General features: G+C 44.6%; 3 protein-coding genes across 4 annotated transcripts in view; 2 read left to right on the top strand and 1 right to left on the bottom strand.

The window, feature by feature from the left end:
• Positions 1–1,030, bottom strand: part of obsl1a (obscurin like cytoskeletal adaptor 1a) — a 14,002-nt gene extending 12,972 nt beyond the window's left edge. The window contains exon 1 of one of the 2 annotated variants that reach the window (XM_047339188.1): positions 616–1,030. The gene's annotated coding sequence lies outside the window, so the exon portion shown is untranslated. The other variant, XM_047339189.1, reaches the window with a different exon arrangement.
• Positions 1,031–28,310: 27,280 nt separating this feature from the next.
• On the top strand, positions 28,311–40,548 carry LOC118103433 (sodium/potassium-transporting ATPase subunit alpha-1). Its single transcript, XM_035150366.2, has 23 exons — positions 28,311–28,492; positions 28,859–28,975; positions 31,911–31,970; positions 33,069–33,170; positions 33,298–33,399; positions 33,484–33,597; positions 33,717–33,851; positions 34,029–34,146; positions 34,275–34,543; positions 34,627–34,935; positions 35,431–35,565; positions 35,656–35,848; positions 35,943–36,118; positions 36,215–36,351; positions 36,921–37,071; positions 37,163–37,331; positions 37,415–37,569; positions 37,663–37,786; positions 37,984–38,129; positions 38,227–38,357; positions 38,485–38,586; positions 39,134–39,225; positions 40,341–40,548. Exons 1-23 carry the CDS (start codon positions 28,481–28,483, stop codon positions 40,367–40,369), a joined length of 3,078 nt encoding a protein of 1,025 aa, XP_035006257.1. The 5' UTR covers positions 28,311–28,480; the 3' UTR covers positions 40,370–40,548.
• Positions 40,549–44,157: 3,609 nt separating this feature from the next.
• On the top strand, positions 44,158–65,507 carry LOC118103458 (sodium/potassium-transporting ATPase subunit alpha-1). Its single transcript, XM_035150433.2, has 23 exons — positions 44,158–44,400; positions 55,659–55,772; positions 56,321–56,380; positions 57,872–57,973; positions 58,121–58,222; positions 58,358–58,471; positions 58,608–58,742; positions 59,247–59,364; positions 59,458–59,726; positions 59,811–60,119; positions 61,008–61,142; positions 61,250–61,445; positions 61,557–61,732; positions 61,851–61,987; positions 62,111–62,261; positions 62,470–62,638; positions 62,740–62,894; positions 62,994–63,117; positions 63,948–64,093; positions 64,192–64,322; positions 64,665–64,766; positions 64,876–64,967; positions 65,143–65,507. The coding sequence occupies exons 1-23, from the start codon at positions 44,389–44,391 to the stop codon at positions 65,169–65,171; spliced, it is 3,078 nt and encodes a 1,025-aa protein (XP_035006324.1). The 5' UTR covers positions 44,158–44,388; the 3' UTR covers positions 65,172–65,507.
• Positions 65,508–71,198: the final 5,691 nt, after the last annotated feature.

Here is a 71,198-nt window from a genome sequence, read left to right as displayed (position 1 = left end):
CACAGCTGGTGCTGTAAGTCATTGAAGAGTGTATTTATAAAGTAGTCTGTCCAAAAAAAGACACCGGAGTCCATGTGTCCCACAGCACACAAACTGGGCAGTGACACACCTGAAATCGCAAACTGTGAATCCTTCCCGTTGGATTCTCCTTGTTTCTGGACTGTGTTGTTGTTGTTGTCACGATGTCTTCAAGTTTAGCCACAACCCACGTCCTTTGTTATGTGGAGTCAGATTCCTCTGACACTTATTACAGTCCATGAGTCTAGCAGCTTTCGGTTTGATATTGCCCCAGCGGAAAAGGTTTTCTGTCTTTTCTGTGGCTCCTCATGATGTCACCATCTTTTTTTTTTGTGTCATTATGCATTGCTGTTGTCCCTTCTCTATGACGCACCAGGCTCACGCATCTGAAGTCCAGCCTCTTGCACAGTCGTGTGCTCATGTCTCGTCCAGAAAATAGCTCTCTGTGTAGCATGTCAGGTATTTCTTACGTCTCATCATCAGTAAAGACATGATACACACTCTTTAAGCAGTTTGCCTGAATGTCGGCGGCAGTGAGACAGGAAATACACATAATGCAGCTTTTAAGAACTAATGTCACTGATTTAAGAAACTTACCGCTGCTGTGGGTCAGCCTCCTCAAATCATCGTGTCTCTATTGTGATGTTCGCTTCAAAATAAAGTCCTGAGAACGTTCAGGCAGGCCTCAGTTAAGTCATGTGACCTTTGGCTCTTCTTGGAATTATTCTTTGACCCGTTGAAATTGTGGATATTGGCTTCAGCTCTTGTCCTCAGGGTTGGTTTGTTGTATTTAGACACAGCTCCTGGTCAATCCAAGTCAAAGCGAGGGAGAAAAATCCGATCTTCCATTCACAATCCGAGGTCCATGGTCGCAGGCATCACGTCTTTGTGGGGTCCGGTCCGTGTGGCGTTCGGGTGCAGGTGGCAGGGAGGGAAATGACCACAGTCCTTCAGTCAAGTGCTCGGCTTATGCGTCAGCTCTCACACTGTCATTGTCCCAACAGCTAAAGAGCGAGAGGGAGTTGGAATGGGGGGGGGGTGGGCGGCGTTAAATGCTTTCACAGCTGCTGCCACTGCAAGCCATCACCTAAAAATACCCAGCAGCTTCGATGACAGTCAGCCAGATAAAGTTAGGCTCTCCATTCACAGGCGGAGGTTCACTAAAGATAGAGGGGGGGAGGCCGCGATGGATCCCACAGCTCAAAAGTTATCCCGAGTTAATCCTCAGGAGAGAAAGGACGCCCCACCTGCCGGAGCTCCTTCAGCCATGAGTCACGTTGACCCATGAATAGGGTCAAACCGGTGTCACATCTGAATTAGAAAATGATTCTTCAGGATTGAACCGAGAAAAAATAAAGTCAACTGCTGTTTGAAAATGTATAGTGGGAATTGAGTATGCACAGGGTTTCCACGGAGCCTCAAGGATTTAATAATTTGAATTTTAGGCCTTAAAAAGTCATAAATAGGTGAAAATATTTCAAACTAGGTCTTTAATACATTTAGGTAGATCTTGATTATGTTAACATTCATTTAACGCTACTTCCATCACTTAAGATCTACCACAGTAGTTCCATAAAAAGTAATTTGAATCAAAAATAATCTTTATCTTCTTCTAGAAATGATCATAATAAGACTTTAAGTACTGTAAACTAGCAACTGCATGAGATAAATGTTTACATTTTCAAGTATTTATATTGATATTTTCAAAATAACGACGTAACAAGGCTACAGTTTATAACTTTTCAAACCGATCTACGAGATAATTTCACAAATCAGGACTGTTTTTATACAGATATAACGTGTCTGTCTCAGTCTAAGCTGAGACTGAGTGATGTATGGGACATTTTCTGATAGTGCAGGTCTAAACATGGAGCTGCGTGACATTACTGATAATAGATTAAGCCTATATTACTCTGTGGATGAAGCAGGACTCCTTGGACTGCGTCTGTGTTTAGGCTTTTAACTGTTCCCTCTCAGATTTGAATCCGGTGTTGACACTTGTTTCCTGCATTCTCAGACAATTGCTCCTCTCGGCTATCTCCTCAAGTGGAGTGTTTCGGGACAGCAAGCGCCGCTGATACACTCTCGCAAACTGTCGTCATGCTCTAGGTATTTGACCTTCAGTGCGGGTCACATATCTTTGCTCCCTACTGTGCTGGCTTAATTCGCTTGGCACAGCATCCCATGCATACCTAGATGGACTCTAAAACGTCCAAGGAGAAAGGGACATTTGAGTCATCTTTTGAGACAAACAAATCATGTCTGCGAAAAATGATGTAGTGTCAGTTAGCAATTTGCCAAATGCACAACAAAGGCGTTTGGAGGACTCGCACCGTGGTGGTGGCGCCATTTAAGGCTGCTGGTACCTCTGGCATCCTCATCCTCGCAGGCATCCCCGCAGCTGTTAGGGACATTGAGTGCCCCAGGAATAATCAAAAGCACAGTGCCGCTCTTTGTCCTGAGACTGGGTTTCAGTATCAAAAGCTTAGGAGGACAACCTGGATATTTAGGAAGGTTATTTTTCTTGTTTAATCACACTCTCTTTACACATACACTGGGCTAAACACCGTAAACGGATCCCAGGCTCATTAATCTAAGTATAGAAAAAATATCCCTGGATCTAGACATGATTATTCTGCTTTACACTATCCCCGCACTGACTTGTGGGTTTGTATTTGTGATGGTAAACGACCCCGTGTGGCCTCAAAGGCGCCCCATGTGTTTGCAGAGTGGTTTACTTTGAGCAGCCGGTCCGGTGAGTCTCTCAGGTCAAGGCTGTGCTTTTTAAACCAGCCAGATTGATGGAACCGCTGAAGAGACGTCTGCTTCGGAACAAGGGAGATGTCTGTGAGCGCTGCCACTCATCCACAGGTTATAATGAGAGTGTCAAGAGCAGAGAAGGAGACGGTGGAGTGTGTCTGTGAAAACTGAAATGACGAGCGAGTGATCGAGCTGCGTTCCCACATTCATCTGACATCATCTTAGCAGCTCTGCGGAGGTGTCGTGATCTCCATCAGCCAATATCTTTGAGCTAAAAAGTTAGTTGCTGTATCTTGTATACATGTGGTGGCCATCTTGGTGAGATTCAGGCTAAAAATGAGAAAAATGTCCCTTTAATATTGCAGATAAATATATCTATATCTACTAAACTACATATATGTAGTATTTAAGAACTGGATGTGGAGTTTTGGTGTCCGAACTGTTGCAGTCATGTACAACAACCAAGAAATGACTCTACATGCTCAGTTTTTTTTAGGATAAAGATAAATTAACATGACGCCTCAGACCAAAGAGGCACCAGTCGTCCTGCAGTGGCGGCAGGTTTGGTTCCAACCAGGCGCTTTACTAGATGTCTTCCTCACCCTCTCTCCCCATTTCACGCTTCTGCCGTCCTATGAATGTAGACAAAAATAATAATAACAATAATAATTATAATAATCACAAAAATACATGGCAAAAAGATGAATGACCTTAAATAAAAGGTATTCAGGTCAATTTTAAGCACCAAATCATAACATAATAGGGTCAAGACCTTCAAATGTATAGAGAAACCCAAAAGTCCCCAAATTACCTGAAAATGTCTTAAATAATTCATTTTTTTCTAAAAAGAATCGAAAATTGAATTAGAAATCCAAATGATAAGTGCTTAGAGTGTATGCACTGGATTTAAAGCACAGGCAGATGCCCAGTGCAGGTGTGTGTGTGTGTAACTGTCCTGCATGATATTGTCCAATAGGTGGTACTAGAGATTTATTTTTATTCTGAGGACTCATTGGACTTGACACAAAATGAAAATCAAGGTAAACTCTGTGGAGTAAAAACAGCGACTAGATCAACAGGGTTAATTCTTTAAGCCACATGACTCTGACCTCCCTGAGGACGTCAGTAAAGCATTGTATTTTTATATTGTGTTTTTTTTGTTTTGAAAGTATCTGAGAGCCTGCGTCCAGATTAAGATTTTCATCCTTTATTTTAGTCCGTTTTGTGTAAAACGTAATTTGCTGAGTCTAATTTCTATAAAGATTCCGATGATCTGGTAAAAAATGTGTTATTTGACAAGCATTGCACTTCTGTGACCTTTTGTCCTTAAAGAAGATGCATCACTGAATTCAGATTTGATTGAACTGAAAGCTTCAATAGCATTTGTCACTGAGATCTAATTAGGAGGGAAACTCTGGCTTTTTAAAAAAGAAATTGGAAATCTATTGAAGCGTTCTGCTCCCAGGATGAGACGTGTACGACCCTAGAGACCAGAAGCAGCGCGTCGCAGCACACGTGCACACAAGAGGACATGAACCTCCATCCTAAACTTGATCTGTGCTCCGAAAGAGAAGAGTGAATGAAACCGAGGATGAAAAAAGGGGGTGATATGGTAGAGAGAGAGATACACGGGGAGAGGAAAAAGAAGGTTCAAACTTTTTGGTCAGGTGACCTCTGACCCCTCCTCCTCTCTCTCTCCCTGCAACCTGCGAGCATGCTGGGAACAACAACAAGGGATTCTGGGAAGGACAGGAGGAGGGCTTTAAAGTTTAATATAAACAACATCTGTGTGTGTGTGTGGGGCAGATAGAGGAGTGCAAGTATTCAGTCACTGCTTGTCAGTGTTTACGATCATCAATAATATTGTATTTTTCCCCAGAGAGCTCTGATTTAACTTCAGATGTAAAACTAGCTTTTTGAGTGATTCATTAGTGTCCCAGCGTCGTGTCACTCGGGGCAAGAAAGCTAAACCGTTTCTTTAAAAGCAAACAGCCATTTATCTTCATTATAAGGAACATGCACGATTATTTTGAGTCAACAAAACACACCATGCTGCTGCCGCTCACAAGAACACTATAATTGTGTTCATCCGCAGCTGAAAATAGTCCCCAACAAATACATTTTAGTACCCAGACTCAGGAGAAATCATGAATAAGCATGAATAAGAGGTTTGTGCAAAGATCTGATCTGGGCAATATTTCTGATTTGACTGACCGATATTGCTGAATCAAAGATTACTCCCACATTTCTGGCCTCATTGGTGCACTGCAGACCCCAAGAGGTTAATCCCCGATATACGATGTCCCATGTAAATGTACATGCAGTCGCTTTTTGGAGACTTCCCTGCCTTAACAGAGAGTAACTAAGGAAATGTTGACAACAGAGATACAGAATAATGCAAGCAGCAGCAAGCTTTATTTACATTTTTGTCCCTAAGATGCTGAGACAGGACATATGACCGTCATGGGGATCAAACGAGATCTTTGTCCATCTACAACCAGCACTTCTCATATTCCAGTCTCAAACCGCCGTCCTGTGCTCCAGTCCAAAATTTTCCATTCTGCGATGACGTTTGTTGAAAAAAAATCGATTTCAACATTGATAAGAGGACTTTATTCTCCTGTTTACCTTTAATCAAAAGTTGCTCTCGAAGACGGAGCTCGCAGCGACGGGGTTAAGATCTCAGAGCCGCACCAGCGCTCACCCTGAACCCTCCGTGTGTGTATCGTGTGTAAACTCCAACCTGTATTTAGTGTTTCTGCAGCACTCTGATCCTGCATCTGGCCTTTAAGTCCGCTCCATATTGTCTCTGTTTAAATTTTGAGAGTCAGATGTTGCGTCGGATAAATATTTCATTAGTTTTCATGATCAGGAGCAGATGTGGAGAAACGGCTCCGGTGAGGCAGAGGATCACTTTATCTTCTCTTTAGCACTTTGAAGAAATGTGTGGATCCAGTTTGCAATATATCCTCAGGTGGATTCGTATTTAGAGTCTCATCTTGTGTGTTGTGACCAGAGTTTGACGACCTATAGTGCGAGAGAAGCTTCTCAAAAAAGATGTAAAATGTAGTTTAGCAATCAAATCTGATACATTTTCTGTGGGAAGTTCATATTTTTTAATATCTTAATTCGAAAAATAACTGTAATTGTGAAGTAGCATAAAATAGTAATGTTCAGGTAAAGTAGGACAACCTCTGAAATGCCCTAATTGCAATACCTGAGTAAATGTATTTAACGTCATTTAATGCCAGTTCTGTGAATAATGTGAAGTGTTGTCACTGGACGTCACGTAATGTACAAAAGCGCTTTAGCGGCAGATGTAGATGTAAACTGCACACACACACACACACACACACACACACACACACACACACACACACACACACACACACACACACACACACGCTCTTATGGATGTCATGACAGATGTGAGGGGAGCAGGAGATGCCGTCACATCACTGGGTCGCCGCTGGCAACCATCTGCCGTACATGCTGACCCGTTACTTGGGCCGATCTGTCTCCTCCTGACGGTTTCACGCGCTCACTTCCTCTCTCGTTCTCACTCTGGTTCAGGACGATGCCATTTTTTTTGTGGATGTCACCAGATGAGCTTTTAGTCGTTTGAAAGCTTTTAAGTTGATGATACCTGTGGCAGTTTTGGAAAGGAGAATTAATGCCGGCGTGCCCCCTGGGCGGCTTGTGTTCAACTCTATCCTCACCAAATGTCAATCACGCGTCAGAGGCACACACACCACACACACACACACACACACACACACACACACACACACACACACACACACACACACACACACTCCCGCAGCTGCTCATTGTGAAGCCCAATGTGTTTAGTTGACCTTAATTAACTGATGTCTCTAATTAGTGGCAGGTTTTCGAACAAGTGTGTGTGAAAGAGAGACAGAGGGGATACTTGAGGGAAGGGTTGGGAGAGACGTCACTGCTGGTGTGTGTGTGTGTGTGTGTGTGTGTGTGTGTGTGTGTGTGTGTGTGTGTGTGTGTGGGTGGGGCGTATCAGATATAGATGAGGGTTATTTAAGGCGCACATCCTGATGCTGGAGCTGCTGTTACCTCGGCAACCAATTTGAGAAGTTTGTGTGTGTGTGTGTGCGTGCGTGCGTGCGTGCGTGCGTGCGTGCGTGTTTGTGTGCAGGCACTACAAAAAGTGTCCTCCACTTGAACCCTTCACAGACACGTTGGCCTCTGAGAGGGAGAAACTCACGCTTCACACTTGCAAGCCATTCATAAAGACGTCTAACTGTTCCAACTCAACAGTAATCACTGAGAATCTCTGCAACTTTATCCAGATTTTGTCTAACATCAAATTCCGCTGCATTATTCATCGGTGGTTCTCGCTGACAGTCGGGACCTTTACTGTCGGTTGTGATCTTTCGTGCTTAGCGGCGGGTTTTTTGCACAACTGATTCGTAAATTATTAATGGGATTTATACAGGCCACAATCATATCAATACAAATGTGTGTTGTTGTGACAGAGATCCTGAATAATGGAGAGACTGCGGCTCGCGTTTGTATTCGAAGCGAGGTCAGGCTTCGACTGTGGTGGCAAAGAAATAAATACAAGCAGAAGCAGCAATATGTGGAGATGTTAATTCCTCTGAAACTTATACGAGACACATGCATGACAACATGAGCTCCATCCACCACCGTCTCTGCCAGCATGTCAAATATTGCTGTTGAAAATTTGCTGGACGGGTGGAGACCCGAGCCAGGGAACAATTGATTAGCTGCTGCTGGTAGTTTATCCACATCTTTGGATTCTGCCATGAGAATCAAGTTTGAGCCGTAATAAATCTAATAAATATCCTGTGCGGAGGCAGGAAGACGGTCTTGAGAAATTTACTGTAAGGGGAAGGAATTCTGTGTGTGGATATATCAGCAAAGTGGACAATGTACCCTGATAGTCGATTTAACACGGCAAACATTCGGCTGGGATATTTTGGGCTCAATCTCGTCTTGGGGAAAGGACGCACAGCGATGTGGATACAGCCGCAGCCGAACACTGCAGATGACGCTGATTAAGTCGTTTCATCATTTGTGGAATCTCATTAAGCTAGAGGACGTTTTTTTTTTAATACATTATCTCACACATTCATTAGATTTTCTCCTTTCAATCTTTTGATTTTCAACTTTCTATTCACATTCACCTCCTCTTCGCTCCGCGCTGTTTCATTAAAGATGAAGTTGGCCCACTTCTCGGGAACTTGCAGCTCCGGTGAGGAGAGATAATGATGGCGTGAAACTCTGGCTTCCCCTAGGCGATGGTGCACTCGCACACATTGTGCGTCGAAGTATACGCGGCACACACACACACACACACCGCAGTGTCATCATTAGCTGTTAGCGACACTCGAGGGAAAACACACACAAACACACACACTGATGAGGTGTCGTACAGATGCTGTCGAGCTGAAAGTGTCCATTCAGCAGAAAACAATCGCGAAGAGAGAGCGAGGACGTTTCGTTTGCCATGTTAGTGTTTCCAGTTTGGAGAATTAAAAAAGAAACGAGACAGACAGGAAGTGATAATCATTTTCTTCCCCTCGTCTGAGTGCATCTAAAAACATCCTTCGCCACTCCTGCCATCCGATTGCCATGGTTACCTCAACACCTGCCACGTGCAGACGTTCGCACACACTCATTCTAAATGAAGGAACTTTGAGACTGGGGTCTGGTGGAAACGCCGTCGCTTCCTCCTGCAGCAGCAGCTGATTCTCCCACTTTTTAAAACAACATCCTGAATATGAACAACTGGACAGTGACACGCTCTTGATTCTGTCACTGTAGTGAACCCCAGAGGCACACAGACGTTTTTTATACGACAACATGTGTGTGAACTCCTCGTCCTTTCAACTGAATCCCGTCGCGACACTTCACAACTCCGCTGTCGGCGGCGCATCTTACACTCTCACGGAAAGAGGTCAAACAGACAAGAGCCGAATTTCAGAAAATGATATCGACCTGAACTGCACCTGAACATTACGGTGCATTTGTTGCTCAAAATAAAAGTAGCAGTAATCGTTTTTTTAGTAGCTGCGGGGTAGATTTACCTTTATTCCAATATTATGAAATGAACCAGCAACTTTTGTTCTCCTTTTTGTTCTTGGATTTTGAAAGTATGAATGGAGAGCCGCAAAGAGGTGTGGCTGCGAGGGAGTGATGAATGAAGTACTTTTAGTGATTGAACTTTCTTTAAGCACTACTAAATATCTTAATCCCACATTACAAGCAGACGTAGATTTAATAATGACAGGCACAAAATCCCTCTTTTTTACGTTGACATAAAGATGAAGTGTATGGGATTACCTCCCGGGGGCACGGAGCATTCCGCAGGAATAGGAAAGCTATTACACCGCCGCCGTTAATTACAAGATGATTAGATTGTTATGTAAACCGAGGCAGTTTGTAGATTCATCGCACACATGGATAACTAAATGGCAGAAAGTCAGAGCAGGGAATGAAGCGTTATGTAATGTGAATCCAGCGAACACGTGGCCCTGATCGAGTAAACCGGGCTAGAGGGGGGACAATCCCTCATTCAGCGACAAGATTTGCATATATGATGATCGTGTATTAGTATTTGTGTGTGTGTCTGTCTGAGAGAGTGCGTCCAACTCTGACTGGCAGATTGCTTGCGATGAAATGTCAGCAGCCCACACCATACGACAGGCTGTGCTGCTGCTGCTGCGTGTGCGTGTGCGTGTGTGTGTAGCAGGCTGACAGGCAGACAGACGAATGGGAGGAGAGCAGGGAGGGGAAAAATCAATACATAATGTCACAAGACATAGATTTTTCATCATATTTACCTGCTACTTTGACAGTATAAACAAGGTTTGATACAGATGTATGACTCTTCAAACATACCTAAGAGTTAGCGGTTAGTTTAAAAAAAAAAATATGATTCAAAATGTCCAAGCGTCCTGCAAATCCTGCCATGATCAGATTGAATGAGTTCTCCAAAAACAAGGCTTTTCCGAAAACGGCTGACCTGCCGCAGCCTGTAATCCACAAATATATTCCTGTTTGTTGATATTCAAGGCTGGTGGAGGCGATTAGAGTAAATGCATGAGCTAAAATGAGCACATATGCCATATAGTGGATAGCTTTGCCACGGAGAATGTTTTTTAGTATGTGGAAAGCATTTGTTTTTTTTAATCCAAACAATGCACTTATTGTAAATCAGCTAAATGATATGTAATGTTAAAAGCAAACAAATGTATGAGCATCTAAGTCCAGACCTTGATTCTGCACATATGCAGACACACTTTCACTTTTTCAGAGATAAATTATTCCAGAGTTTGTCTTTCACAAAGAACTCTATACCTGTACATTCACTGATATGAAGTAAATAAGAGCCTGTACAGTAGCAGCCAATAAAAAAAGACCTCCCCTAAATGTTTAAGACGTTTGATGGATGTTTAGGAGAGTTTGATAGAATATGAATGACCTGATTTAACGGTAAACATCTTATTCTGTTGACAAATGTTATCTTGCTGCATGTTAATTATAATCACCACTTAAATCCAGTGAGTACAACAGAACAATGACTAAAATAAGTCGAGAATGACGGCAGACGCTCGACATCTTGTTCTTGTTCTTAGTGTGTGTGTGTGTGTAAATGTGCGACTTGGTGTACTGCTGGGATGGCTATCTTGGTAGATGGGGTGTGGATGGTTGTCATGGCAACTAAGTGATGGGGTTAAGATAGCAAGTGAGTGTATGTGGTGTTTTTCTTTTTCTTTTTGCGCACTCAAACCTTTTCCAGCAGAAGTGCCTCTTCGGGAGTGTGTTAAAGTATCACCAGTGACTCTATTCTCTCACTTGACACATACAATGATGTTCAAGAGTGTGTGTGTGTGTGTGGGGGGCGTTTTTTTTTGTGTGTGTATTGACGGAATGAAAGAAAAAATGCAAAGCATGAGAAGGAGAGAAGATCAGGACATTATGTGCCTCAGTAAGACTGTTATCGATTTTTTTAAACAATCCGACAATCCTGTTGACCATGCGTGTGCCCATCTTTCCCTCTGTGTGTGTGTGTCTGTGTGTGTGTGTGTGTTTGCAGTGAAAACGTCCATCAGGACTGTCCTCTCTCATCCCTCCCCACCACAGTAAATCCATCTCTCTGGCTCCGCCAGCATTAAGAGGCTGAGATCGGTCCCTCAGGCCCCAGAGAGAAATCTGTGCTGCTCGTGTGTCTGTGTGTCTGTGTCTCATTTTGTGCGTTTCTTATCTCCCTCATTCAAATCCATGCTCACTCCGTATCATTTGTGTGTGGCCAGTTAGATGAGACAAGGCTGTTGCGGTAGGGCAGAAGTCTAAATTCTGATTTTCCTTTTCCGTGTGTGTGTGTGTGTGTGTGTGTCTGTGTGTGTGTGTGTGTGTGTGTGTGTGTGTTGTGTGTTGTGTGTGTTGTGTGTGTTTGAAGAATCCATCTGCTCTTCCCTTGTTAAGATCGGTCCCCGAGGGCCTCTTCAGCACAAATCCTCTCCTGGTTCACGTTCACTAGATATCAGGGAGAGGAGAAACGTCTCCTGCTGTCTGTTGCTCTGCCCCATCGTTTACAGTCTTTTTGACCTTTTCTACACTCTTAGCAGTCTGATTTTACATTTCTGTGAGGATGGTCCTTTTTGCCTTGTACCGATGACTGTATATAAAGATGCACATACACCTCCTCACCCTGTGCAAAAGATGTCATTTGCCGACATAGTGTGTGCAGCCGTGCAGCCACGGTGTCAAGATCCCGCCCCAACCAATCACCAGTTGAATTCAGCCGTCAATCAGGACATCTCATGGTTTTTTAAATAACCCATAATCTCAAACAGGAATATTTAAACATACAACAGTATTTTAGGAATTACCTAAAATGACAGAAACCATCTTTGATAAGAATTTATTTACCATAAACTATCTCCCATCTGCTAACATGGAGTGGGAGGAGTTTATTACACATGAGGGGTGTTTTGATTGAGATGTTTGGGCTTTTGAGCTGTCATGTCAGTTCCTGGGTTGCGCAGCATTCGCCTCAGTCAGCACAAAAATATTGTCAGTATCAAGTCCATATTTAAAACCATTTCCCAAGATATCTCACTTTAAAATGATTTAGTTTGAAACTTAAAACATTTAGCCAGAAACCATGTTTTCGACCAACTCTCACACAATGAACTAGTTAGATATAGCTGATAAAGTTTGCCAGCGACTTTTGACATCTCAGCTTTCAAAATCCCCCTTACTTATATTTTAATAAAAAGGCCTTTTGATTTTTTTTAAAGTGCTCCGTACGTCCTCTTTTTGGCCTTTTGGCACTGCGATCCCAAATTGACAGTAAGTACCGAATGTTCCGCGACTCCGGGAACAAGCCGACCCCGAGATAATTGCAGTCTGACTCGCTGAAATCACAGGGAGGTCGGACAGGACATTGCACAGCCTTCATTTCGCTGTCTCTCGAGCTGATTGTGTGAACAAGAAACTTTCTTTCGAGACGATGGCTGAAAGCAAAGGTCAGAGCAGAAAATAGCGGCAGCTCAAACTTAGAGAACTCGTCATTCTGCTCGGATACTTAACGTACGCACACACACACTCTCTCACTTTAACACAGACGCAAACATTTCAAATCTACCTCGGGATTTATGGGTTATTTAGAGTTCGAGGATGCAGCTGAAAACACATGAGCCATGATTATACTTATTCTCTCTTCATCACACACACAAACACACACATACCACCATGCTGCCACACTTGTACAGTACATCGTGCATGAGACCCTGTTGCTAAGCAACACTGGCCTATGTCAAAGAGTCTAAGCATCAGGCTCTGGGAATGCAGTGTGTGTGTGTGTGTGTGTGTGTGTGTGTGTGTGTGTGTGTGTGTGTGTGTGTGTGTGTGTGTGTGTGTGTGTGTGTGTGTGTGTGTGTGTGTGTGTGTGTGTGTGTGTGTGTGTGTTCAGCGAGGTATAAGGAGATTTAATGTACAAGACGAGACGCAACACAGTAAAAACACATTATTCCCCGAAAATAAATATTATTTTGAGTTTTTAAAAAAGTACAATTATTTCAATTTCAGTAAATTGTATGTCCATACAGATGGTCATTGCTTCTTTTTCCCTGATTACACACAAATGCAGTGTAAGAAAATATAATAGACAGCCAAGCCAATGTGACCGAACATGAATATTATTTCGGAATTTTTGTCGGTATCCCCACTCTAGCCTCCATTGTGGCAAATTAAGATTTTATAGAATAATTACACCCTTCGAGCTGGTCGATGCATCTAGTTTGAAAGAACCAGTTGTGCAATGTCACATTTCTATTCATATTTGAGATACTCAAATTATAGATTGATAGAAGCAAAATTGCAAAAGAGTAATTGACACCAACAGTCCAGTAAAAGTCGTGTACGACAGGAGTGATGTGCACAGATCAACAAGTCTATACAGCCTTTCGTGCATTTGTCCCTCCCGCCCATATACGGTGAAGTGAGCAGGGCAGCGGGTCTCTGTGAGAGCTGGTATCTGCAGCAGCCGAGTCGAGTCGAGTCGAGTATCTGGGTGTGGAGCTGGTGTGTCAAGCAGAGCAGTCTCAGAAGGGAGCACAGGGAGCTACAGTACCCCCCCAGGGAAAAACCTGATTCAGTCAGTCACCACGTTCACTGCTTCAAACTTTGTATTCACACAGTATTCAAGTGACACTATTCTAGGTTGTGTATGTCTTCCTCATATTTAAAGATGGACAACATGGGCAGCCAAATCATCTTGATCGCCCCCTAGATCATAAACTCCTCCATGTTAGCAGATGGGACGGGGACCAAACTATCAAATAATCTTTTCTCAAAGATCCTTTCTCTCATTTTACATGGTTCTTATCACACTGAGAAGTTGAAGTGTTTATCTTTCTGATAAGTTCGGGTTTTTACTAGTTATCTGATGCTATAAAAATTACCTAAAAGTTGTGGGCACCCTTATCCGGGATATTTTAGTTCCATTTTTATACAACAGGAGGAAGTGGAGACGCAACATCCATCTTTATTTATGGTCTCCACAACATCCATGAATCCATAAATGCATAACATGAATCAGAATTCCTGTAGTGATGCTTCTCGATGTCCCTACAGTGTCTCATGGATAACACACCGCAGCCACACACACACCGAGCAGAGCACAACACTTTCTTTGTCCTCGCACACACAGATCAGATGATAAGAGTTTCTGGTCCACGGAGATGAAACCCTCTCAGTTTCTGATTCTGTTCCCGTCGTCTTAAGCCATTTGTTGAACTTCTGCCAGATGGTGGAGACGTGAAGTCCGGCAGGATAATGGATAACAGTGCAGATGAAATGGTAGATACAGATATGACCCCAGGTCAGCCAGATAAGGGGGGACATTGGAACTCTTGCTCTGCTAGTTCATAAATCCCTGCACCTTCCTTGGCCCGTTCGACCACTGCGATCGAAGAAAGTTTGGTTTTGATTGTTTCGTTTCTCTGCTTGTTGCTCATTTGCATTCATTGAAAATCAAATAAGATGGAACCATGGAAACAAGGCCCGGAGAAAGTGAGACGCGGAGAGGTCAGACAGCTCGGGACTGTCAAAACATAACTTTGACTTTTTGCCAGCGTCTCTTTGCATTGAGCTTTTCTTTCTTCCTCTTGTTTGTGTGTGTGTGTGTGTGTGTGTGTGTGTGTGTGTGTGTGTGTGTGTGTGTGTGTGTGTGTGTGTGTGTGTGTGTGTGTGTGTGTGTGTGTGTGTGTGTGTGTGTGTGTGTGTGTGTGTGTGTGTGTGGTCTGAGCGAACGATGCATAGATCTCTCAGAGATTACTCGATCGCTGTCATCATCACACGGGTTGAATACCGAAGGATCCAAATCCAATATACTGTCCGCTGATGTTTATTCAAACCAGTAACGTGATCCAGCAGCTTGTGAAGTGACTGACCCAAACCGCAGAGCGTGTCCTCGGACGTGGCGATCGCCGTTGTCGCCTAACTTGATTGGTTGATTTACTGGTCACGTCTCTTGCTGACATTGGTGCTCGTTCGTCTCCGAAACATATTCCCTAATTCCGCAGCAGTTCTCCTCTGATACAAAAGCCTGAAATCCTCCCTGCTCTCGCTCTCATAGACGTTGGCCTGGTATGAACAGGGATTCTGGTAAATGTCTGGATCTATAAATAGCAGCTCTGCCTCTTTCTCTCCAGTCTCTCTTCTTCCATCCTGCATCGTCTGACCCGGTTGTCACGTGCTTTAACTGCTGTGAATTTCATGATCGATCGATTTGAATGCATACATGTCATTTTTGGACGCAAACCAAAGACAAGGGAGTTGTCTCACTTATTTTGAGTCGCAATTAAATCAATCTCGGAGCCATTTGTCTGTCGTTGGATGACGAATTAGTCTCTGGGGGCCATGGCCAATATTCTGGGGCTTCCTGTGTAGACAGCGGACATCCAGGCCAAGCCTCTATTCACCGCACACAGTTTACAATCTGACTAGTTTCTTTTATCAAGATGAACGTTTCTCCACATAAAGACAAACTGTGATCATTTTTTGGGTGTTTTAAGTCCAGATGACATTTTGGCTATTGACAACTATCAGCTGACCGTTTACACCATCAAGCAACTAAAGCCGGCTCAAACGTGATTAGTCAAACTGGAAACGGGCCCAAAACTTGTCCCTTACCAATAGATATTCACATATAGAATCCGTTGATAGAGATTTATTTCATAATCTAGCTATAGTTTCTCTGGAAAACTTTTACTTTTGTTGGTAGGTTTAAGTAGCAATAGAGCAATCAACCAATCCATGATCCATGAAGGAAAAAGTAAAGCGAGTAGAGGTTTACTAAATGTGTCTTTTGTAGTTTTTATTTAATTTCAAATAATAAAAGTAACAATAAAGAATGCACATATAATGCACATTATTTATTTTATATTCACACTCGGTCAACAAGGTCGCTGGTTCTTGGCAGATCTGTGACGGAACAGAGGCTCAGAACATAAACACATGAACATTGTAAAACAGTATGGAGGGACAGAAGCAGCCCTTAGTAACGACTCACAGGTCATTACTTCTCACATCAGACCCCCTCATGGGTCAGAAGTTTGGACCTGCCTCCAACAGTGACTCACTGGTCACTTGTTCTGACCTGCCATCCCCATCACACCGACTCACGGGTCAAGAGGTTTGACTCGCGTTCGACCAGAGTGAGTCATCCGTCATTTTTACTGACCTGCCCACTCTGATCAGGCTAACTCACTGGTCACAATGCTCAAGGGGTTTATCCCCGTGGTTTTCTTTTGTATGGCCCTGATTATACCCCACCCTCAGCTTCCCTCTCCTAAACAGGATGTGGGCCTATTGCCGCTTTGATTTCCTGTCCAGTGAGGCCAACGCCTGTGTTGTCCACGGTTTTATTATGCCTCCGCACTGGCAACGGCCAATGGCAGGAGGCATTATGTTTTCATATTGTCCGTCCGTCCATTCGTCCCATTCCTGCTAACACAACATCTCAATGCCTTGAGGGTTCTGTTTGACTCAAGGATGAACTGATTCGATTTTGTTTGCCTTGTGAGCGCAAAATCTCATTAGAATAAGTTCAATGGTCATTTTTTTCCTAATTTTTATATATTATTTATATAATCTTTTAGGTTAAGAAGCACATCAGTATCTTACTCCCTCCTCATCCTCATTTATGATGAAGAAAATATGTCCTCAGAATCAGCTCAGGCAGAAAGACCCAACACACACAAACACGAAATATTGAACAGTCGACTATCCACTGTGTGTGTGTGTGTGTGTGTGTGTGTGTGTGTGTGTGTGTGTGTGTGTGTGTGTGTGTGTGTGTGTGTGTGTGTGTGTGTGTGTGTGTGTGTGTGTGTGTGTGTGTGTGTGTGTGTGTTTTACAACCCCACAGCACAGCTCATGAAACATCCCCATTGCTCATCTGCAGTGAATCATGTGTCACAGCTTCTGCATTTTATGAAATTAATGGGGCGGTCAATGTTTTTAAAACTCTAATAGCACTTTAGAGTAGAGTAGATTTATATATATATATATATACAATTTGAGTAAGTGATATATTTCCTGTTTGCACAGCCCTAAACCAGATTATTTTTAACCCTGCGCTCATTTGAATTTCCTCACTTTGACTCAAAAATGGGAACCAGGACTCAAGCCCAGTAATTTATTTATTTTTTTATTTGTGACACTCAAACATCCACAGTGTTGAAGGCCTAAAAATAAAATGTAGCTTTAGGGCTGAAGAAAAGATGCAAAATTACTTAATTCAAATGTTCACACACTGGAACCACAGAAACTTCAAATACAGTTTGATCGGATTATACATAGACACTTGCCCTTTTCTCAGGGAGATTATTTAAGGCTTTGAGGGTGATATCATTATCTCGTGGGCAACTTTGAGACAAAATGCCACAACCTCCAAGTCCGCCAGGGTTCTTTTAATGGCATTTGCAAGAAAGTCATGGAGGCCTATGCACTAAATTCTCAAATTATCTACCTCACACTCTTTAATCTGGTCTGATTTCTGGAGGCAACATGAGTGATGATATCATCCTGCAGCCTGACTGCAAAGTTTAAGGGCACAACCTTTTTCGATCCACCAAGTAGGTCGTCCTGTTATACTGCTTCTTGTGACTTGTCTGTGAAAGACAACCAGGAGAATTTAGAGTCTAAATGTGAGGCCGAAAACATCCAGGAAACTGTCCCCAAACCGGTCTCCTCAGGTTTTTTAGTTTCTGCTGAACAGGAGACTTTCTTTGGAACAAAACCTCAGATCAACTATGCCGTTTTCAGACGTGAACTCTGGGAAATGTCCAGAACATTCAGGTGAGGCAGCTGGGTAGAGCGTGCAGGAGGCGGAAATCACGTGTTTTTGTTCACAGCCTCTACCAACAAAGTTGACATGTCTCCTTCTACGCTTTTTAAATGTTTTCCTACTCACTCTGGGATTATCCAGACATTTTACTTGGGGGCTGGCAGGAAAGGTTCCTGGAAATAATCTGGAGCAACTGAGTCGGAAATTTGCTTTCTCACAAACAGCCCTTTTGAAAAATTCCAGGGAAATGCCCGTGAAGTGCACTTCTGAAAGCAGCCTTAAAAATTGCTGCATCTCAACCCCCCCTCAGATCTGCACCGGCACACAACAGTGTCATCTGCTTCTACGATGAATTTTCTTTGTACTAATATCTCATAGGTGATAATGTTTAGACATGTTCGATTTGTGTGTGTGGGTGTGTGTGGGTGTGTTTGTGTGTGTGGGTGTGTGTGGGTGTGTCCATTATGGGATTGCCACTCTAGTGCTATCTACTTGCTGTTTACCCTGGTCATTATGAATACCCCCTCCTCCCTCAACCCCTCGTGTGTGTGTGTGTGTGTGTGTGTGTGTGTGTGTGTGTGTGTGTGTGTGTGTGTGTGTGTGTGTGTGTGTGTGTGTGCGTGCGTGTGCGTGTGCATGCATGGTATATCCCATCATCACACCAGCCTAATCACAGATAGCCAGCCAGCTTCACACACACTCGGGAAATGTTTGAGTTAACGGCGAGGGCGCAATATGTCCAGATAACATGCGCGTCACTATTACCTCGCATGTTGCGCAACAGGTCCGCTGAGCTGTTGCACGTTCAGGCTCGGCTCCCCTCAACCTCACGGGCGATTTCTCTTACAGCAGAGGGAGCTAGTGTGAGAATGTGCAGAGGGCTGTAGGGAGAGAAGGACGGAGGAGGAGAACAGCAAATATTGATGTTTTACAGCCCACACGTAGTTAATCATCTAATTATGGGTTGAAAGCATAAACTGTTATTTGCGGGCATGTGGAACAAAGCTGTTGGATGATTGCTCTTTCTTTCTAATTTTAACATAAAATACATAACTTGAGCAGCAGTTTATTACAGTTAAGTGTAAAATTAGAGGGAAAATGGTCATTCGCATTGCAGAGCACCTGCCAGCTACAGTCAGGTCAGTGGACGTTTGGTCCAGTGGGAGGTGGTGTTGCTTCGGCCGGGTGAGGCCACGTTCTCCGTCTCTTTGCGGATCGTGCAAAGACAGACGAGGGTCTGTGGCCATTTAACCATCAGTCAAGCCTGTTGGGAGTGTAAATATTAGTGTTGTCACGTGTGTGGGCAGAAGACTGTGGGGGGGGTGACTTACAACTGTTTCGTCTTCATCACAGTTTATGGAAATCATCAAACACTTTCTCTCTCTATCCCTTTTTTCATGACATCTCCCTCTCTCTCTCTCTCTCTCTCTCTCTCTCTCTCTCTCTCTCTCTCTCTCTCTCTCTCTCTCTCTCTCATACACGCAAACACAAACACACATACACACACACACACCCTCTCTCTGTTTTCCCATGATTGTGTTGTCCACAGTTCACACAGATCTCGTTGTGTGCGTCTGTGTGTGTGTGTGTGTGTGCACCCTGGTAGTTTTCCACGAGGGACGGTTGCAAGGGCCCCAGGGGGAGGAGTCAGCAGAGGAATTCTGTGTGGGTGTGCTTGGTGCTTGGTGTAGGTGTGTGTGTGTGTGTGTGTGTGTGTGTGTGTGTGTGTGTGTGTGTGTGTGTGTGTGTGTGTGTGTGTCAGGATGGTTATGATAATGAAGGGAAGAGGGTAAAAGTGTGTGTGCTGTGTGTCTGTGCGTGTGCGTGTGCGTGAACTCGTATTGGGCAATAGCAGCGTTAAAGCGGAAAACTCCAAAAGACGGGGGGGGGACTTTGAGTGTGTATGAGGAAATGAAGTGAATTCTTCTCTTCTCTGTAAAACCTCAAACACGTCTGTCCATAACTTTTCACTCCAGGAACAAGCAGAAAGTTTCCAGGAGTGAAAAGAAAAAGTCTGCGGAGGAGCAGAAAGAGGGCGAGAGAGATAAGGATGCAGGAAGGAGAGAGTGAGGGAGATGCGGACAGATACGAAGACAATGGAGTCGTTTGTTTTGAAATGCCGGTGTCCTTTTCAAGGACAAGCAGACATGCCACGATCGTCATGTGAGGAGACTCCTCCTCCTCCTCCTCCTCCTGCGGCCCCTTCCTCTGTCTCTTCAACTCCTCCCTCTCCCACTTCCTCTTGTCTGTCCTCTGACTTTCTCCTCTGCTCTAAACTTTGTACCCAGAGGTGAATGGAAAAAGGTGAGGAAGCTGCAGCCTATAGCAAGAAAAGCAGCAAGAGAAAATGTTATATTATTTGTCTTTCAGTTTAATTTAGTCCATTTCTGCAACCTAATAAAGTACAACCTTTATTCTAATACAGTACACTGGGATTTGAGGTTATCTACCCTGCAGCAGTCACGGTAGTGCTGGTGGTCGAGTCATTTCAAGCTGTAACTGTCCACCCAAACTTTTTAAAGATGCCAAATATCGAAATAAATATTGAGGTAATGTGTAGAAAATGAAACAAAGGACATTAAGCATTTGTCTTGGGCCTTGGGTTTGAATATTTCACTCATATGTCACAAGATTAAGAAAGAAGAAGCCACAAATGCAGCTTCTTGTCTCTTCTGATGCATCTTTCCCTTCAATCGCTCAGCCAGTCTGAAAAGTTACCGCTAACCCGCCGACCTTTGACCCAGTTAGCGAACACACTATCTGCTGGGGAAGTGAAAAACAGCTTTGGTTGTGATAGCAGTCACCAGCAGGGCGTTGATTCTGCAAAGCCTCCCTCAGTGCATGTGTAATGTACCGCAGCTCAGACTCGGCTGACATGAATGCCGCACGGTGAAGGAACGCTGACAGGCATGAAGTGACGCACTGAGAGATATGTTGTATGTCACAACACGGTGGTACGTCAGTGTCGTGTTGACTTCTGCTCTTGTTTTGTGGTTTGATGTCCGAATTGAGTGCTTGGATTTGAATGTACATTAAACTCTGCATGCACACATTTGCAGCCGTTTTGAGCGTCAGGCCAAACCTAACCTTGGTTTTTAAAGGGGTCAATTATATGCCGTTTTGTTATGGTAGGTGCAGCCAAAATGAATGAGCAGCAGCGTGTTTATGATTACGCCGAGTCCTAATGACAACCTGCTGCGTAAAGTAAACCCAGGGCTGTGGATGTTGACTTTTTGATAGAGGAGGAAAGAGTTCCGAGCACAGACAATTATGCAACGCCTTCGTCTTATCGGGAGTTCACGAGTTCGCGACTTCGGCGCTTTGCAATATTTGATGCTCATTTCAACACTCGCATGAATCAGTCTCACTCCCATGCAAACCGATGGAGGAGTGCATAACAGAGTGTGTCACTGAATGTGCAGCATTCGCGTGGAACTTGTTTTTCTTTTTCTTTAGTCTGTGTCCCTGTCACTCAGAATACATCACGAGTGAGAGTGACCTTTCTGTGCGTGACCTTGCCCCCCCCCCCCGTTACAGCCATAGCTTGAATTTATTTTGTGGGAATCGATAAATAAAGGGAAATAAATCTTTTCTATATTGCATTATTCCTTAATTGACTAGCTCCTTCATTTATTACTATTATTTAACTTGAATATTAAAGAAATGTCGATTCTACACCACCACACAGACAAGATGGCAGCACCCATATCTGCGATATTTTGGCTTCATTCGGCTTCACACTGACGCTCCTCATCCCGTAGCAAAGCTTCTACGGTGGCTTAAAGCTAGGTGGCAGAGGCTGAACTGGAGCTATGGTCGCGGGAGGTGCGGGGGTTATTGACCTTTGGCTCTCGGCCTGGATTCCGATGTTAATCCTCAGTTCAAAACTATTTCTCTCTCTTTACAGAATCATCCAGACGTTCAGAAAACCATACTCACATTAGTCACTTCTTGTGTGCATCGCATATCTGCATCCAGAGTGGGGTTTACACAGTACAGTATACATGCATGCATGAGTGCATAAGAGATGGAGTGAGCAGAGACAGTGAGTCTTTGTTGCCATTGCCAAAGGTTTTGGGTGAGTCGGGCTGGAAGTGGCTCCAGTGACTCTTTATCCTCTCATTCCCTCTCTCACTAGTTTCCTGTGTCACCATACTCCTTCACTGCTTAATGACGAAGAACATAAAACCATGAACTCACCTGTCCAGGTCTGAAAAAGTGTATCATTTGTCAAATTTGTATCATGGATCATTACCGTAACAATGCTTTATCCGGGATTGTCTCCATTCCTGCCCGGGTGTCTCTTAAAGGCCAGTCATCCTGAGCAGGGGTTTCATACTCTCCTTTGGCAGAGAGACGCACTGTTCCATTCCAGAGTTATAATTAAACGCTGGCAGCCCAACCTGTTTCTTTCCACCACAGGATGAGCCTCAATATCAAGATCAAGATCAAGATAAACACAGAAATAGTTAAAACACAGACGAAGCCTGCACAGTTGCTCTCTCGCGAGTTTCATAAACATGAAGTTATGAGGAGTCCCGATAAGAGCCTTCCAGGGCCAGACGATTCACTGTTGCGTTTTTGTGCGGCCTATGTCTTGAGCTCCGGCTGCAGGAATCCTTATTTGTACCTTTTACCTCCTTTATTCGGCAACTTCATTTGGAAAACACGTCAATCACAATAATTAGAATAACAAAAGTGCATCTCTCACCTTGTCTTTCTCCCTTTCTCCTCCTCCCTTCAGCTCTTTCTCACTCCTCTAATTGCAGATGTAATCCTTGGCCAGATTAAGGGATGTGCAGGATCTGTGTGTGTGTGTGTGTGTGTGTGTGTGTGTGTGTGTGTGTGTGTGTGTGTGTGTGTGTGTGTGTGTGTGTGTGTGTGTGTGTGTGTGTGTGTGTGTGTGTGTGTGTGTGTGTGTGTGTGTGGTCTGAATGAACGATGCATAGATCTCTTAGCGATTACTCAAACCTCGTTGTCAACAGGTTGAAACGGGCGGATTCAATGTCTTAATCCAGTTTATTTAAACGTATCTGATGTTTATTGAAACAAGCAACTGAACCGAAGCACTGAGCAGTTTCTCCGTGACTTTGTTCACAATAGTTAGAGATTAAGGAAACAATCTTAAACTTGAACTTTATTGATTGGAGTTATTTCTCTGGGCAGCATTTGAGCTCATTGTGGAATCCATTTTCATTGTGTATCATTGAGACACACCGCCCTGTGTGTTATTTATTAACTTTGTGATTATTTCCTTTCTTTTTTGGACATTCTGAGTCTCTTTGGGGTCATTTTGTTCTTTTTATTGAATTCTGAGTCTCTTTGGGGTCATTTTGTGTCTTTTTGTGCCTTATCTGTCTTCGCAGCCCTCTCTTTCCTTTGAGTGAAAGAAAAAGGCAACATTTCTTTGTCTTACAACAGAGCTCAAAGAGGCCTTGGGTTAATAAGTTAAATAGTCATTTTTTTATAGCGTCTTTTAGTACAAAAATAACATTGTGCAAACCTGTGAGAGTTTAAATCCGAGTCAGAGAAAGGTGAACTTTGGTCGTCCAGTGAACCTCAGGAATTTTGTGTAATTGGGCTCCACTAATAGGCATAAAATTGTCATCGGTTTAGCTGTGGAAATGTCCATTAGGCCACTTAATGACATTAACTAACGGCACCATTAAGGAGGAGAAGGAAAGTCGCTTCCCTTCTGACTCCTGATGCTTCTTCATTTTTATATCACACTTTGCAGAGGATGCTCGTCTCTGTATTTCCCAGACGAAGCTCGTCTCACAGCCTTGTTATTAGTCAATTAGAAGTGAAAGCTGAAGTAGTGCTCTGTTTGCCCCGCACCAGCCTGGGAAAGCACGTCCTGTTTTCTCCTTGTGTTTTCACTTTTATCTGTGTTTTTCCCTCCAGGAGAAGGACGTCGGACCCTGAAACAAACACCCCCGGTTAGCAGACGAGTGAGAAGACTGGGAATGAATGAGTCACACGTCAGGTATCAACGCTGCCTATTTCTCCTCCATCTGTGCTTTGTCTTTGTACAAAATGGGTTGTTTGAGGCCTCATATTCTGTTTTCACGCTCCCCTTATGGCCATCTGCACCCAAAACAAACCAAAACATAGAACGAGTTTGCATTTGAAACTAAACTAGAACTGAGCTCGATGCTGAAGGCAAAGAGTCAGTAGTAAAATTCCACTCCTGTTCCTTTTTTTTCAGACTTGAGACGCGCACCTAAGTTGGGAATTTCCACCCCGTGTGTGAAATTTTTCTTTTTTGGGTGAGAAGAAAATGTCTTTTTCATTTTCTGGACCCTACGGCTCAGTAGAAAACTCTGCTGGCAGTTGCACGGCTAGAATTAAGCCCGTGTCTAGCAACAACACGAGTGTGTGCGTCAGAGCCGATGCTGTCATGGGAATCGTAGGTGTCACCAGCCATTGCTTTGAAATTTGGGGCAGCAGTAGTATTAACCGGGACTCGCTCCAGCACACTGCTTGTTTCCAAGCTTTATTCTCAGGGAAACAATCCGTGCTCAGGTCTACTGCTTTTCCATCCTGTTTGGTTTGACGCACCCAGATAATACAGGTTTGGATTTACACTATCAGTAGCACGGGATTGGGAAGTTTAGCAGCTCTGTATATTTTCTACTCCTCCTGCATCTCGTATAAGGGGGGTCCTGCTTTCGGACGCCGCCACACTCTGAGAACTCGCCTGTAATTTTTTACTTTCCAAATTGGCTGCGATCTCGACTCTCACCTCGACGCGGCCGGTTCCCTCGGCACCGGGAAAAAGAGTGAGATGTGGAGGACTGTATATCCGAGCCCTGAGCTCCGAAGTCGTTTAGAAGAAGCAAAGAAAATCAGTGTGGACAGGGGTGAATGTGTGGGATAGTGTCCCGTGAATAAAGATGCATTTTCCAGTGTGACCGGTCATTTAAGCGCAGAGAAAAGCATCCTGTCTTTGAATTCTATCTTTGGAACATAGATCGACTGGCAAATCGAAAGCTTCCCCACGACGGTCGCACTACCGCTACCTAAAAGTGCATTTGAATCAAAACACTACATGGCCCATTTCGCACGTCCTCTTTCTTCCCAAGTTATCCTGTGTTGTAAGAACCTTCAGGGGAAAATCCATAAATCACATAAATAATAATATTAAAAAATACGATCAAACCCAAAAGAGTAAAAAATAAGAATGGGTTGTTACTCTAGCAGCTGAAGTCACAGGTTTCGTAGTTGAAATCTTGTGATGGCTGCTGGTGGAGACAGTAGCTCTTTGTCTGCGGAGGCTCCTCTGAAGGAGGAGGCCCCAGGCCGATTTTCTCCTCACATGAACTGAGGCATTCACTGCAACGCTAAAGTAGCTCAACACACTTAATGTCTGAAGTCACGTCTAATGAATTGAACCTGCCACCAAAAGACTTTAAGGACTACAGCCGTTCTCAGACATGAACCGGTCCAGAAAATTGAGCTTGGACATTTTCTGCAGCTGGAAAATGTCCAGAACATTGGTGTCTGCCCTCGAGTCTTGTTGTCTTTCCACGTTGACACCTTCTTTGGTGCCATGTATGACTCCTCTTTTCGATCCTGAGATATTTGTGTTCTTCTAGTTTCACACCGCTGGGAATTTTCCTGTTTTTTTTCCTCACTTGGGCTCACTCTGCCTTTTTTTTGAGTGGGGTTGACAGGAAAAGTTCTTGAAGGCGTTCGGAAATGTTCGGAGATCAGTGCTGATCTGAAGGCAGCTCTTGGCTTTCAATCAGTTATCAAGCATCTCGTTCCCATGGCCAATGCAAAAATATTTGTAATATTCAATCCGGCTGCCGCTTTGTTCGTCTGTCAATCATTGCTGCACTTCCGTCAAGTCGTAAAGAAAACAATTAAAACACAAAAGAACAAAAAAACATTTTGAAATGCCTCTATGTCCCACTCGGTCCAAAGTTCATGGCAGGTTGAAAACTACAAGGGCAAGCTGCAGAGGAGTCAACCATTTACCCAAGTGCCTTTTTATAGACATTTAAACTCCCCAAAGGAGAATCAGACTTCCACTCACCAAAGTCTCCTGCAACAATAAGGAAGAAATTTGAAAGGATTATTGTTATGCAGGGGAAATTCTCTCTCTAATATCCTTTAATTTCATTCTGAGGAATTTGAGATATCTGCTTTTGAGATCTCTCCCTCCGCCCCCGATTCGAATAAAAGTGAAAGGACAGATATTTCGAAGCCTCAACACACACACGACCCGAAGCATTCACCACGAGAGCTGAGTCAGAACATGTCTTTTTCTGATTTGCATAAACACCTGAGTGGCTATAGAACAATCGTCACCCTACGTCAGTCGCTACTAAGCTGTTTTCTCTAATAATATCACTATTACCGCCTGCACTCTCTACTACAGCGACATTCCAAAGGCCATGTTATATGTCGTTGGTTGGCACGCTGTTTATATGTGGCAGAGCATTGTTTGGGGTTAAACAAGAACCTACACTACGTTAATTACGCCACTGAAACCCCCATCCGTCGCAGGCAGAACTCTGAGGGTGCCACTTAGGCTCAATAGTGGTTTTGCGTTTTTTTACTGAAACCGCTCCTGCGTGGGAGGTCGACTTCCCAAAGACTGTTCAAGACCGAATCCTTTGCGAACGAGAAAGCGTAAACAGATATTCTCAGTGTGTGTGGGTGTGTTTGTGTGTGTCTGCGAATGCGTTTGAATAGAGGGTGTGGCCCTGTGTTGTTGTGGGGCTTCAGAGAAAGGTACCGGAAGTATGTGTTGACAGCAGCAGCGCAGATACACATCTATAGCTGCTGCCCAGATGTGTCGAGAAGCACGTGGGTTTCAGCCGATTATCACCAGTTACTCCACTGCAAACCAATTTCCGTTGGGTTCTGCCGTGAGCTGTGACGATTACGCGCTTGTAAACTGTAAACACAGCAGTCTGGGGGAAAATGAAAAAATAGGTTTTATTTTATTTTTGGGTTGAACTGTCCCCTCGAGGCTTTTTCCCAGCCGCTCTCTCTGTCTCTTACATCACCGACCTCCTTCTCCTGTAGCCGTTCAATCGTTCCTGAATAGAATCGGAGCAAATTGAATTCACGACGCTGCCGCCTCGAGCGGTGCGGCAGGTCCCGATGGCCTGTGTGCTGGTAGTGCAGCAACGAAACGGGCTGCGTTGATTGTGCGAAAAACTAAAACACCAGCTGAGAATCTACTTTCCTTCCGTCGGGCGGTTTTCACCCTCACGTTTCTACCTTCCCCCAACCTTCCTTCACTCTTCATCCTCACATCAGTGTCCCCCCCCCTCTGCCTCCCTGCATGGTCTAGTGACTATAAACAGTTGCAAGTTTACTACAAACACATCCCGCCAGCCAGCCAGCCAGCCTCCAAGGACAATCCCTCCTCCTCCTCCCTGTGGGTTTCAATGAACAGGAAAGGCAGTCCTTGGTTTCATGAGGGACTTCAGGGTCATGGATGTCCTTCGGTGTCCGAGCTGTGCTACAGGTGGCCGCCATAGATGTGGGATGACATTGTGAGCGCTGGGACTGGGTCACAGGAGCCATTTGACCTCGTGCACAAACATACACGACGTCAAATTGGGCCCATTTACCGTTTTTCTGCCCCAACCTGAGCACGTTTAGTCTTCAAGGACATTTTCTGACTCCGTCCCCAACTCTAGGGGATCTAACTTAAGATTGGGCAAACATTTCCTGCAACACCAATTAAATAAGTATTTGTATCCGTGTCAGGGCTCAGCAGCAGCTGAACTTTGCCCGAGCTCAGACATGAAACCCAAATCTCACCTGCACGCTCAGGAGGCCCGGCACAAATGGGGCCTCAAATCGGATTTTTCATGTTTTCCCCGGACGATTAATGTGTATTAATCAAACAGGAGTTGCGGGAAGTAGGCCAATGACCTCTTTAAGCTCATTCATTGTTAGAGCAGTATGAATCTATGCAAAACACTGTGGTTTAGAGTTGTGTAAGACATTCCAGCGCCGCTCTTTTCACATTTCCTGAGGTGAAATCTCTTTTAAAATCAATTACGAGGTGTTTTTCTTTCGGTTATTTTCAGTTCGCTAGACGCTTTGACCTCAGACAGAGAGGATTCCTCCCTTTGCATTCCTCTGGCTAAACCAACTCTTTTTCCCGCGCCGTCTCAATCAGCCGCGAACGTCTCTCCCTCGTTCGCACTTTGTTATTCAAATGCCTGCAGCTCGTTTCAGCTTTTGGCAAACAAGTCACCTGCAGAACTGGACTTTCACCTTTCCAGCTTTATCTCTATTTGTCATTCCCTCTTCCGCTATCCTGACCCATTTTTTGTGTCTTCCATTCCTCCATGGAGAGGAAGCACATGCACAGGGATTCACTTTTCTGATCCAAACCACCTGTTGCGTGTGAAGGTAAAAGACTTAAGAGTGAAACAAGAGGGAAAGTGGTTAGAAAAAGAAAAAAAAGAAACAGGGAAGTTGAGACAAGACCTACCCCTCCCCTTTCTCTCACACTCCTCCTCCGCTATTACCTCCCTCCCCAGGAGTGCCCCCCTTCCCACCCCCAGCATCACTACTACTCACCTGTCCAGTTTCACCCCCACCCCTCTCTCTCTCTCTCTCTCTCTCTCTCCCTCTCTCTCCCAAACTCCTCCTCTCTGGGCAGGTGAGCCAGTTGTGGATATAAAGGTAATGTAATGTGAGGCAACCTATCTTCACTGCGCTGGGGAGTGCGGAAGACACAGGACGCAGCTGGGCTGAGAGAGAGAGAGAGAGAGTGTGTGTGAGAGTGAGAGAGAGAGGCGGAGTAGGAAAGTTGCAATTTAAAAAGACAATTGGACAATTGACCGCTCTCAGACTTGAATTGCAACCATGGGGCTGGGAGTAAGTACTACAGCTTTGTCACATGTTTTCCTCTGCTAGTGAGAGTCGTTATGTTTTTTGCGCCTGCTTATGAGTTTCTCACAGTTCGGAGCTGAGGGCTGAAGGTTTGGTCACAAGCTGTTGGTTAAGCTTGGCAGGAGAGTTGTGGATTGCCTGAAGTACTTTGTACCTCGGTTTTTCGAAATTCCTGCACATGCGTACAGGAATTTAGTTCAGGAAACCTGTCGAATTCTTTATTCACAATCCTAGAATGTTTTACAGCATGTTTGACGTTGACGCGGCCAAAGAGGAAGCTTCAGGGCAGGCTTCCCCTCGTGCGCTCAGTCTTCTCCAGGAACTCATTTTGTCTCACTTTCTTCACTGCAGAGAGGGAAAGATGAGTACAAACTGGCGGCCACCTCAGACGATGGGCCCAAAAAAGTCAAGAAGGGCAAAGGGAAGAACAAGAAGGATATGGACGAGCTGAAGAAAGAAGTCGACCTGGTGAGTTCACACACAAAACTTTATTTTATCTTAGTGGGAGGTTTTAAACTGAAAGCAACAGTTTTTTAGATTCACAGCTTTATCATCCTGCTTGCCTCACACTCACCTCATTCAGGCCACGGTAATGCCGTTGGTCACTGTATGCCACTGCCATTGGTCACAGCAATGATACAGTCGCAACGGACACAAACGTCTGCTTTGACCTCACGGCGAGTCACATGAGATGTAGCTGTTTGCCCTGCATTTCATAAAGATTGCTGCTTACACCACTGCATCTGCAGTCACATGTCATTAAGGAGTTCAGAGCTGTACTTAACGTCTAAATCACGCTTATCTAGACTGGCTCTCAGCGCTGAAATGTTGGGTCAGAGGTTCTCTGGTCATCATAAGAAAAAACATACGATCTAGAGATTTTTCTGCAGCCGTGTGTTTTCCTCCGATGCTTAGTTTAATTGGAGGAGCAGGTTTATTTTTATCTCGAGGCACAACTACACTTTGCTCGACTGGATGCACCGGACGTTTGCAGAGCATGAAAAAGTTGCACAGACAGTTTTTTAGGTTGGTTTGACGTATCACATGTAGATCTGTGGTTAACCAGTTTCGACTGGTGTCAGCTTTTTTTTCTCAGAGTGAATCTCGAGGTCACTTCCCAAGGTCAGTGAGGCCCTTGCTTCATCCCCAAGTCAGCGAAAAAGGGCTGACGAATACTTCCACACCAGAGCTCTGTGTTGAAATGTGCAGCGGTGCTATTTTAAACAGAGACAAACATTTATTTAAAGGTTTCATTTGTAACTTAAGTCCTTCCTTGTGAGGAGAAGTTCGTCGTACGACCTTTAAAGTGTCCTTTCAAAAGACAGGGCGCCCGTAAACCTCAGTAGGATCGTGTCCTTCACAAGGTCAGGTCTCACATTCATCTCAAAACACGAACAAGACTTTAATAAACAAGTCCTGCTCAAATGCACTACTATTTGATTTGATAATTTAAAAATGTTCTGTAATATTGCCATGTGATTTCTTTTTACGACTCAGTGACTTTCACAAGGTCATTCGCTTTTCACGGATGCTGTTAGTCTAAATGAACTTTTTTTAAAACTACAATCAGAACAGAATAACAGTTTCATTCGGCCCCGGTGCCATTTTTGTAATTACTTTCTGCCCAATGTCACTCAGCAGGCCACAGAGTGCTGCAGGTTATTAGGTAATAAAACTCCCATCTAGTTGACATATTAATGATTATTGTCCTGCCTATGTCTCAACTTGCTCTCAAAGTCCTGCCGCCGCTGAAGGACATCTCAATGCCATAGCAACCGTATCACCTGTCTGCCATAACCTCGCCGACTTAGCATATCATTGACGGCAATTAACAGCAGGCGCTGTCTTTAATGTGGCCCCCTGCTGTCATAAGTGCAACGTACATATTCAGAAAGTTTTTTTAGTTTGACTTTGCGAGGGTCCACAAAGGTCAAGAGTGATTTACTGTCCTGCATTTATAGTCCACAGGTTTTCAGATTTGACCTGTGGTTAAAGGATAATAACCGATAGTGAAACAGTAGCGTAGATGGGTCTCTATGGAGCCAGCGAAGCAGACATGTTAATCATTATTGCACCATCACACTTGTATCATCCTACTATTACCCGAGGCCTCAAAGTCCACTGTAAGACAATAGAAACTATTTCCATGGCAACATGAAGCAATGGGGCCCAAGTCCAAACATTTCATTCCACTGATTTTCATCTGGAATATCATTTCTTAAACTCTGGGTCGAGGAGAGTGAGAGTTGCAGCTAGTGCAGGAATTTCCTGTTCAGACTTCAAAAGAATGGAAGACTTGACGTCTATGCGTGGCACATTTGGCACGGAAACGCTTTGCTAACTTTATAATGCAAAACTGTGTCAGGCTGGAGCTGTGAAGTTACACCCATTTTCTGCACTGGCTGTAAAGAGTGCATAGAAACGCAAAGGGGCTCAATTCACCCTCTAATAGCCGTGGACTTTGCATTTTCAACAGTCTGATTTCACACAGTATCTATATATAAACACAGTGGAGGATGGGGACATTAAACTTAAATAGGGTCAGAGTGAACTTGTACTTGATACCGAGATATAATGGGACACTGTGAACTGATACTTTATGTGTTTATACATTCATTCCCTCATTCATTTAGACGATCCTTATTTTCTAATATCAGCAAGTAGCCATAACTCAGAAGATAAAACTGTCAAGTCTTCACCACAGAAACCAGCGAGGGCATATTTCACTAAAGATTTCACTACAATACTTTTGTTGTTCCACAGCATAAAAAAATGGAAGGTGGGAGTCAGATATTATCATCAGCAGATCATCCAAATGATATTGGATGAATGTCCTCGCTCACCGGCTGTGGGTGTTATTCAGAAAAGACCGTGTAGGCACATGGATGTGTCAGATTCTCTCCTCTTTTTCACAGGCAGATGCATGTTCCCCCGCTCTTTCATTTCAAAACAAAAGAGATTTTCTACTGGGTGGAAAAGAAGAAAAAAACACTCCAAATTGACCCTTTAGGAGATAAAAAAATCCTCCATTTACTGACACCGATGTTGATGCAGCCTCCACTCCTGTAAAGCAAACACCAGTGTGTCAGTTGGTTGGCATTGATTGTGCTGTTTGCTCACAGCAAGCCGACTGTTTGGATGAGTCCATGCGAAGGCTGGCGTCGGCGTAGCCTGTTGTGTTTGGGTCCCAGACTAGTTTCACTCTATCGCTGCTTTGGCTCATCTTGAAGTGGCGCGTAACAATAATCCTGATCAGACAGCTGATTTCTGCCGTGTCATCTCTATTTCCCCCTGGGTCCAACATGACGGGGCATGTTTTAATCCTCAAAGGAGATAATGTCTGTGGTTTTAAAATGACTTTGGAATTAGTATTAATTGTCTCTCTCTCTCTCCCTCTCCATAGGATGATCACAAGTTAACCTTGGATGAACTTCACAGGAAATATGGAACTGATCTAACCCGGGTGAGCAATCTGCACATGTGCATATTTGTTTTTGATCCTGTGTGTGTGTGTGTGTGTGTTTGTGTTTGTGTGAGAGCCTGTCACGGTGACTCACTGGAGTTATTGTTCTAGCTGCTGGTGATGATGTCACACAGGCAGATAATCCCAAAAAGTGACAAGAGGAAGATCTTGGAGTATCTGCCGATGAATATAAACTGATCTTTTTGTAAAATATAACTTAATATTCCTATTTTCTATATTATTAATTCTGTAAAATACAAGATGTCTGTGAAAGGCTAATATCAACCGATTTTTATCACTCTTCTCTCAAGGCTATCTGCCTCCCCACCAGCACAATTTCTCGGAAATGTGTTTTTGGTCCTTACTATGCAGCAAAATTACATCTAAAAAGTGTGAATATGTATCAAACAAAAGGAAATTCTGTAATTGAGTCACAATATGTTCCCTTCATGCTTCGTGCCCAGTCTTTATCAAGGACGCACACACACACACAGTCCCATTACACAACCCAACACAACCCCACAGCGGCCAAATGCTTGACTGATGCTGATTATCTGCTGAAATCTGACCTGTATGAGTTTGCCCCCCCCCCGTAAAAAACAAAGACTGCATTCAAACAGAACACAGGTCTGAGAGGCGTCACCAGAAAGAAAAATCCGCCTTTCCACTTCTGCTATCGTTCCAAAAGAGAAACGTGGCCTTGACCTTGTTGATGTACACGCTGTTCGCTGATCGCCGAACCGTCCTGTCTCACGGTGTTATCACAAGCTTTGTTTTCTACTGTGTCATTACACAGAGGAGGCTGGAAACATTTCTCTTTTGGTGGATGTGGTTTCTTTTGTCTAACCCACGTCCTCCTGAGGCTTGAGCGCTGAACCCGTTCACAGCGGCTGCAGGAAACGTGCCGCCAGGCTTTGTCCCTCTCCCACTAAACAAGTTCCAAGGACAAAACTGGATTTACAGGTTTCTGCTCAGTTTACACAGGCACGCGTGCGTCAGGGGATGCGGTTACTGATATCACCACTTTGTATTTACCTCCGAGGCTGGTGTTAGTCAGCATGCACAGTTTAACATTTCCTTTTCGTGTCTCTTTTTCAGGGTCTTTCCTGCACCAGAGCAAAAGAGATCCTGGCCCGCGACGGCCCCAACGCCCTCACGCCTCCTCCCACGACACCAGAATGGGTTAAATTCTGTAAACAGGTAAAAGTTTTGCGAATATTACTCAAGCAAAACATAAATATATCTTGAATAGTCTGATTCTTTGTTGATGTTCAAACCGGAAAATTTGCAAAACGTTAAATGTTATTTTATCACTTTTGGTTTCCAGCTGTTCGGTGGTTTCTCCATGCTGCTGTGGATCGGCGCCATGCTCTGCTTCCTCGCTTACGGTATCCAGGCGGCCTCAGAAGACGAACCCATGAACGACAACGTAAGGAGGCTCCCGCCGGTGATGTGCAAATCTCCGTTCGTACCTCCACAGATGAACTAACAACCTTTTGCTCCCTCCCTGCAGTTGTACCTGGGTGTTGTGCTTTCCGCTGTCGTCATCATCACCGGCTGCTTCTCCTACTACCAAGAGGCCAAGAGCTCCAAGATCATGGACTCCTTTAAGAACCTGGTCCCACAGGTGAGTTTTTATATTGACCAGCTAATTTAGCTGCGATTATTTCCCACAATCCTTTTTTCTTTTTCTTCTGTGAATAAAAGAAAAACCTAAAAACACATATTTTACCTTTGGTGTTGTAGCAAGCCCTGGTCATCCGCGACGGTGAGAAGCAAAGCATCAACGCAGAGGAGGTGGTGGTCGGGGATTTAGTGGAGGTGAAAGGCGGCGACCGGATCCCCGCTGATCTGCGAGTCGTCAACGCCCACGGCTGCAAGGTGGGAACATGTTATGGGGAATAAAGCAAAGAACAGACGTGCTTTACTCTCAAATTGATTTTATGCGACTCATCACGCAAACCTCATCTACTTTTCTATCTTCAGGCATTTTTCTTGTGTCTTCTTCACAGAATGTCTTCAAAATATTTCATTCTTGTTGTGTTATTATGCCTCCAGGTGGATAACTCCTCTCTGACTGGTGAATCGGAGCCACAGACTCGTACTCCTGACTTCTCCAACGACAACCCGCTGGAAACGAGGAACATTGCTTTCTTCTCAACCAACTGTGTTGAAGGTAAACAACTTTTTACAGTTTTAAGTTGGTGACATTTGTCCCAAACTACAGAGAAAAGTTGCAAAAGCTGTGTCAGTTTTTATATTCTGTCAGATTTCTTGTTTCTAACTTCTAAAATGTCTTTGTAGGTACCGCCAAAGGAGTCGTCATCAACACTGGAGACCGTACTGTCATGGGACGTATCGCCACCCTGGCTTCAAGTCTGGACGGCGGCAAAACTCCCATCGCTAAGGAGATCGAGCACTTCATCCACATCATCACCGGTGTCGCCGTTTTCCTCGGTGTTTCTTTCTTCGTCCTCTCCCTCATCCTCGGGTATGGCTGGCTGGAGGCCGTCATCTTCCTCATCGGTATCATCGTCGCCAACGTGCCAGAAGGTCTCCTGGCCACTGTCACTGTGAGTCCTGCTGTTTCTTGGGTATTAAACGGATCCAAAAAGTAACTCAGCTCCTCGACTAACCCGAGCAATCCCTTCTCTAGGTGTGTCTGACCCTGACTGCGAAGCGTATGGCCAAGAAGAACTGCCTGGTGAAGAACCTGGAAGCCGTCGAGACCCTGGGCTCCACCTCCACCATCTGCTCCGACAAAACCGGCACCCTGACTCAGAACAGGATGACCGTGGCCCACATGTGGTTCGACAACCAGATCCACGAGGCCGACACCACAGAGAACCAGAGCGGCGCCTCCTTCGACAGGAGCTCGGCCACCTGGGCCGCCCTCGCCAGAATCGCCGGGCTCTGCAACCGCGCCGTCTTCCTGGCCGAGCAGGGCAGCGTTCCCATCCTGAAGGTGAGATATTGATTGGATCTTCCTAGTTGCCAAACACGCTCTGGTTCTGCCAGTTCATTAACTTGGGCTCTCGGTATAACACCATCTCTTAGTCCAGGTTGAAAACAAGTGAATATTTTCTCTTTCTTAAAACATCATGTTGAACTGAACACTGTTGCTAGGTGAAACATGAAATGCAGGGAGTGTGTGGGAGGTGTCTTGGCATCATGGATTGGCAGGGAAGTTTTTGGATCTGACAAAAAAATACAAACGCGGCCAAACAGCTCCACAAATGTTTATAAAAAGCTCTCAAAATAATTAAAGGCCTTTTCTGAAATATAAAGGAGGTGGCCCGACAGACCCATTGATTTATTTCTTAATGAGTACTGGCAAATATATTGCTGTTTCAGTCGAGGGGAGAAATAAATGAGGCGTGCTGAGCTTTTTTATTCAATTAAAAAGTATCCTCTCGGGGAGTCGACCTGCTTATCTAACTGTTTTTCCCTCAATCGACAGAGAGATGTGGCCGGTGACGCCTCAGAAGCCGCCTTGCTCAAGTGTATCGAACTGTGCTGCGGCTCCGTCGGCGGCATGAGAGACAAATACAACAAGGTCTCTGAGATCCCCTTCAACTCCACCAACAAGTACCAGGTGAGCCAGCCACATAGTTCCCACTGCAGGTGAAACAACAACTGATAGTAAAAAAGAAATTCGAATTTAACCTACCTCTTGTCCCCGCAGCTTTCCATCCACAAGAACAGCACTCCCGGAGAGACCAAGCACCTGCTGGTGATGAAAGGCGCCCCGGAGAGGATTCTGGACCGCTGCTCCAGCATCATGATCCAAGGCAAAGAGCAGCCTCTGGACGACGAGCTGAAAGACGCTTTCCAGAACGCGTACGTGGAGCTGGGAGGACTCGGAGAGAGAGTTCTGGGTACGACACCGCTCCATTCTAAAGCTGTGTCCATCCATCTTTGTTCGAGTAAAATTGATGTGTTAACCCGTTTTCTTCCTGTCGCCTTCTCCAGGTTTCTGCCACTACAGCCTGTCCGATGACCAGTTCCCAGACGGCTTTGCATTCGACACCGAGGAAGTGAACTTCCCCACTGAGAACCTGTGCTTCATCGGCCTCATGTCCATGATCGACCCTCCTCGTGCCGCCGTGCCTGACGCCGTCGGCAAATGCAGGAGCGCCGGAATCAAGGTGTGAATCTGCCTCTATTCGAGTGTCAAGCACAGCAAAGAGAAATGTGTTTGTTAAGTTTACAAAGTGTTTTCTCTTCCCTCCTCCTCCCCTCAGGTCATCATGGTAACAGGTGACCATCCAATCACAGCCAAGGCTATTGCCAAGGGTGTGGGTATCATTTCTGAAGGCAACGAGACTGTTGAGGACATCGCTGCCCGTCTGAACGTCCCAGTGTCAGAGGTCAACCCCAGGTTTGTGCTCTCGTCCAGTTTTACAACATCTCCCCTGTACATGTGGCACAGGCGTCAATTTTCCACCCGATTCCCAGAGCCAATCATGCAAAATTCAATCAGAGATGGCTAACAAGGCCCTGCAGACGATTCAGCCAAAAAGGCTTTTACTGTTAATTCACTGCAGACAAATGAATCTAGTTAGAGCTCTGAGCTTGAGACGTTTCTGTTTCCTACACAAGCAACTTCTGTCTGTGTGTTCAGATCAATTTTAAACTGTAAAAAGATCACACATCCTCATGCAGGGAATTAGGGCCCGAGCACAGTTGGATTATTATTCCTGTTTGTAATTGATGAGAGATTTCACCCATCTGGAAAATATAAACAGAAGCCTGTATCATGGCCGTGTTAAATCATCATTCATGATTCCTTGTCTGCAGGTCATGCTTTTTGCTGAGGATGCGTTCATTTTTCTTTTAATGTCCTGTGGAATTTCCCCTGTTCACACGTAACCCCATTCCCCATGACTTTTTTTTTTCCTCTCAGAGAAAGGATGTTGTCCTAACCCTTGCTTTGATTTCCCCCTCCAGGGATGCCAAGGCCTGCGTCGTGCACGGCGGCGAGCTGAAAGAAATGACCGAGGAGCACCTCGACGATATCCTGAAGTACCACACCGAGATCGTCTTCGCCAGAACCTCGCCTCAGCAGAAGCTGATTATTGTGGAGGGTTGCCAGAGACAGGTATTGAAGACACAGGGATTAAAAGCTTTCTGAAATGTCTTGTGTTGTTTTCTGGAAATGTGGGACCAACGCTGGTTTCTTCTCTCTGCAGGGCGCCATTGTGGCCGTGACAGGTGATGGTGTGAACGACTCTCCTGCTCTTAAAAAGGCCGACATCGGCGTTGCCATGGGCATCGCTGGATCTGACGTCTCCAAGCAGGCCGCTGACATGATCCTGCTGGACGACAACTTTGCCTCCATCGTTACCGGCGTGGAAGAAGGTAAGACCTACACAAAAGCATCACCAGCTCAATTTGTTTGATCTCTTTCCTCCCAATATTAATTTTCTAAATTACGTCGTCAGGTCGTCTGATCTTTGACAACTTGAAGAAGTCCATCGCCTACACTCTGACCAGTAACATCCCCGAGATCTCACCCTTCCTCCTCTTCATCATCGCCAACATCCCTCTGCCCCTGGGAACCGTCACCATCCTCTGTATCGACCTGGGAACCGACATGGTGAGCTCTTTGCCTGGGGACACAACTGATTATCTTGTAACTTGACAACACAAAGCCTTTATTTATTTTATATTATTTATTTCCCCTCTCCAGGTCCCTGCCATCTCCCTGGCTTATGAAGAAGCCGAGAGCGACATCATGAAGAGGCAGCCCAGAAACCCCAAAACGGACAAACTGGTGAACGAGAGGCTCATCAGCATCGCCTACGGACAGATCGGTAAGAAAACATAACGATACTTCATTTCAATGATAGTCATGTAATAAATCCACCTACTTCTGTTGCTGTGCACCGCTTCTTCCTGCAGAGGGCGACAAAGCGCGATACTCTGTGTATTTTCGCGTCAACAATAATATAAGTGCACTTTCTTATCTTTTGGAAGCACAAAGTTAAACATTGCTCATCTCCTCTGTTAGGTATGATGCAGGCCACAGCTGGCTTCTTCACATATTTCGTCATCCTGGCTGAAAACGGTTTCCTCCCCATGGACCTGTTGGGGATCAGAGTGCACTGGGACGACAAATACGTAAACGACCTGGAAGACAGCTACGGACAGCAGTGGGTCAGTACTGGTTCATGGGCAGTGATGTTTACCGGTTCATTCGCACTTCGAGGGAAGAGAATGGGCGGTAAAGTAACTTTCTTTTCCGTAAACGCAGACGTACGAGCGCAGAAAGATCGTAGAGTTCACCTGCCACACGGCGTTCTTCGCCAGTATCGTGGTCGTCCAGTGGGCCGATCTGATCATCTGCAAGACCAGGAGGAACTCCATCATTCAACAAGGAATGAAGTACGTACACACGGCAACCTAAAATACCTACCTATCATTTAAAATCACAACTGTCATTTAAAGAAACTCCCAAAAATGATATAAAATTTACAGACAGTGATTTAATTATCTTTTTTTGCTTCCACAGGAATCGCATCCTCATCTTTGGGCTGTTTGAGGAAACCGCTCTGGCAGCTTTCCTGTCATACTGCCCGGGCATGGACGTTGCCCTGAGAATGTATCCCCTCAAGTGAGTAAAAACACACTCATCAAGTATATCCATACTGTTGTTTTTCATTCATAAAAATCTGCCACTTCCGGGTCCTTTAAAACACGCTGTTGCATGTTTTTGATTTTCAGGATCAGTGTTTTTATTTTAACACGTGTAGAGATAATGTCAGGGTGCTCGCTCACACTTTAGTAGTTTAACACAGGTAAAATAAACCAATAAGAATAAATTAGAAAAGAGGAGCGATGCTTTCTTGGGGGTTTTTGTACACTTTCGAAGACAGAATCCATCCTCGTCCCAGCTCGGCCTCATTTTGCCACTGACTAGCTTCTGAATTAAATCCCAAAGCCTAATGTTCTTCTCCCAAAGCCTTTTATGTGCTCTAAGCGAAACTTCAGCCGAGCGTAATGACATTAAACTCTCCGTACCTGTATTACTCACTAACTCTCACACAGGCCTGGGGGAGGACTCTTGTACTTTTTGTCAGATTAAAAGTTGTGACTCACCCTCTCTCTCTCTCTCTCTCTCTCTCTCTCTCTCTCTGTGTCTGTTCATCCATCTACTTTAGGCCATGTTGGTGGTTCTGTGCCTTCCCCTACTCCCTCCTCATCTTCCTGTACGATGAAGCCAGAAGATATATTCTCAGACGCAACCCAGGCGGTAAGACCTCTACTCACAGTCCCTCGTTTGACTTTTGTTTCACACGTGTTTTTTTTATCGTCCGTTGAAGCAAAACAGATGCAAACAGGATGGTTTCACGTTGTAGGGTAGTGGAAATACAGGTGTAAACACATTTAGCATGAGCACTGTAGGTTCCCCTGTGTCTATGTGCGCGCGTGTGTGTGTTACTGCCACAAATTCCCTACTCCACACACACACCAGTGAACTTTGACTGATGGCAGGGCCCAGTGGGATTTGAACCCCCAACCTTGCCATTGTTCATGCCTCATTCCACCCACAGAGCTGAGCAGAACCTGCATGTAGGGCTGGCTCTGATACAGCAGCGTGTGCGTGTGTGCGTGTGTGTGTGTGTGTGTGTATCTGCTACATCTGAGCCTCACAGCACAGATCAGTGAACACCTCATTGCCTATCCATGGTGAATAATGTGTTACAGTCAGACACAGAAAACAAGCGCAACTGCCAGTTTTCAAACAGCTCCTGTATTTTTACGAAACAGATTTTACACTTTACAGTTTTAGGCTTTTTATTTGAGTCAAAACTAAATTTGAGCAAGTGATATTTTTACCCTGTGCGAGGCCCAAAGCTAATTATTTTTAACCCTGTGCTCATTGAATTTCTCAAAAAAAACCTCAAAAGTGGAAACCAGGACTCAAGCCCAGTATTTCCTTTGCCCTAAAAATAAAACGTAGCTTTAGGGCCGAGGAAAAGCTGCTAAATCACATTATTTAAGTGTCCGCACACTGGAACCACAGTGACTCCTAATAGATTTAATGGATTGTGTGTACATTTAATGATACAGGAGCCAACACATTGATGTGTTTCTCTGGGAGATTATTATAAGGCCTCAAGGATGATATCATCACCTCATGAGAAACTGTGAGGCGGCGTTTGCTCCAAATTCTGGAAGTGACTCGCTCACGCTTTCCAATCTGCTCCAGTTTCTTGGAACGGCCTCCAGGCAGCATGAGGGATGATATCACCCCCCCGCGGCCTGAGTGCAAAGTTGAAGACTTTTTGGGATTTAGAGCCCAAATGTGACGTGAAACATCCCAACAACAAACTGTCCCTAATTCTGTCCCCTTTGGTTTTCTAGGTTGGGTTGAACAGGAGACATACTACTGAGGCGACACGACACATTCAAGAAAGGAGCAGTCAGTGTTTCAGCTTTATTTACTGCCGTGTTACATACATGTCTGACATGGTCGGACTCCGAAAAAAAAACAACAACACCAAACACTGATAATTTAATATCTTAATGTATTTCATTCGCAATAAAACATTTCTGTACCATTGTACACTGAGGCTGCTTGGACGTTTCTTTCTTCCTGCACACACTTTTGCTTGTGGATTTCTCTGACACACACATTGTGGGGCAAAAACAGGGTTTGAAGAAAGGGGGGGGGACTTCATGCAGGATGTTGTTTCAAGGTTCAGCAGATGCAGCGTGCACCTGTGAGTCAGGTCCGGTGACCCGTGCGGTGGGATTATCCACCTCAGCGGTTCCTAAACTTCGGCTCTGGGGTCAGATACACAGAGTCACCGTCACCTTTGACAAAAAAACGGCTGCTTTGCGCATGAAGTTTGGCAAAAAACAAAAAAATCTAATCAAAGCTGTGTTAGATTTTCTGTGTTGATATGAGATTAACGATTAATGTCCTGTTTAATAAACACACTAGTCATGTCAGTGTTATCTGGTGCATTAGATGTGACCTTTTTTAACCTGTTTTTTTATCTTTTAGCCATCACACATTGAGGAAGCATGTCAGATCAGTGTGTGTGTGTGTGTCTCCATTATCTCAAGAGCCAGTCTGCCACAGTGGTGTTTGCGATTGATCGCTCCGTTGACCACTAATGCAAAGAGGCCCTCAGTGAAAATGAACTACTCTAGTGCTATGTACTTGGTGTTTACCCAGGTCATTATGAATTTCCCCTTCAAGCTCAACTCCTCCTAATGGGTGTGTGTGTGTGTGCGTGTGCGTGTGTGTGTGTGCGTGCACGGTATCCCATCTTTAAACCAACCAGGTCACAGATCGACGGCCTCACAAACATTCAGTAACACTCGTATCGACCCTAAAGCGTGGATTTTCTCAGGGAGGATGAATGAATGTTTCAATCAGCCAATCGGGTTCTTCCTCCTTCCACCTTCACAGGCGGTGTCTTTCTGTGCAGCAGAGCGAGCCGGTGTAACCAACACAGTAGGTGGCCACTCGCCATTAGACCGAACCAAGAAGAAGGCGAAGCTATTAGATATCGAGGGCAATACAGTAGACGGCGTTGATGCACCTTGACTTTAGTGGCCAGCCGCCAATGAACCGAACAAAGAAGAAGAGGCTGCAAAGGGGAGAAAGAATGAGGGTGATGGATGGCGAGAAAAGTCAATCGATGTGATGAACAAGAGGGAAAAGAGCAAGACAACGACACATATTGGCGTTTCCAAGACGTAATTAATCCTCTTGCTGCGGTTCGGACGCGTTAACTGCTGCTTGTTTATAATTTTCTGATGAGCCGTAACCCCGATGAAGCAATTTAGACCAGATGAATGGAGGTGGGGAGAGAGAAAGGGGGAGATAGAAGGAGAGATAGAGACTTACATTATCATGCCTTCATCCTTCCTTCACAAGCAGGGCCCCTGAACGTGCCTGTTGCTATGGCAACTTGTTTGAGAGCCCTCTCTCTCTCTAACATCTAAATAAAATCTGGGCTATTTATAGAACAACACTGGCAACACGCGAGCCACACTGATGGCACATAAATGAGACGTGAATGCACTCGGCAAAACAATAATACGGCGTATATTGACCGTGCGTGTGCATGCACCTACACGTGCACACGTACAGTACGAGCACATGCACGCGATAAACCCCTGCACAAATCCAGGGCTCGCTGCTGTGCGTCCATCTGTTTGTGAGGTCCACCTGTGGTTTTCTGTTTGTTTACTCCTGATTCTGCTTATTCTGTGTGTTTTGATCAAGTGTGTGTGTGTGTGTGTGTGAGTGAGAGTTTCTTAAAAAGCCTCAAGATGAACTCCTCGCAGTGAAACCTCCCCGTCGCTGAGATCTATCTCAGGTTTATCTTGTCAGTTGGTGCCGAGTGCTCTTCAGGCCGCCCCGATAAGGTCTATTAGAATACACAGGGAGGCAGACAGTGAGTGACACAGTCAGGATACAATAGCGCTCCAATGGCGGGTTCACGCCGTCCACCTGGGTCTACTTCATGCTTGAAGAGGTACCTTTCAACACACGATCTATCACAGGCTGCTGATTGAGCTGTGTAACGTGCAGACGGGGGCGCAGTGCAGGGAATTTGTTGCATTTTGGAGAAACGTACTTATAAAGTGTGAAGACGTGGGTTCGCATGATGCATGAAACTTGTCTTCCTCTGCACGCAAACGCATGAGGACGTGTTTTCAGATTTCAGGCTTAGGTCCAGGGATGAAAGACTAAATCTCTCATTTGTGTTGCGGGATGAAAAAGGGTTTTAAGAGCTCCTGGAACAGATGCAAACGGGCGTGAGGGTGCCGCTGCCCGGGTTGTGGTGCAGCAAGGCAACTCGCAACGTGATAGTCGACGGGGTCTCCTCCTCCATCGGCGCAGTGGGGGGGTCAGGGGTCAGCGAGCATTGGTTCTGGACTTGCACGGTAGGGACAGAGAAATATGGTGGAACAATACACAGAGGCTCCGCTAGTCAGGGGGAGAAGGGGGAATACTTTGAGGGGGCCCCAGAGCTTAAGGGGGCCCACACGTGCGGTGGAATTCCAAGCAGCACTTCTTACCTACTTGGTTTTGCATCATAAAAATAGTAAACAGTTGCTGTAAAGACCTAAAAAACATGGTGGACATGGTGTCTGCGAACCCAGCTGTTAACTGTGTGTGTGTTTAGAGTTGGGCATGTGGGGTGGGGGGAGGTGGGGGCTCTTTTCACAGCACAACAGTGAGACTGGAGATACACTTGTGTTTGTGTGTCCACGATGGCTGCCTCTTGTATTGTGCCCTCTAGAGGTGTCCTTCAGTAACACTGGTTCCACACACGCGTTTTTATGCTTTGGTTTTTTAGAATATAGGACAAGATGTTGAATATCCCTTGTACGTTTAAAGGTCTTCTGCACAATTTAAGTTACCAACCAGCAGTAGATGTTAGCAGGTGTTAGCGGCCACCTGCGGATGTTAGGGACGTTACTTCAGTTGTGCGTCTTAGCGTCAGCAAGTGTTTTTTTGCCTTGTAATCAACGATACAGGCCGGACTTGAGGCTAAAGCCGAACGCTGAGGCTAAAGCTTCTCAGGCTTTCAAACATGAGATATAAGATATACAATGGGGGCAGATTTTGTCACCTTTGGACATAGCAACTTTTCCAATGTTGTCCTCGTGTTTGTTTCTACGGCGGTCGAAAGAGCTCAACGCACTGCACATTACGAAAACACGTGCAAATAGTTCAAAAACAGGTGCAAATTAAGAAAACAACTTCATCGATTTGACGACACGCGCGCTGCAAAAAAGTCTCAACATGTGCAAATACAGAAACAAGCTGCAAATTGTGAAAGCGACAACAGAAGTGTTTTCTGTATTTGCACCTTTTATCAAATTGTAGAAGTTGTTTCTCTTAATTTGCACGTGTTTTTTTCTATTTGCATCTTTTCTTACTTTGCAGTGAGTTGAGCTCTCTCACAGGTTCTCCCTGTATTGATTTATTCATATCAAATAGTTATTAGTTGACAAGTTTGATGTTTGATTTGTTTTCCAATCAGTGTGTGTGTGTGTGAGTGTGTGTCTGTGTGTGTTGAAAGAGAAGAAGGGGGGGGGGGAAGGAAAAACGTCCAATAATGGCAGACGCCCCGCCCCCCTCCGTGGGGTTACCATGGCAAACGGCGTCGACGTCACAATGGAAGGAACGCCGTCTATAAGTATCGGAGGATCTGCGGCGGCGGCTCGCGAGCTCGGATGTGTGTTCTGGAGGAGTGACACGTGCTTGGGAGAAAAAAAAATCTATAAAACTAAAAAAAAAAAAACACAACAACAACAGCGGGCACATCCTTTCTAGAGTTTTAATGTTTTTTACTGTACAACATTTTTAAGGTGGATTTCTTTTTTCTTTCCTTCTTTCTCAATTCTTACCGGGGAGAATTAAACCGACAACCGGGCAGCCATGGGGAGAGGAGTGAGTATAAATGTTTGTGCGTGTGGTTTTAAAAAAAAAAATTATTTAAAAACTTCGCCATTCAAACAAGTGGTTTCTCTGAATCCGTGTCGGCGGTGGGATGTTGAGGTGTCACATGTGTTTGAAAGAAAAGAAAAAAGTCAATTTCTCTCAAAATGCCCGAAATGAAACTACTACTTCCGTGTGTGCGAACCCCGCGAGCCCAAAGACCCCCTGCTTTAATGTCATGTGCCGGTTGCGGATAACGGGGGAAGAAGAAGAAGAAGAAGTTCGTATTTTCCGTGGCTCGCGGAGATTCCTCTCAAACCCGGAGTCCGGTTACATAACGGGATGTTCTCAAGCTCCCGGGTCTGTCAAAGTTTCTCTGTGTAATGGAAGGAAAAACCCGGTTTAAAGTGGTGGTGGTGGTGGTGGGGGGGACAGCGGGTCGAAGCCCGGCGGTGGTTACTTCACGGACTCCACTCGAGCACTTTAAATGTGGCCCAACATGCGTGGGAATTTCCAGCATCTGTGCCACTAACATGCAGCAGCTTTTCTTCTTCTTCTCTAGTTTCCAGCCCAGCTGTGAATTCTGGGTAGAAGTGATGTGTTTAAAGCACAACCCCCTCCCCCCTCCTCCTCCTCCTCCTTCTCCTCTCTTACAGGGAGATTTGATCTGTGACCAATTGTGTTAAACTTATCTCAAGTCGCATCTACGCACTTTTTTTTTTTGAGGCACAAAAAGCAAAGAGTGTGGCTGCTTTTTCAGGCTCCTGCACTTTTTTTTTGTGATGCAGCGACTGCATGTGGTGTTGCACTTGCAGGAATCAAGCGCAGGAGTGATTCTTTTAGCTGTGCATTCCCCTCAAGCCTGGATTTCATGTCATAAAATGAATAATTGAGTTCAAATCAATTGGGGGGAAAGTCGCTCTTAAACGTTGGGATTTAAGCTCGAGCAGGAAGATGTGTGTGTTTCTGTGGTTTCCATTATCAGGTCATTCTGTTTTATTTCCACGTTCGAACCCGAGATTTTGACCAGAGGCGTCCTCTGAACGTGATCCCATCAAAAGAAGACGCAACCCAGATGCACCAGCAGCTCTTATTGTCCCTCGCCACACAGCTGGTTATTCTCCACAGACCTGCCCGAGAGGCACGTTTGAGGCGTGAAATCGAACCCTGAAATATTAGGAGTCGCCACACCCTGCCATGCTGCGCATTAGAAAACCAACTCATTATAGATTCAGCCTGCGAGGGATGGAGGGATGGAGAGATGGAGAGATGGTCGGAGGGGAGAGAAAAAGGTGGAACGAGAGATCTGGCGGGAGATGTGAAGCGGAGTTGCTCATTCAGTCTTGCTTCCTTCCTTCCTCCCTTCCCTCTTCTCCATGACGATTATTTAGGATTCAGAAAATCTTTCCTCTTGGCTGCTCCTGCTGTTTCCCCCCCCCTCTTCTTCCTCCCATATGTGATGAAAGCCATGCCCTGCCCCCATCCAACCTCCATCCACCTCCCCACTGTGTCTCCCCTCCTCTCCTGGTGTAAGGAAGGAGAGGTGAAGGGGGGGGAGGAGAGGGAGGATGAGAAGTTGTTTTGTTGTAATGGAGAAGAATCAGGGCACTGGAGTGGGAGCACAGGTATGAGAAGAGCCTCGGCAGCAGCAGGTTGTTTTTCTGCCCAGTTCCCCCCGTGTTTTGAACACTCACATCTTCATATGAGATCACTGCCTTCGCTGCCCTTGTCCAGTTTTCCCATCACGTACGCTGCACATTGCAATGAACAGACAGAAAGCAAGTGAGCAGAGAGGAGGAAGAGGAGGGATTGATTGCGTGAAAGAGGGAGGTAGAGGGAGGGGGGGGGGGGGTATATTGAGGAGAGCCAAGAGGCACCAGTTCCCGCATTGCCCCAGACGTGATTTAGAGGACGGAGGTTGGGGTGCGGCTGAAAACTGCAACATTTGAGCCCCTCAGTTATTTCATTCACTGGAGTGACCGATCCACTGCAAACCTCCATTATGTTTACTTTCCTCTGGAAAAGGCAGCAGGCAACTTAAAACTGCAAATAACTTGTTGATCATCTCTTGTCCGAACCCCCAGTGTCCTCGCTGACTGCTTAATTGTGCAGCAAGGCAGAGCGGGGATTCAGTGACAGCTGGGAAACTCGCAGGAGACCGACGCAGGCAATCCAGCTAAATATTTCATAATCTTACCTCACTCAATACTTCCCTTTTTACTGGGCGAATTGTAATGATGACAGCAACTTAAGAATCCATATTTCATTGAAAAAGCTCTGCCTGCAGATATTTGGAGAAGGGAAAAGACGAGGAAAGCGTCGCCCGGTAAATGAAAGCATTTGTGTCAGTGTCACCAACAATATATCTGCAACTAGAGCAGCACTTAGTCGAGTGCATGCATCCGCCAAGGCCTGAAACCCCCTTCAATTGAATCAAGCTGCACCAAATTGCCCACACTCAAAAGATATCAGCCATCAAGATGAATTAATTATTTAAATGCCCAATCTCACAATGTTGAAGTAAGTTCAAAAGAAAGAGTTTTTTCCTTCTTTTTGCGTAACAACAATGAAAATAATATAATAAAAATCATCTTGCAAGAGACGTGTGCATTGTTAAAAATAGCAAATTCAGGGCGTCTTGCCTTGCCTGCAGAACATTAAAATAAACAATGTAACAGAATTGGTTGATAAAACTTCAAGGTTAGGTTTATAAATTAGTCCGTTAGGCATTAGAAGACTTGGTTCTAATTAAATTAATGCATTAGATCTCCTCGCACACTTTAGATGTTAAATTGAAGGAGTCACTCAGTGCAACTTCAGTCGGAAGTCAGTGTGCGGTTCAAACAGAGCTCTAAAGGCTGCTTGCTGAATGGATGGTATATGAATCTAGGCCAGCCTCACTGCGCTTGGAGCCTTCACACTCGACCCACAGACATGGAGAGGCATCTTGTTCTCGAGCAGCTCTGATCGGAGCATGAGGAGAAATCATATTCCCCAAGTGAGGAAATGTCTGTTGAGTGGCACCACTCGCACCCAAATGTATTCTTTAACACCGCTCTCCCCAGCCCCCGGCCACTTTTTCATCTCCGCCAGAGGGGCTCCCCGGCTACACCTTCACCTCCATCCTTCACAGTCGGTTTCCCCCTTGTTCTCTGTGTTTGTACCTGCTTTCCGTCCCTCCGTCCCTCTCCCTCGCTCCTTCTCTGAGGATTTAACATTCTTTCCGCTCGGCAGTCATTGTGTATTAACCGGGGCTTTTGTCACACGCCACCCCTCGTCTGTGACAGAACACAGCGTTCGCCCTCCCTCCTCGCACACTCACTCCATCTCTGACTCTCTTCTGTAAAAAAACCCCCCGCCTGGTCATTGCTGTACCTTGTTTCATCTATCTTTTCTTTCCGCTGCTCTTTTCCTTCCTTCATCTCTTCCCTCCCTCCCTCCCTCCCTCCTCCAGCTCTCTCACATGCCAGCTCGCTCCCTCCTCGCCTCTGTTTGGCCAAGCAGCTTGAGCCGCTCGATTTTGTTTTCTGTGGCAGCTCTTTGAACCTTCGCTGCGAGCCTGTTGCTCGGCCGGAGTGGAACATTCGCATTAGAAACAACAAACTCCAGAGCGCACTGTTCCCCTGCCGGTGTCCGTGCATCTCCTACATGAAGAAATATGGTGTTTTTCCATGACATGTCATAATCCGGGGCCTCAGCGCCGTGGCCCGGATCACTGGGCACTTTGTTTCATGGGATTACGACGACGTGAAAAGACAGGAAGTTTGAACATTTCAGGCAAAGTGCCCCCACCCCTGCCCCTCGAGGAAATGATGCAACCTGTAGCCATGGTGTCTTGGCGAGTTAAAGAAGCAAAGGAGTGGCTAAGGCCTGAGAGTGAAAAAAAAAAAAGGGGAGCCATTGATTTATTGCTTAATTCATTCTGGGCCAGAGGAACTCCTGGTTGCCTGTTCTGCTCTTAAGATACTTGCTTTTTCCCACATTTAACAATGTAAAGAGTCCTTTTATACCATCAAATGGGATAAATATGGGATAAATAAAGATTTATGCATGCACCTTAATTGAATCACCTTGATAAATAAGGAATTAGATAAGCGGATAATCCTGAAAAAGAACAAATCTTTTTTTAATTAGATTCCTCAGCCAAGGCACAACAGTCCCCTTATGAAACCACATTTAAATCCAACAGACAGGGGTGAAAACATAACCACCTTGGCAGAGAGGATTGTGGCTCAATGGAAGTTGATATTTATGTTCATAACCTAAACACACTAACCTTTTCAAAATATTACAAATAGTTTAAATAGTTTAAAACAAAAAATGTACTTCAAAAGTGCTTTCTGAACAGCTTAGATATTAAACAGAGTCTGGATGTGTGTGTGAGAGACTCGTCCCTAATGATGCTCCGAGCCCTTTGGTGAAGTTGTACTTCATAAGTTGAGGGAAAGCGATGGCGATGGAGTGATAATTCACCATTTGTCTGACGGTGGCAGTATGTGAATTTCTCATTTCGGCGGTGCCGGGCGGTCGGCGAACTGCCCGCAAAGTCCCCAACAAGGAGAGGCATTGATTCGTGTATTCGCTCATTCATTCGCTCATCCATTCACTTTTGTTCTGCTCTGGGGGGGAAAAAAGCTGAAAGTTACACTGGACGTGGAGGGAGAGTTAAACACGGCCCCCAGTGTAAATTAACACACTTTTCTTTTCACCATCTGAACAGAAAAGAGGGATTGGTTGGGAAGAAATGAAAGAGGAGGGAGACAGAGAAGGGGGAGGGGCCGCCACACGTGATTGCCCATTCACATATCTCAAGAGGTGCTGTAATAGTCGCCGGTAGCAACCGGGCAAAGTTCCAGGACTCTGTGAGTGTGTGTCGCCACAGTTGAATGAGCGGCTTGTGTGTCTGGCTCCTCAGAGGAATTAATTTCTTCCTGTAAAAAGTGTGTTCTTTAAAATATGCAGCCACTTGACCGAGCGCTATCTTCTGCTACATGTGAGCCTCCAGGACGTGGTTCTCTCAGGGGAACGGGGGGGGGGAGGCGTGCTCAGAAATTCTTGGTTAACTTCAGAGGCCCCCCCCCCCCAATTCATTCATCGTTTTCCTAACTCGCCTCTTCACACTCTTCAGATGACTCAGGACCAGCGTTGGGCCTCATTCACGCATAAAAACACCCCTAAAAAAGTCAAAACGGAACATGACGTCACCAAATGAGGGATTTAAGTTTGTAATCTGCACTAAGAATGTGTTTGAGTGTCAGCTGAGGTCTGCTTTCTGAGGTCTGGATGGTGTAGAAGAGCTATTTTGTCCATATTTTTGCGATATTCCCACAAATCTCCTTAAAGAGTGAAGAAAATATGGTGTTGGTCAGCGTCACTGGCATATAAAGTCGTCCCTCATGCCCGTGGACTTAAGAGTCACATGAAAAGATTTGAGTGTTTTGTTTGTGTTTTTGATGCAGATTTAATGTGAGCCGCACAAAGGGCCATTGTTCCACGTTCAGTCGGCTCCTGTGTGTGTTTGTGTGTGCGACTTCTGTCATCTCTGTGCTCTCGAGCATCAATTTCTGTTGTGCGCCTCTTCTACTCATCTCTTTTCCCTTTTGTTCTGTCGGTATATCCGTCTCCCACCACACTCTCCCATCCAAACATCCCCAGTGCTGTTTGAGTGTCGTTGACGACCTTGAAAGGTTCGTATTTATTTTCTAGTGTTGTGTGGGAGAACAACAGAAGACGATTTTGCTGCCAACTTTTAACTCATAGACTGTATAAAAAGATGGATGACATGACAGCTCCCTAAAAGTGAAGCCGAAATGTCTTCATCACCACCTGGTGGCTGGCTGCAGTATAGGTAATAGTTGCAATAGTTAGAGATACCACAAATGTTAAAGTGCTGTAGATGCTAGAGGAAAAATCGTAGGGTCACCAAACTTGGTGGACTATATTGTCAGTGAGCCGCAAAGGTCTGTACAAACTTTCACTGCAATCCATTTAAGAGTTGTTGAGATTCTTTAATGTGTGATAGCAAAAAAGATTTTTCTTAACATTTGGGACAAATTACATGAAGCAAATATGCATAGCATGCAGTAGTGTAGAGAAGTATATTACACCGAAGCATTTGCAGATTGTCTGCTGCAAGAGCTTCCTGTAAAATATTGGCCATCATCAGACCTGTGAACTCTGACAGCTTTACTACAGCACTGGGCATGAAAAGCCTCGCTGAAGCATCTCGCATGATGATTAGTATCCAGGCTTTGAGCTGTGCTGCAGTGTTGCCAAATCAACATCCCCATATGTGGGCTATGATTTCCTGTACAAGATGGTCTCCGTGTTATTAATACTATAAACCAGGGCTGTGGCCTTGAGAGCTTAAAAATGCCAAACATGAAAATCTAAATCGCGCTTTCAGGCCTTCTCCATACACCCAGGAAAAAAAACGTGGTTTGAAATATATTGAAATATATTAATGGTTTTATTTTGCCTTGAATTGAAACTCAAACACATCAAAGTGTGAAAACGGATCATAAACTCCCTGCAGGCTGCGAAAATCCTTAAATTCCCCTCGAAAATACTGAAGACATGTCTTCGTAGACACTGTGTGCGTGATGGGTAGTTGAGACGTTGGTGCACCAGCAGAGGTTGTAGACACCTCTTGTACTATAAGAGAGTTTCTCAGTGACTGGCAGCAGGTACAGACAGCGGCCACAGACGTTAATCAATGTGATCAGAGTTGTTAGTCAAGTGACATGTGACATGTGCCATGCGGTCATAGAAACTTAACTTAAGGAAGTGGTTTAGGCGGGGTGCCCTTATTTCTGTGCAGCGTGCCGAAGACGAGGGAGCTGACAAAATCCCCGACAGGCCTCGCTACAGCTCATCTGAGGACGAGATGGTCTCACCCGACTTTGTTTGTTGTAGTCTCATTAGTTAAGAGTGAAACTATCTCTTTTTTTCACCGGGAATTTCCCTTGAAGGCCTCGTGCACTGCTCGTCTGGTAATCAGCACGTGCACAGTCACCAAACAGAAAAACAGAGTCAGAGAAATGTCAAGTAACATTAGAGGTTCGTGGTTTTACTTGCACCAATTTGCGAAGTAAAAACGTGTGAATATCTCGACAGAATCGTCGTTATGTCCCAGTTTTTGTTGTCTGATGAGAAAGCTGCATATTGGTGTTGGACTGACATGCCAAGATGCTAATGCTGGAAACTCGCCAATCCAAAGCTGTGATGGAGTGAACAGAGCTGGTGGTGGACGGCGTGAGGCCACGCTTTGAGACTGCTCATCCGGGTAACTTGACTTTTCCAGTTTGCTCCGTCTTTTGAAGGAAATGTCACAAGCAGATGCGGGGGACTGTGGTTCTGCGGCTCCAGCTCGTCACTTCTTTTAAACAACTGCTCGTCTCGACGTGCGTGGAAGCAGCTGAATGTTTGAATATCAGCTCCCCCCTCGGAGTCTGCTTGTCGGGGACGATGTGCTCTGAACATTTCCACTCTGGCATTTCAGTGGAGCACTCCAACCATCATGTGTTTGGATCGTGCAGATAAACAGGCTTTATTGGTCTCTATGCAAACACTTCAGGTCACCAAAGAGCTCGTACGTGAACCCATGTGTTTCCCTCTAGCTGGGTTTGATCGCTGCTATGTACCTGAATTTGCATTATCATCATAGACAACAAATATAAATGGCAAATATTCACATTTTAGAAGCTGGAACTACAGGATTCTAAGCATTTGTTCTTATTTATTTATTTAATTTTAGGATATTAGTGTTTCAATTTTATTCAAATTATTTTTAATTTCTCAAACATCGAGTACATTCATATTTTTAGACAATTAAATCCTTTTATTTTGATTGCTCTACTGTAATTCTAAACACAATGGTAAGATACAACACATTAAATAACCAAATATTTCAAGGAGGCTCAAATAGTCCTCTAGTTCCATTCGCATGTCTGTTGGATGTAGCGTCTGTCCCAGTTTCAGGCCCTGGACCACTGTCTGTGAATTATTTGCCTAAGCCAGATGGCCCCTGGGGGCCCTTGGGGTTCGAGAGGCCGGAGTGATCAAGGACCAGACTCAGTGTTTTCCCAGCCTTACCAACCAGGGGGCTGGAGCAACAACAACAACATGTGCTGGGATCACACACTCTGCTCTGGTGGCTCCCTGGGAAACTTTGAAAAAAGTTGAATGCGATAGAAAAACAATATTAGTTAATTATTTCCATGACAGGGGCCACGTCCAGGACGCCCATATTTGGTCGTGTCGGTGCGGCGGAGCCACGCTCGGGTCATTTTGTGTCCAAAATATCGCCGTCTGAAGAGTTTCTTTCAAAATGGCTGCTGCACACTGTGGCGTTGCATGCAGACAAATGGCTCATTAGTAGTCACTGCGCAGCCTCCCTCCCTGCTAACATGCTAACACCTCTAAACCCTGTACAGTGTTGAATTATAGATGAGCCTTAACTGCTAATCAATGCTGGCTTATAGCGCCACGATCTCGTGTTACCTACCTGAAACACACACAGGTTTGGCTGTCCCTCTGTGATTCTCACACACACACACACACACACACTAAGAGGTCTACACATGTTTCATATGTTCAGTGATGTTGCACATAAGGGCGACAGCCACAAACACATGTAGGTCACATCTCGATGTTGATCATTGATTGGCTGCTGTTTCCTCTGAGTGGGCAATATGGATACAATCATTGTATTTGTAGTTTTATATGACAACCTTAATATTTACTATGATATTGTAAATGTTCAATACTCCAAAAATATTTAATTTGGAAACCAAGGCTAATATCACAATAGGTTTAAATGGAAATTTGTCAAGATTTTAGACTTTTTTTTCAGGAAAAGTCCTCTGGAAATGAACAACCACTTCCTCTCCTCCATCTCTTCTACTCTTTACGACTTAGCTTTCTGTAATAACTTAGTCAGCACCTGGTTCCTGCAAATGAACTTGATGAATTAACGATTGAACGGCATGAAAACAGTCTATTTGCAAGTAATCAGTACGAGATTGAATGGAGAAATCCTTTTAATTACAGAATCATGATTATAGACACAAGATTATGGCTTTGTGTGTCAACAGGCTCACACTTGGATGCATTCTGATGGCAGTTAAACACTAATTTGATGTGATCTGCCTTCATCCTGCAGAAAACATCACGTCATTGCTTAAGTCAGGAGGATTCACCCTCTGGGGAACATGAGTATTTGTGCTGAATTCCGGTAGTTGAGACATTTCAGTCCAGACTGAAGTAAAGAGTTGACCCACTGGATTAGTCCTGAACCTCATCCTGAACTTTCACTTATTGATCGATCCAAAAAAAGATACTCATTTAAAGCAAAACATCCTGCAAGTGAAAATATTTTAATGAGATCCATTACAGTCAGATAGCAAAGGGAGGAGCTACATTAGTAATGGCTATATATAAAACTGTTAAGTATCAGTATCCTAATGTAATCAGTCCTATAATCTTGGAATATAAATTCAGTTTGGCAGATTGATTAAATGGTTCATCATAGTTTATGATAATGGTTCAAAATGCTCAGTGTGGAGGTATGTAGTTCATATACCAGTTGTATACTGGTGCTGGTGGTCACTCACCTGTTGCACGACAAAGTACAAGGTGGAGTTATGGATAGTACTCTGGTGTCGTCCCATGACACAGCACCCACTGTTGCTAAATTGTTGCAAGTATTCGTCTTTTTAAATTTCACTTCAGCCCCTCTGCCTCTCTCCCCTCCTCTCCCGTCTCGGCTCCTTTTTCTCCGCTCCCTTTATCTATCTCACCCTCTCTCTGTCACTCCGTCTCCCACACCCTCTGGCTTACAGCCGTCTGGAAGACACTATCTCTGCCCGGGCCTTTTGTTGCTCTGTCGGCTGCAGCGGCTGCTGATAATGAGAAGGGGGGGGGATGTCTGTGGAGGAGACGGCGGAGAGAAAGAGAGGACGGGGTGTGCCAAAGTGACAGGGGATGACGAGAGAGAGACGAGTCGCACAAATACGGGACATTTCTGGCCCTGAAGTGTGTTTTATTGTTTTTAATTGCGTATACTAGGACTTAGACATTCTCCGTTTAATTAAAGTGTTTCTTGCCTAAAGTGAGAAAATTTGTGTCACAGTCAGAGTTAAAACCAACCAACTGTCCCCCAGTGTGATAACCATTGAATGACTCCGCTCTGGGGGTTGGCGGAGGTATTTAATTGGTTAGTTTTGTGTAGGAAAAGCTGGTGAATGAATAGGGAGCTCTGTGTATTTAAGGCAGAGACAGTGGCGTTTAAACAAGTGAAATTTCTGTCGTGCAGCAGCCTAGTCTAATTAAAAAAGTTGCTTATCTCTCAACCGACCAAAAACACCATGACTCCTGCTCCTCCCTCGATGTAGATGGTCAAAGTGATCCTTAAAAATGATTTTATTTCAGTAGATTGTTCTTAAATTGGCAAAGTATTCTGCTGATAAAGGAAAAACCTGCGACAAGTGCTAATCATGGCTTCGAAAATGAAAAAAAACGATGTTGCGATTCTGCAGTGTCGACATATACAATCTAAAACATGTAAAGCAAGCGGTCTGATTGATGGAAGAGTTTTAAAAAAGTACAGAAGCCTTTCAAAAAAGTTAGCATATTCTGAAATAGTGGTTCCCCATGGAGCTCTGTTTGCAGTGACAGATGGCAGCGGTGACGATAAAGCCTCAATGAAAAACTTTATTCACTCTAGATATTTTGAACCTAACTCTGTGTGACGAGTTAAGAGGCACTTCTGTTCTCTTCTTGGACTCTTAAAGTTTGCGGTGTCCTCAGTTTTAGCAGTTCATATCTGGTTCTCAGTGCATTAACCCACATGGAAGCTTAAAAGAGATGCAGGATGACAAAATGTCGTCTGGCACTTGGAGTCATCAGATGTCAGTTGTGCTCACGTCGCATCAGCACGAGTCAGTGTTCCCCCCCACTCCTTCAAATATGGTTACTTCGAGTTAAAAAGATAAAAGATGGCGAATTACAATCCTGTGTGTGTATTGTAGCTTTGATAAAATATTCGCTTGTATATATTTCTAAATATCTACAGTATCGTTTCATTTCCTGTGGAAGGAGTTGGTATGACAACAGGTAAATGTCATCGGACCCTTCAAGTTGCTGTGTATGATGACCTGTTGTACTTAGAGTTGCTCCTCACTTAATAATAAAAACCGACTTAGTTTGAGGAGGAAGACGTTGGGATTCTCATTTTTATTCCCTTTATTCTCCCTCCTTCGTGTTTCCAGGAAGGACGTGAACAGTATGAGCTGGCTGCGACCTCGGAGCAGGGCAGCAAGAAGAAAGCGAAGGGGAAGAAGAAAGAGAAGGACATGGACGAGCTGAAGAAGGAAGTGGATATGGTGAGAGCCTCGGATTGATTTTTTTCAACTGTCTCCCTCTGTTGCTTTTATTTCTCTCACCTCTCTCTTCATGCATTGGCCAGATTTCTCTCGGATACAACAAATATTAAAATTATAAAATGTTTTATTATTTTTTCCATTTATAAATCCATTCGATTTCTGGATCCATTACTTTACTTCTTCATACTTATATCTTAAAACTAAAATTTCCATTACTTTTAATTTCTCTCCTTTTTTACCATCACCAAGATGTCTTCTCTTTTCTTTCTTTTTCTGTCGCTCTCTTCCTCCCTCCCTCATGTCTTTTCTTGGCTCCTAATCCATCCATTCAACCTCTCCCCTTAACTGTGAACGTTTCCCTGCCATTGTTCCACCTCTACCTTGTGAGAGGTAGTCACAGTGAAACGAAAGGTCAGCAGACAATCCACCATAAATGTCACTGGCCTTTGGCATATTGAACACACACACACACACTCACACTCACACTCTCACACTCACACACTCAGACACTGGACTGATGCCACCGTCTCTTCTCTGTGTCCCTCCAGGATGATCACAAGCTGACCCTGGATGAGCTCACTCGCAAATATGTGACGGACCTCAACAACGTGAGTGAGATGAGATGATGTGTGTTTTTTTTAATGGGGTCAAACACTAAAAAGATGTCTCACCCGCAGCTTTAAAAGTCACACCGAGATGCAATTTTGGCAGCGAGATCGTTCCCCTCTCCAAACTCCGGCATCGTAACGTCTTTTTGAAAAGACTGTATCCATCAAATTGTCTGCATTTATCACCGAGATCAAATAAATATCAAATAGCTGAGGGGAAGAGCCGCAGAGGACGTGATCAGCCCTCCCTGGGTTTATTAAACAAAGATTGTCGATCGAGGAGGAGAAGGAGGAGGGGAAATATTGAAGGGAAAAGGAGATGAATGTAGACAAAGAAAGGAGGGATAGAGATGGATGATTTTTTTTCATCCTAATCTAACTTGTTTATTGCTTAAACCTTAAGTCGAGTTCAAAGTTTCCCTCCCAACAAAACCTTTGTTGTCATTTTAAAATATTTTTCCCACGTTCTGTGACTGAAAATCCAAAAATGATTTGCCTGATTCCTGCTGATGATGCTGTCAATGTGCTCAGACCTAATATAAATTAGTAGGATGTTGAATTTGTAGCTTTTGAAGCCTTGTTCCTGTTGTTTGCAGTCTTTGTGCTCAGCTAAGCTAAAATGGCTGCTGCCTGTAGCTTCATATTTACCGAACAGATATAAGAGTTGAATTGGATTCGACTCTGTGGTGTATTTCTCAAAATTTCAAGCTGTACATTCTGTTTTTTATTTTATTGCTTTGTCATGCCAATGCACTTGGATTTCAAGACACCCCTGATTTACAACCATGTTCATCTTCTTATTCTTATTAAAAAAGCAAAAGAAATCTAAAAAGGAAACGGCCTCTCTTGAACTTAATGCTGGTGCCGATATGAATATTGAAGGACAGTGTGAAGTGAGAGCTGATTACAAGTGGTCACCTCAGAAGCCTCCTGATGAAAGGTGTGAACGGAACGACCGGAGAGATGATCGGGGTTCAAAACAACCCAACACCCCCCACACTTACCTTTAATCACACACTCCAGCTCGCCCGCTCCCCTCATGCAAATGCGCTCCTGGTCATGCCGGAAAGATCAAGGAGAATGCTTAATGAGTACCTCTAAACTGGGGTCTCCGAGCTCTGCGTGTGCTTGCATGCAGCATTTGTGAATAATTTATTAGCTGCACAACCATAACCCACACCCCCCTTCCTGCCCTGATTTCATATGAATCTGTTCGCCTCGTCTTGGCCTTTACCTCCTTCTTCCACCGGTTTCTTTTTCCTACCTGCTGATGAAGGAGACTGGCGCTCTTCTGTTGATTCTGTGTTGCCAGGCAACGCAGCATCACCTGCAGCTCCCCTCGGACTTAAATATGTGTCAGGGGGTGTGTGTCTACACGTGCGGTTGGCTGACAAACAAATAGGGCTGCGCTTCAAACGGTACTTAGAATTAGAAGTGGTCGATCGCATGCTACGTTTGTGAATTTGAATTTGTGTGTTCTCGTCATATCAGGGTTTGACATGTGCAAAGGCTGCTGAGAATCTGGCCCGTGACGGCCCCAACGCCCTCACCCCTCCTCCCACCACCCCAGAGTGGGTCAAATTCTGCAAACAGGTACCATCCTCACTGATGATATCAACACTTTCTGGGGGGGGGGGGTTATCATCCATGTTAAGGATTAGATGTAACCACAGTCTCCTAATTTCGAAGCTGCGTAGTTTTCAGACGTGAAAAGGTCCCTTATGCTCTGTCTTCATCCAGATGTTTGGCGGGTTCTCCATGCTTCTGTGGACTGGTGCCGTCCTCTGTTTCCTGGCCTATGGTATCCAGGCTGCAATGGAGGATGAGCCGGCCAATGATAATGTAAGAAGGCCCTGGAAATAGTTACATGATGTGTTAATGTGCCAGTTTGTTGCATGGTTTTATCTTAATGTGGACCTTTTTGTAAATAATTGTGTGTTTTGATGTGGTAATTTAACTTTGTGTGTCTGTTCTCAGTTGTACCTGGGTGTTGTGCTTTCTGCTGTCGTCATCATCACTGGCTGCTTCTCCTACTACCAAGAGGCCAAGAGCTCCAAGATCATGGACTCCTTTAAGAACCTGGTGCCACAGGTACCCCTCACCCCGCAGTTTAAACCTTTTTATTCATTTATCGTCTTTTGGTTTCATCCAAGCCTCCAGACAAAAACCAAGGATACCACTGTTGAACTTTTCTGAAACCACTTTGAATCTGAATTTTGTCTCGTAGCAAGCCCTGGTCGTCCGTGACGGTGAGAAGAAGTGCCTCAACGCCGAGGAGGTGGTTGTTGGTGATTTAGTGGAGGTGAAAGGTGGCGACAGGATCCCCGCCGACCTCCGAATCATCTCTGCCAGCAGCTGCAAGGTGGGCAGCTCGGGAGACGAGTTGTTTTTCTTCTGTCTTAGGATCCACTTCTACGCAATTTAGCTTGAAAACCACTTCTCCATCAAACATTCCAGCGGTACCTTGACTTTTTGAATTTCTGTCTGCGGCTGCGCTTTGGTTGACACTTGAAAAAACGGTTCTATTTGTCAGTACTTTGAACCTCTTTGTGTGTGCTTCCTTTTGAAAAGATGACTTCATTCAAGTACTAATTCTGTTGTCTTTAATGTAGATTTCAAATCTTTTGTTAATATTTAATTACAAGACAGTGACACTTCACTTATTGTGGTGAAAAAGATCGTGTCTGTGATCCATTTTGGTTCCTGACAACTGCAGGAAAAAAGGAATGACGGTGGAGGAGAATGTTTTGTTTTCCTCCTGCAGTGATGGCTTTCTTGGCAGCTGTCTTCCTGTTTTTATAACTGTCTTATTCTCCTTTTGTTTTTAGTTTTCATCATAAATCAAAGTGTATGTCTCATTCCTCAGGTGGATAACTCCTCTCTGACTGGTGAATCAGAGCCCCAGACTCGTACTCCTGACTTCTCCAACGAGAACCCGCTGGAGACCAGGAACATTGCTTTCTTCTCCACCAACTGTGTCGAAGGTATGACGGCGGCCTTTCAGAGACAGACATTTTATATGTAGTTCAGAGGGATATTAGTGAATCAGAGATGTCATAAAATCCTTCTCACCCCAGGAACTGCTCGTGGTGTCGTGATCAGCACCGGAGATCGTACCGTCATGGGCCGCATCGCCACGCTCGCCTCTGGACTCGAAGTCGGACGCACACCCATCTCCATCGAGATCGAGCACTTCATCCACATCATCACCGGCGTGGCTATCTTCCTCGGCGTGTCATTCTTCGTCCTCTCCCTCATCCTCGGATACAGCTGGCTGGAGGCCGTCATCTTCCTCATCGGTATCATCGTCGCCAACGTGCCAGAAGGTCTCCTGGCCACTGTCACTGTGAGTCCTGCTGTTTCTTGGGTATTAAACGGATCCAAAAAGGTGACTCAGCTCCTCGACTAACCCGAGCAATCCCTTCTCTAGGTGTGTCTGACCCTGACTGCGAAGCGTATGGCCAAGAAGAACTGCCTGGTGAAGAACCTGGAAGCCGTCGAGACCCTGGGCTCCACCTCCACCATCTGCTCCGACAAAACCGGCACCCTGACTCAGAACAGGATGACCGTGGCCCACATGTGGTTCGACAACCAGATCCACGAGGCCGACACCACAGAGAACCAGAGCGGCGCCTCCTTCGACAAGAGCTCGGCCACCTGGGTTGCCCTCGCCAGAATCGCCGGGCTCTGCAACCGCGCCGTCTTCCTGGCCGAGCAGGGCAGCGTTGCCATCCTGAAGGTGAGATAATGCTCTTAACATTACCCTCCTCTTCTTCTGCTCACTTAAATAAATGACACCCAATATCAAGTGAACCTTCAGAACGTACTTTTTTGTATTAGTTTGTTTGTCTCATATATATTAACCCAACTATTCTTATCATGACAACTCACAGATTGCACGAACTGACCAGCTGTTTAACTGCCTGTTAAGCTGTTAGACTTATAATAATATAACTAGAATCACTTGAGGTGGCGGTAGATGAAACTTCACGTTACTATAGCAACGACGTAACTTATGTAATGGAGTAGATATTTTTAAATCAATAAATATTCAAACATTGACCTATTTTTTCTGTTTGTGAACCGTTTGGCCTCTAAAACAGTGTAACTGGAAAACAACAAATTCTCTTCAGTGATTCTGTAGTTGTAATTTTATCGATATGTTTACAGCCCACACCAACAGGCTTGTTATCCAGCTTCCACTCTCCCTGGAGTATATGCACACACATGTTGCAGTCACATGATTATTCTTAACACCGCCCCCACACGCACAGTAAGTCTCTTGGCTCCCAGACTTTTGTTGGAACCCTGTCTTTGGTTTTCGTGTGTGTGTTAATCACCTGTATATGTCTGGCTGCCATTGTGGCTCTAATTACCAGTCATTCTCTCCCACTGCTCATTATTCTTTCCCCCACAGTCACTGGTTCAGGACTAAAAGTTGCTGTTTATCAAGTCCCCTGATTTATTATGGAAGGAAAATAAAGAATATTAGCATTTTTTTTGCATTAAAGGGCCACGATGGTTAATGGAGACGTTGAAGTCTTTTAAATCTTTGTTACTGAGGCTCACAGAAGAAAAAATGAATCATTGTGCGTGTGATCGATGTTCTCCTGTCTCCCTCCACCAGAGAGATGTGGCCGGTGACGCCTCTGAGTCGGCCCTGCTCAAATGTATCGAGCTGTGCTGCGGATCCGTTTCGGAAATGAGGGATAAAAGCCCCAAGATTTCAGAGATCCCGTTCAACTCCACCAACAAATACCAGGTATGAAGTTGTCATTCTTCACCTACATTCATCTTCTCCTTCAAATTTCGATATTTAAAAGCCGGATGCTGACGCTGTCCTGTTGTATCCGTCCTATGTGCCCGCAGCTTTCCATTCATACGATCTCCCCATCTGAGGGAGAGACCAAGCACCTGCTGGTGATGAAAGGAGCCCCCGAGAGGATTCTGGACCGCTGCTCCAGCATCATGTTGCAGGGCAAAGAGCAGCCTCTGGATGACGAGCTGAAAGACGCTTTCCAGAACGCTTACCTGGAACTGGGAGGTCTGGGAGAGAGAGTGCTGGGTAAGCATGCAGGGATCTACAATTTAAAGATTTTGCCTAAAGGTCAAATTCAATATTATCGCCATGATTCCCGTCGTCTCTGACTCTTTGTATTGGTCCTGCTCCGGCCAGGTTTCTGCCATTTCAGTCTCCCTGATGAGGAGTTCCCAGAGGGCTTTGCTTTTGACACTGAGGAAGTGAACTTCCCCACGGAGAAGCTGTGCTTCATCGGCCTCATGTCCATGATCGACCCTCCTCGTGCTGCTGTGCCTGACGCTGTCGGCAAATGCAGGAGCGCTGGAATCAAGGTGTGTCAAAAAGCCACATTTTACTTTCGCGCCAGTTGTTCATGGATTTGTATTTTGACGGCATTAATGACACGTGTGGATTCCTTAAACTCATCTGCACACCCGTCCCTTCTCCTAGGTAATCATGGTGACAGGTGATCATCCAATCACAGCTAAGGCCATTGCTAAGGGTGTGGGAATCATCTCTGAAGGCAACGAGACTGTCGAGGACATCGCTGCTCGTCTGAACATCCCAGTCAATGAAGTCAACCCAAGGTATGGACAATACTGAGAAAACCCTGTTAGCATATCACTGGGTTCATTTTTTTAAATATAGTTTCCACGTGGGTCTGTGTGTGAATGAGTTGGAGTGACCTAACGGCCGTGTGCTCCCTCCAGAGACGCCAAGGCCTGCGTTGTCCACGGCGGAGACCTGAAGGATCTGGCCCCGGAGCAGCTCGACGACATCCTGAAGTACCACACGGAGATCGTCTTCGCCAGGACGTCCCCGCAGCAGAAACTCATCATTGTGGAGGGCTGCCAGAGACAGGTGTGTGTCCAAGGCGGCGTTCGCTGAGTATTCAGGTTCAGTTTTGAATTAAAGGAGCACAGTTGAGTGAGCTATGGTCCTTGATGCAGACAGAAATAGAAAACTGTATTTCTGAGAACTGAAATATAATTTAAAATCCGGTCAATATATACAAATACAACTGCAACAAATAAAAGCAGCATCCTCACATTTCCTCCTATCTCCGCAGGGCGCCATCGTGGCCGTGACAGGTGATGGTGTGAACGACTCTCCTGCGCTGAAGAAGGCCGACATCGGCGTTGCCATGGGGATCGCTGGATCTGACGTCTCCAAGCAGGCCGCTGACATGATCCTGCTGGACGACAACTTTGCCTCCATCGTTACCGGCGTGGAAGAAGGTAAGAGATTGTGCTCAAAAGTTCAAACCTGAACTAATTCTTATTTATCAGATTTCTTTATACAGCAATGACTTTATTGGTGTATGTTATGTTTTGATCAGGTCGTCTGATCTTTGACAACTTGAAGAAGTCCATCGCCTACACTCTGACCAGTAACATCCCCGAGATCACGCCCTTCCTCTTCTTCATCATCGCCAACATCCCTCTGCCCCTGGGAACCGTCACCATCCTCTGTATCGACCTGGGAACCGACATGGTGAGCTCTTTGCCTGGGGACACAACTGACTATCTTGCAACTTGACAACACAAAGCCTTTATTTATTTTATATTTTTTTATTTACCCGTCATCTCCCAGGTCCCTGCCATCTCCCTGGCTTACGAAGCAGCCGAGAGCGACATCATGAAGAGGCAGCCCAGAAACCCCAAAACGGACAAACTGGTGAACGAGAGGCTCATCAGCATCGCCTACGGACAGATCGGTAATTTCAAATCCGGCTTTACCAAGCTCCCTGTCGAAATCAAACCACGCTATCCACGGTTGCTCCTGATGAGGCAGCTCAGTATCTGGGTGGTCCCGAGATAACCCAAAGAGTGGCATGCACCAGGAATAGGCTTGCTCTGATAGAGAACTAGAGAGTGTGTGTGTGTGTGTGTGTGTGTGTGTGTGTGTGTGTGTGTGTGTGTGTGTGTGTGTGTGTGTGTGTGTGTGTGTGTGTGTGTGTGTGTGTGTGTTTGTGTGTGTTCTGAGTGACGATAAAGCAGCGCCTCTGGCTTTTGATTTCTCCCTCATCGGTAATGACGCCAAAAATACTCTGTCACCCTCCTGAACTTCCCTTATAAGAGCAAAATACACGCAAAAAACCTTTTGGTAGTTTTGTTGAGACATTTGTTTTGTTATTTTTACTGCAAAGATATAAACCTGCCTGTACTTTTCTTTTCAAATATGATCCTATTATGCATGTTATGGTTTATTCATCAAAATTATCTTTCCTAAAAGAGCAGTTAATCAGATTAATTGGATTAGGCCTCTAATCTCCTCAGAAGACGACCTAATCTCATTTATTTGTTTACTCATCCGGTGACGAATGATTTAGTCCTTAAAGAAAATTCCCCCAAATTGAATTAATCCGATTCACATTCATCTTATTTGCACGAGGCCGCTTAATCGTTTATTGATCCGAGCTTCAATCTCAAATTCTAAACCGAATGAATCAACCTTATTTATTCTTAAAGCGTGAAACTGAAATTTATCAGAGATTATAAAATATAAGATGCAGCCTGGTGATGCTGTCACATATCATTCCTGCAGGTATGATCCAGGCGCTGGCGGGCTTCTTCACCTACTTTGTGATTCTGGCTGAAAACGGCTTCCTGCCCTACACCCTGGTGGGCATCCGAGTGTCCTGGGATAACAAATACTGCAACGACCTGGAGGACAGCTACGGCCAGCAGTGGGTCAGTGACATTTCTTGCGTAGACCACGAGTAAAGGTTAAGATTTGGCCGTCGAAGACCTGGTATAAATGATTTTTTTATCCCCCCCCTCCCCGTCAGACTTACGAGCAGAGGAAGATCGTGGAGTTCACCTGCCACACGGCGTTCTTCGTCAGCATCGTCATTGTGCAGTGGGCCGACCTGATCATCTGTAAGACCAGGAGGAACTCCGTCTTCCAGCAGGGCATGAGGTGAGTTCCAGTCCGAGCTGTGGCTGGTTTTTTGGGGGCTAAAATACACCTCTGCTACTGAAACAGCCGCCTGTGTGAATGTCCCGCCTCCTTATTTCACAGTGCGCACGCTGTTGAGCTTTTCTCAGAGGAACTCCAGTTAACCTCTGTGTTTATTTCAGGCTATAAACAAGACGAACTGTTTTTAAAAGGCATTGCAGACTGCGGTTTGCCTCGGTCCCCTGGCTCAGCGCTGGTTGCAATTTGAAATCCTGGCACCGAGCGGTTAAAATCCAGCTATTTTCAGGTTTCATTTTTCCCCCAAAAAACAGAGTCTTGATTGTTCGTACTTGTGTGTTTCAGGAACAAGATCCTGATCTTCGGGCTCTTTGAGGAAACCGCCCTGGCTGCCTTCCTCTCCTATTGCCCCGGCATGGACGTCGCCCTCAGAATGTATCCTCTCAAGTGAGTAAAACCGAAAACCCCAGCCAGTTGTGCACAGCTAGCTGAATCTGTCCTTGTCCTGGGGCCCTGGATCAGTTTCTCATGGTCTTTTCTTGTGTGTGTTTTCCAGGCCCAACTGGTGGTTCTGCGCCCTACCCTACTCCCTGCTCATCTTTATCTATGATGAAATCCGTAAGCTGATCCTCAGACGCAGCCCAGGAGGTGAGCACAGAATCCCTGACTCTATTATCTTTCCTACTTCTTGTTCTTCTGCACATTTGGTCTAAAAATCTGTCTCTTTACATGATTTTTCCGTTTTATCAATAAAAACTGTCCAATCTATGCAGGAAGTTGCCTCTAAATCCCGTGCGTTTGTTTTCCTCCCTTGTGTGTCCAGGTTGGGTGGAAAGGGAGACCTACTATTAAAGACCCGTCCGTCCAGTCAGCTCGCATCTTCTCCTCCACTCCTGTCTTTGCATGAATATTGTCTTGCTGCTCGGAATAAAATTTAACCTCTGTGGGAAAAAAAATAAATTGGAACGTGTTTTTATATTAGGGAATGCTTGATACTACTATTAGACAAATACTGAGATGGAACATGCTGATGATGATGCTGATGATGATGTTGATAAAATGATAATGCTAATAATGACATGAACATTGACATGACTATGCGTGCCTTGTTTCTGAAACAGGACCAATTTTATACATGTTTTTAACAGTTATAAACGTTCAATAAAAATGCGCTCGAGTCAGGTCCCACACACGTGTCCTGTGCTCATTTGTCCTGTGTGAGTTTGACGCCGCCTCAGCCGAGAAGACGCAGCATCCCTGGAATGGTATGTGTACAATAAATGATAATGCTCAATGAGTTCTTCACATCTTTATCATTTTGTCTCTTTTATTGGCTTTTTAACTTAAATCTCTTGAATTTAATGTGTTCAGGTGCAAACAGAATATTTAACCTTATTCCTCAAGCTTTTATCATTTATTAAAGCAAATACACAATTTTAATGAGACTGGCACTCAGTAATTAGCATCACTATTTTTCTTTAATAAAAAAGAATCACGTATTATATTTGGGTCTGAGTCCAAGGACCAAAACAGCCCCCATTTGAAACCACTTTTAGATTCACTAGATCCAGATTAATCCTGCAATTTGATGAAAGTGGGAAAGTGGATCCTTCCCCAACTTTAATGGTTTCTTTCCGAACTATGTTTTGGGATAATCTGTCCAGTAGTTTTTACGTAATCCTGCTAAATAACAAAACAAAAACAAATGCAGACAACTAACTAATGCTTTATATTAAAGTGTGTGTTTATATATAAAGACGTGTATGTTTTCAAAATAAAGCAAATCTTCCAGCCATGACTTTGGAAAAACAAGACGATAGATTAGCTGTCGCCTTCAGTGCTTGATGTCTGGTTAACAACAGTGATAAACGGCACAATAACGCAGCCTTTCAGCTCAGTGTTGTGGTTGGGAGATGGAGGGGGAGGGCTGGAATTAGATTAGACCATAATTAGATTTTGAAAAAAATCCATGCTTATTTCTAATCAATAAATCTTACACAAATACACAGTATTATGGACCCACGTCTTCATTTTTGTTCAATGATTTGTCTCAGTAGAAATACATTGGTAGATTAAGGCTTTTCTGCCATGGAACTGTTTCCATGCAGCCCAGCACCAGACAATCTGACTAATTTCCTTAAAATAACAAGGCAACATACGGTTTATTTGGTTTATAAATGGAAATGTATCAAATAATGAGTTTTCCCCAACAGTAGAACCCTCTGATACATTTTGAGTCTTTATCTCCCTCTAACCTGTAGCAGCTGACATTAGGAGCATGCTGCCAGCTCGGCGAGGTCAAACCACAGGGTCAGATTGTGCGCAGGTCTTATCAGGCTGCGGCTTCCAGCTGCCAGTTGATATAACTCGTGCCGTAGCTCCAGTGTGTGCTCAAGTGAAATGAAAATGACATTTAAATAATATAATGGCTGTGATTTTTTATATTTAGCAACACTATGTTAACCTCCGCCAAGGCCCAACCACCCCCCTGTGAAACTACACTTTGAGAGATCCAGTTTTTCTTTATGCAGTGTTTGGGTCCAACTCCAAGGAAAAAGGTTTTTGGGTTAATTTTTATTAACATTAAATCTCCCAGTAATAGGCTCAAGTTTAAAGTTTACCAAATGATTATATTCTTCTTGACTGTTATGCCTGAAACCAATTTAAACTGGGGCTTTAAAATATAAGAGAACGCAGACTCAAAAGCAGCCTGAACCGTCCTTATGGCTTGTTGCACGTTCCACACAGACGCAAACAGATCTCCGGTCCTCACATGAACTTTGCTGAAGAGGTTCTCGGGGCTGCAGGGGCCACTGTGCATCGTGGGTGTTGCGGTTCGCCGAAGAATAACTGGGACGTCTAATCCAGCGTCCATTATTCTCAAAGCCGGGAGTTTGGAGCAGCTACTGTTTGTGGTCTCTGTCCTCCCACTCAGTGCTCGCTGCTGAGAGTTGACATACATAAACACACACACACACACAGAGGAGACTGTTAAGACTAAAGGAAAGTGGAGGCTCAGTGTGCTCCTACGTTTTGAATCCACAGCTTGAGATAAGGTGAACTTGTCAGACCCTTATAACAGCTGTAAGACCTTTACCAGGTAAAACCGGTAAAGGTTCCCAGTTCAGAAAGTCCATTTTGCTTAGGAACCTTCCTAACTAAGAAGTATTTCAGCATCTGCTTTAATAAGAGCTGTTCCAATTCTCTAAATGATAAGGAAAGGAGCTTTAATGCTTCCTAACGTATCTCCTTTAGCATAGGAAACATCATATACTTACAGTATATCCTCCTATTTGCCTGGACACACCCACATTAATATAAAAAATTGCTTATTGTTATATTCTCATGACACGATCCAGAACTGATTTCTTCTAGTGAACAAACAAGCTGATTGAACTTATACTTCACAACATCTTCATCACAACTAAACACTAAAGTTATTTGAATCTCTATATTGTGGAATGGACACAATCATTTATTTCCTCCTCATATATTCCTCACATTATTATATATTTACGACATTTCAGTCCTGTTTGTTTTATTTTTTTCATTTTCAATTAAATCTACGTTGTTATTAATGTCTGTGAATAAGTGATGATTGAATGTTCAGTACCCGACATTTTGTGCGTACCTTCTGTTGCAAATAACGTTGTTTTAAGTCCTTTCCTAACTCCTCACGTCGTCTCCTTCCCGTCTTTCCTTGACCCCTTGACGTTAAGGAATAGTGGTTAGGAAAGTAGATTATTTTTGACTTTCAGAACGCAGCCCTGGTCACTAATGAAACAAGGGGACCACCCGATCAAACCATTTGAAAACAAAAAGGGGGTAAACAGCGTTAACAACAAGCTGAAAGCCCACCTTAAGAAACACCACCACCCCCGTGTTGCTGCAGCTCTTGGTACGGTCCGTTTACTGAACCCACCTGTGTCGTGGCCCAAACAGGAAGTAGAAGCACTGACGCAGCAGGTGAGGCCCAGAAAAGTCAACTCACCTCATTAATCACGAGAAACAGTGTGAAAATACAGTAATATAATAAAATATAAAGACAGGAAAGCAAACAGCATGTGATAAAGATGTGAGGGTGTGACACGTTCAACTTCTCTTGAATTTAGTGGTGTTATATTAATGTGGAGGAGCAAAACAAGTGCAGTTATCTCTCTTGGTATGTTGCTGGAGTAATTGTTGGAGGAAGTGAAGTACAAGTACGTCAAGTATCTTAAGTAATTTGTTACTTAGATGTGCCGAGGTGGAAGACATGAAGGAAAACAAGCTAACAAGCTAACGGCCGAGGAGAGCGAGGACAGAGGAGGAAAGATGGAAGATAAATAATTACGTACGTAAGTGCTGAAAGATTTTTCGACAAAAATGGTGACATTACACGTGTGTGCGTCACCCTCTTGTTACAGGAACTGAGAGAAGATAAGGAAACTGAGGACACCAGGTGAGGTCATAAGGTGACAGAGGCTGCTTGAATATATGTCAAATAATTAAAGAATTAGTTGCAGAGTAGAAGTAAAGGTAAAAGTTAAAGGTGAGGAAAGGGAAAATACTTATTGGAATGAGATTTATGATTTTATTTACATTTTTCTGTCCTGGCCACCACCAGTCGAAACTCTATCGCTTTTATATGATACTGTCGCAGCGCCCGTTCTTTAACGCCTGTTTGTAAAGGGCTGTTTACTTTTCCCGTGGCGACGCCGGTTGCATCTTTCTTTCTGAAACTGTAAATGTGACCTGCAAATTTCCAAGTTCCGACTTCCGAGCGTTCCAATGGCACAACGTAAACAAACATGGCTGACCCCGAGAAGCTGGTGGAGACGGTTCAACTGGGACCAGCGCAGCCTCCGTTCATACATAAACAAAACAGAGGAGGGGAAACGACGCACGAGGCAACAGACGCCGTTCCACTTTTTTTTTTTTAACAGCACTTTACAGTCGACGGGTCCATGAGCGCCGCCATTGTTGTGTGAATGTCGGGGTAGATGCATTTTCCCTGAGTGGCGTTCCATTGCACTTTTCCAAGTAGGAGGTTGGAAAAACTCACATACACATAGAGAGGAATATCTGGAAATATTAGATGGAATGTGTTTTGCTTTTTGTCGTTGTCTATCCATAATGAAGAGTTTAAAACCACAAGCTTCTCACTTAGAAGAAATAAAAACGTGACATTTGTCGTGATAGTTATCTATCGACTGATGGGAACATTTTCCCCCTCATGTTACAGAAACCGGGGGGAAGCAGCGGGCTCCTGCCACGTGATGAGGGAACTGAAGAGCAAGGTGAGCTCAGAAAAGATGTCATTTATTTTAAACTATTAAAACGTTGTGCGGAGGTAAAGTCAAGTATTTTCTCTCCTCTTTAGATTTGACACAGTTCTCAATGGCTTATCTTCCATATGCATGTAACCTTGTCAATGCAGGACAAAAACAGGCATGAAGATTAAAAAAAAAACTACCTGGTTTTATTGATTCCAGACATTTTAATCTTTTATAGATATAAAATGAATCCCCTTTTCACATTTTCCCTCTGAAATCCGCCACCGTGCATTAAGTGTTAAAGCCTAAAACTGCTTATAAAAATCACTATGGATTAGTGACTGTGGCGAGGACAGGGTATTTGTCAAGTATATTTAATACATTAAGGCAAATCAAACGGCTTTATGTAATGCATTAAAACCTGAAGAAGGAAATAAATTGAATTTAAGGTGTTTACCAGGATAAATTGAAGTCTCTCCGATTTCACATTTTCGACTGTGCACAGAATAATGTCTAGAAAAGCAACCGAATGTCGACACCTGCCTCTTTCCCCAGTGAAACGTCTTCATATAGCGTGAGACTTGGTGTCCTGGGAGCTCATTAGAGGAGAAAACCTCTGGATGTATTTGATGTCAGGCTGTGTGTGAGATGCTGTCTGTATTTCCTGCCCTCTGTGTCACAGCACATCAGTGCATCTGCTCACAGGTTATTTCATGTCTAGAGACCCAGACATTTTAATTCAAGATGAAGAATCAAACACAAATATGTCAGCTATTATAAACTGAGCAGTATTTTTCAGATCTAGCGTTCAACATGGAAAAATGTGTCCATGCAGAAAGGACACACATATCCTTAAAATACACACACACACACACACACACGCGCGCTGTCTTGGTCACACAAAGGGACAGACTGTGAGGCTCCGCTGTGTGTTGTGTGTGCGTGTTGCTGTGTCAGTGAACACTTCAGCTCTGTCAAGATATCGCACGTCTCCCGACGACAGCTCTGGGGCTCTGATCGTGTGTGTGTGTGTGTGTGTGTGTGTGTGTGTGTGTGTGTGTGTGTGTGTGTGTGTGTGTGTGTGTGTGTGTGTGTGTGTGTGTGTGTGTGTGTGTGTGTGTGTGTTGTGTGTGTGTGTGCGTGTGCGCGAGTGAGAGAACCCAGTGTTCTACAGAGCATGTGTGCCGACACCGCAGCGTTAACTCAGCCCTCGCCTCCGTCTCCGAGGATCTACTTTGCTCAGAGAGGGTTAGTCTGTGGTGACAGATGTCGTATAAGCCGGCGAGGAAGTGCCCTACGGAGGGAGAGAGTACGACAGAGACCCAGAGGGGTGGTCTCTGTAAAGGCCAGCGAGTTGATTGTAGAGCGGACAGTTGGTCTTTGTGGGTCGCTCAGTGGTACTTAATGACTTGACAAAATGACAAAACACAACCGTGTCATATACTTGAATAGGGATAAAGTGAACAATCCTGGAAAATGCTGTACAAAATAAACGTCATAATTCTGTTTACCTACGTAAAATATTATAACCTCTGCCGACATTTTTCCGTTCATTCCCGTTTGTTGGAGCATATTCAGTTTTAATTAATGCTGTTATCTCTACATAATGGCTCATGCTGCGTAT

Source organism: Hippoglossus stenolepis, chromosome 24 (genome assembly GCF_022539355.2).
Source record: "Hippoglossus stenolepis isolate QCI-W04-F060 chromosome 24, HSTE1.2, whole genome shotgun sequence".
NCBI classification, from domain to species: Eukaryota; Metazoa; Chordata; class Actinopteri; order Pleuronectiformes; family Pleuronectidae; genus Hippoglossus; species Hippoglossus stenolepis.
The sequence above is the reverse complement of the archived record's forward strand: the minus strand, read 5'-3'. Positions and strand labels throughout refer to the sequence as shown.

Coding starts and splice junctions, on each gene's coding strand:
- LOC118103433 (XM_035150366.2), top strand. Junction 28,976..31,910: donor TGAAGAAAGAAGTCGACCTG/GTGAGTTCACAC, acceptor CCCTCTCCATAG/GATGATCACAAGTTAACCTT. Junction 34,936..35,430: donor GCAGCGTTCCCATCCTGAAG/GTGAGATATTGA, acceptor CTCAATCGACAG/AGAGATGTGGCCGGTGACGC.
- LOC118103458 (XM_035150433.2), top strand. Junction 61,988..62,110: donor GTCAATGAAGTCAACCCAAG/GTATGGACAATA, acceptor TGCTCCCTCCAG/AGACGCCAAGGCCTGCGTTG. Junction 62,895..62,993: donor TCGACCTGGGAACCGACATG/GTGAGCTCTTTG, acceptor GTCATCTCCCAG/GTCCCTGCCATCTCCCTGGC.